Raw genomic sequence first — 72,089 nt, forward strand, 5'->3', positions numbered from 1 at the left:
ATGTTATTACATTCATATAAACATGTTAAACACCATTGTTACACTTACAGAAAATCCTAAAATAAAAGGTGTTATCATATTTTAGCACATTTTGCGTTGGAAAATGAATGTTGAATGGGTCTGTCACCATGAAAATAAAGACATATTTGCCAAGTGGGATACTGAGTGTGCATCTGGCCTGTTTGATTCAGGGGTTAGTTCGGGACATTGCCACCAGGTTTATCAGTATGAGGCAGCCTATTCAAGTGAAACCCGAGTAAACACTGCCAGCCCTTAATACACTTTTATGGTAGCTTTGTTGAGTACATTTTTTATTTTCTGGTGAGGTTTTCAAGGGCATATTTTCCTCAGACCTTTGGGACCTCATGTCACTGAACATTAGCATTGTTGCTTTTGAGCTTGAAATTCTATTACATACATGAGATGTCAAGACTTGTTATATATACCCTGAATGAAAGAGGCAATCCCTCTTCTGAACAAATTTAAAACATGCCTGAATGATAAAAAGGCTGTCCGACTAAAAGGTCCATAAGGAAATGTCTGCTACTGACTCTATGTCAGTATATATATCTACTATAAATTAGACTCTGGGTATAACAGGTCATATTTGCACATATGTCTTTTGCAAACATCAAGCAAGCCTCCAAATGAGAATTCATTTCTGTGTGCCATCTGCTCATTACGGACATTTCATTTAAAGCCAGATTTGATTTTCCCAGATTTTGTAAGTTTTTGCAGTGATGCAATAATAATAATAATATTTTCTTGGTGTGAAGAACATTTTAACCATTGTAGTGGACATTTTATATCCGCTACAAAGAACCTTGTGTGGAATGGAAAGATTCCATGGATGTTAAAAAACATATTCTTTAGAGTGTATCTCTCTCTGTTGATGTCCATCACTAAAATATTTTATTTTTATTAAAAAAATATATATATCATCTAGACAAAGTGTAAACGCATTTGATTTATGATTTCAGAACTGAATTATAGATTTAATTATGACAGGTTTATACTGGGTTGATAATGAAAAAATATATACAGTAGCCCATCAAATACAAATTATTTTTTATTTGATTTTTGATACAGTTCATGTTTCTACGAATGAGGAAATGAAATTGCATTTGAGCAATTGGTTTCTCATTTGAGCAGTTGTTTTGAGAGTCGGATTTATTGTTTGATCTTTAATGCATATGAATTTTCATTCGAATTTTGTTAGGAAAAAAATCCATAGAAAATATAACTTTGTTAGTAAATTGTACATGGCGAGTGTGTATGGTCGCAATGATGGATATCAATAATATGTTCACATTAGCAAAGGCTCCTCTGTGTTGATTGGATGGATGCTGTGCACGCTCACGGCTCTGGCTCACATTAACCATCAATCTGCTGGTCGTCATGGAAACAAAAAGGCGCGTAACACGCTGTGTGTTGGCTCAAGTTTCCGAGCGCGCAGATCCGTGAGGGGATTCATAAACGCTCTTTGAATCTCATCCGTGAAAATAGTTTACGTCGTGCCCTCCACTTTACAGGTAGGTGTTTTAACTTATCATGAATTCGTACGTTGTTGTAGCACTTTTTATATCAAAGTTAACTTGTTATGAGTTATATGTTATCATCATTAAGATTAAGATAAAGTAATGACCGTTTACATTCGTCACAGATTTACAAACGTCACAAACAAAAATATGGTGTTATCCGAATAGTCTTCGAGTTTTTACTTATACTGAGATAGCTATATTTATTCCTGTAGCCTATCATTTTAAAAAAGTGTTGGGAAATAAAGTTATTTGTAATAATCGTATTTTTAGTTTACTTTTACTGTTAGCACCTGTTAGCAAAACGCCTACTGAATTCTTCATATAAAGGATGTTTTTAAAGAGACTTTTCACCGGTGTCACACCCAGTATGTATTCATGTTGTTTGTGCTGTAAACATTGCACAGCTCATGTGTCATCTATGAGCATGATCAAAATATACTCAAAGATTAACATTTTAGATGAATAATATATCAAAAAGCTCATCATTGAAGACAAATCAAGTAATACATATGTTTCAACCAACAAGTGGAATACAGAAAACCTTTAACTTCACCAAGACGATGTTTTGTGTTGGTTTGCAGCATCGCCACATCTTTAAGCTGACAGTATGTAAACGGAGAAAACACCCACTTGTGTAATTGATCCAGTATTGCCAGTGTGGACTATTATTGACTTTGGTTCTTTTTTGATTAACCATGTCCACACAAGAGACAGAATTATCCAGTAGTCAGGAGAAGGTGGGTTTGAAAAGAAAACTGACGGGTCCCCCGAGACTTTTGCTGGGGAAGTCAAAATCAATGGAGAAACTGGAAGGTAGATCTCAGAGAAGGCAAAGACATGCTAAAAGTTGTGATGGCACAGCAGAGAATACTTATCAAGATAATGATGGAAATCAGCCCTCACTTGTTACCCACCACAGCCCTCAAAAACCCTCAGAGGAGAAGGAATCCCGATCAGCTGCTCCAGAAGATACCTCAGGAATTCTTGTAACATTGGAGCAGAGTGAAAGCAAAGATGAAAATATGGAAAGTAAAACAAAAATAACCAGAAGCACTTCAAAATCATCCATTAAAAGGACGTTTTCCTCACTCCTAAGATGTGGAAAGATGAAGGAATCAGATAGAACTGAAAACGAGACTTTGAATCCTCAAAAAACAAAGAAGAACAGAAACAAAGCTCAACAGTGTAACTCCATGGATGAGAATAAACTGAGTGCAAACAAGGAAGTTCCTAATGGGAAAAGTAAAACTAGGGCCTTCTTCTCAGTGTGGCCCATTTCTAAGAGATCTACCACATCCAAAGTAAATCTACATGTAGGAAGGGGATGCAGAGAGCAAGACAATAGCATGGTTTTTCACGAGATAACGGCACCAAAAGGTTTGACATTTAAAAAGATCTACCAAATCTTTCCAAGAAGAAAGAAAGCATCTCCTATTGATCAGTTTGAGTGTAATGCTTCCAGTGCGTCACACACAGAAGTAGCCGATCAACTGAATCAATCACCTGCGGCTGCTTTGGACATTTCCAGTGTCACAAAAGAAGAGAACCGAAAGAAAGAACAAGACATAAAAGGTAAAAGCGTTCCAGAGACATTTTCATTCAGTGCAGAAGTAAGCGTTAACAGAAACATCGATGCTGGCCACTCGGATGTGAAGGAAACACGTCCTGACCAAGATGTTAATTTTAATGAGGATGAAAAGCAGGTGTTAAAATCTAGTGTTTTGGATTCTGAGGTTCCTCCATTGTGTTGCAGTGGCCGTAATTTCGACTCTGAGTTTGCAGGCACATCATCAGTTGGTGAACTGCTAGTCTTAATTGAGAAGCCTAGTAAAACTTGTGTCAAATGCAGGCCAGTGATTACTATAGAGCATGCATGCTCATCGGAGGAAGAGAACATGAATGAGGCACCATATTTTGAAGGTCTTACCATGAATGGGTCCTGGCAACATTTAAGAATAAACAACACACTACATCCTTCTGAAGTAAATGTGTCTCCTGAACTGGACCACAGCCGGTGTAATGAGCCCTTACTGATTCAGACGGCAGTTTCTATGGTGCAAGCAGCCATTCGTGGTGCTGTGGAGCAACTCACAATCGAGCAGCAGCATAATCAGATAAGTTTGGACCATGCGTAAACACACATTCATATTCTTTATTCGGCAAATGGTTTCATGTTTCTGTAAGATGCTATAAATAAAGCTGTGTATAACCTGAAAAAAAGAGAAGATGATTTTCACATGATTAAATGTCAGGTGACATTTCAGGCTGTTTAAACATTGGGAATGTTTGTTATGATAATTGTAATAACTGGTGTCAGATTGTGGAAAAGTTTGTAATTTTATGTAATTTTAATGCTTTAAATTTGTACTTGCATGATTAACCTCATATTGTCATTAATGTTACCTTCTATTGTTCTTATTTTTTATACTGCGATATTATTTCCCATGTTATTGCAGTCTAGTTTCTATAGCAATGAATATCCCACAGATGACTCTCAGAAGGCACTGAGCCACATGCTAATGATTTGTTGTGTAAAACTCCTTTCCATTCCGTCAACATTAAGGGCAACGTTTTTATGAAAATAAGTGGTCTGAGAACCCAGGTGTGCACACTGGATGTTCTTTTCATATTTAAATGAGGTCCTGACTGAAGCCTACAGTGAACTTGTTAGATGTTATGTAGACTGTAGACTATAGACTGTATACTGTACATAACAAGCTTGGGAGAAACGCTTAAAGATGATTACTCAGAGTTGGCAGCAGAGATAATGTTTACTTTTGTGACTACATGCTACTCTCTTGTGGCAATAAGATGTTACTACAAGAAAATCAGTTACAGGATAGTTTAGCCAAAACGTAAACTGTGTCATAATTTATTCACCCCAATGTTATTGAAAACCTGTATGAATTTATTCTTTCGGCAAACCACAAAAGAGCATCATCTGAAGAATGTTACTGTCCATACAATGAAAGTCAGTCGGGCCCAAAACAACAATGAACCCCGCTGACTTTCATTGTATAGACCAGAAACATTAAACATTGTTCAAAATATCATGTTTGCTTTCTAAGCTGTATAAAATCATACAACAGGTTTGGAATGATGTGAGGGTGAGTAAATGAAGACAGAATTTTAATTTGGGGTACACAATCCCTAATCAGTGCCAATGAAACCAATGACAAGTGAACAAAGCAGATGCATTATAAAACACAGTTTATTCAATGTGCCATTTATTAAAAAAAATACCCAAACACATTATCACACAGTGGCACGGAGTGATGATAATGAATGAAATCGAAAGGGACTATTTAAATACACTACACACATCACACAAATAACACTAATGCAAGTTTTGCTGATTTAATATACTCATCACAGTACACCAGCCTCAATTATTCAACGGATATAACTGCAAAAAGTGGTGCTTTGACAGTTCGAATACAGCACAAAGAAACCATGTATACCATCAGTGATGTCTTGAAACTGATCGTTCATTCTAAATAAAACATTTTTTTATGTCTCAGCTTTTGAAAATGACCTGTCTGCTTTTGAAACATGACTGAATGTGCCATTGCTTTATTTGTCAGGAAGTGGTATATTAGACATTTACAGTGGCATTGTCCCATCTCTCTAGTTATGTCTCAATTTATGTAGTAAGACTGTTAGCAAACTTGTATTATACTCTTGTGTTTGTGAAAGTCTTTCAACATATCAAAAAGCTTTTAGAAAAGCACCAGTTGCACACATTCATTTGATAGATTATTCTGATTGTGTAGACGTCTTGGACAACTTTGCACAAATAGGCACTGTTCACTGTTAACTTGAAAAATGAAATACTGCTGGATTTGGTTCAACTGGCTGAGCAATAGTGCTTTTCTTTACAGAAATGTTTGGCAAAAATATTCTAAGGCACTGAACCAGTTTTGGATAGTAAATTCCATTTAGGGAAGAAATTGTTTAGAATATATGCTCAGTTTCACTCATTAGGTCAAAAATAATCATATTATTATCTTAGGCAGGCCTCTGAAAACAAATATTTTGATTGTGGTCAAATGTGGCACTTAAAAGTGCTATTTGAGTTTCACACGCACATGCTTGTCAATCTTATCCTTATTTTTAAAATATATAATTGATCCAAAAGTGTTCAGTCACCCAAGAGTCAGCAACATCATTATACAACAACACTACAATCATCAACACTAAGTTTTAAACAAAATTAGGTAGTACTTTATTTTACAGTCCTGTTCCTCATGTACATACTATGTACTTATTACAGTAATTACAATAACTATGTAATAACTAGGTACTAACCCTGAACCTAACCCTACCCCATGTAGTTACTGTACCTTGTGTTACCAGAACTTTCGTAGATAAATACACTGTACGTACACTATAAATACAAGTTAGTACCAGACTGTAAAATAAAGTGCAACCCAAAATTCTCATTTTTTAACATTGACAAGGACTTTTGTGACAGGACAGAAGTGCTGAGACAGAAAACTAAATTTGTTAAAGGAAAATTTGGGGTTTAATAGAAGTTCAGCTCAATCAACATAATTTAAAGAATAATGTTAACACAAAGCAATTTTGACAATTTTGACAAGAAAAAACCGCGAGGCATACTGGAATGTAATAGAATGGGGACCAATTCTGGAGGAATTAAAAGCAGAAACATGATTCTTTAAAAAACATATACATTATTCTGTTAAAAATGATGTATGTCACACTCACAAGCACTGTACGCATACTCCAGCTTATGTGTAAAAACTGAAGTTCCACACCATAGGCTTTATGCTTTATGTCATGGAATTTGTAAAATTAGATACAACTTTACACAGAAAAGGTAAGATATTTTTTCCCCAAATTAAAATCATGTTAACATATTTTGTTTATGTCTTATTAAACCAGTGAGTTTTTTTACATGTATGGATTATGCCCATTCACTCCTACTGTAAATGCCTCACTGTAACATATTTTTGCTCTTTTTTTAAAGAAAAAGAAAAGGAGGGACAGGTGGAAATTAATTTTTGTTGTAATCAACAAATGTTGTTGACTGAGCTTAACTTGTACTAAATCCAGATATTCCTTTAACAGTCATTGTGTGTTTGCATGAATATATGTCAAACACTACATCATTCCACAGTCACTGCGTCCACACTCTCCTGAGAGACCTCAGAGTCCAGTGAGTAGCAGGAGCTGCCGTTATCCTGAGTGTCCTTGGCTGCCTCCTCTCCTGTGGTTGTGGTAATATCTGGCTGGCCCTCACAGCCATGGAGCAGCTGCCCGCAGAAGCGGCTGTAGCGATGGTATCGCAGTGGCTTGCCCACATGTGCGAACATGTGCTCCTGCAGCTGGCTCTTCTGCGAGAAGCGAAGGTTGCAGACGGCACAGGCCATCTTTCGTTTTCGTGTGAAGGCTGCCAACGGGCTGCCGCTCCATCCAGTCCCACCACCTCGTCTGAGTTCCACGGCAAGCTCATCTGCCAGGGCCTGACTCTGCCGTAAGGCCTCCTCCAGACTGCCAGAGTCTATGCGCTCATTGTGAGGAGGCCTCTCCTCTAGGGACTTGTGCTCCCTGGTTTTGTCTTCTGAAGGGCCTTCCATTAGACCACTAGGCTCGAGGGCACAGGCTGCGTGGGTAAATAGGTGCTCTTGTAGGCCTTCAGGTGACAGACAGCGTTCACCGCACCGAGGGCATAAAAGCGCTAGAGGGCCATCTTTAAATAGACCTGCTTGACAGGGGCTCACCTGAGCTGGGGAGAGAGAGCAAGGCTCTTTGTCACCTTCTTGTTCTTCCTCCTCTGCTCTTTCCTGTTTTATCCGTGCCGAAATGTCAGAGTCATCCCCCGAGGCCACTGAGGATGCGGCGCGGAAGCTTTGAGGCTGTCGTTCAGATGTAATGCCCTCCAGCCCTACTGCGAGAGCTAAACGGCCATGTGTGCGATCAGCCCTAGTGCTGGAGCGGCCATCCTCAGGGTCCCGTGAACCACCAGCCTTCATGCCCGAGTTCTCTTTACTGGCCAACTGTGAAGATATCTGGATGCCATACAGGTTGGACATACGGAGGGGTTCAGAGGATGCATCAGGGCCACCCTCACCTGTTTTGTGGCAGAGCTGGTATGCATGGAGGAACTTGATACCTTCTTGAAGTCTGCCCTGGTCTACGGGTTGTTTGGGACCCATGCCTGTGTACATGATGTGTAAAAGGTAGCTGAAGACATCTGGTTGAATATCTGTAGGCTGGATCTTAATGCACTCACTGAAAAAGAAAGAAAGTCATCAAAAATAACATCAGCTATGTATTAATCCTTTAACCCTTTAGGCGCCAGAGGTTTTTTCCTAAAACGTTCGATTTTGACATCTTAATTTCAAAAGGCTATATGGTAAAATTTATAAAAGATAGAGAACTTCTGTAAATTATAAAAATATTAAGGATGACCCAATGTTTATGTAGGGATTTTATTTCCCCATCTAATTTGCATATTATGACGTCATATGGGGGTGGTCATCTTGAATTATAGAATTTTCATGAAAAGTCACATGTTTAAATGATAAAATGCATCACTTCTTTCCCCCCAAAAATGTCCCTCACCTTCTGTGTGCTATATTGCAAAATACTGAATGCTCAGGTAAATAGTAAGTAGTAAACAAACTGTGTAAATCATTACTAATAAATGGTAGAAACAAACCGAATGCATGTAGGCTAGCGGTTGGGATTTTCATTTGACTACATGCAGGCACTCTGATTCCATGTATGAGGCACATATATATCATTCATATGACACACAAACACAAGTAGACAAGACCTGTTTAGTTCAAAATCTATGCCCAGTGTCACATCGCCTCTGCTTCTGCTATGAGCAGCGCGGCCAGATCTGCCTCGCGCATGCGCCGAGTGTGCACATCTCGGACTACTGTCAGTGTCATTGCGACTCCCCACCTTGCCTCCTAACTGTACTATGAATACTTCGACCTCGTCTAACATACCCAGTGGCATTAGACAAAGTCTCCACTACAATACTGTGTCCGCGATTGCGGAGAGGTGCGGTCAGAAGACAAATATACATGTCTAGCGCGGTAAAAATCTCCCGCCTTGTCCCCGCAACAATAACACGCCTGCTAATTTTGCGATGAACACTCCGACCCCGGCAAACATTGTTCACACCTCTGACATTTGGCAAAGGACCATTTATTTACATTGGGCAAAGGATTCACCGTCTGTGCTTGGTGGCTATACTTTCACTTTCAATATCACCGTCATCTTCTGGATGCAGATATTCCACTTCAGAATCAGTGTCCGCGAATAGAAGTCCCAACACCTCATTGGGGCTTTATTGAAGCTTTATTGATGCCATTAGATAATAATAATAATGATAATAATAATAATCTAATGCCAATACTCGCTGACGTTGACAATATTGGTCAGATAAAATGGCTCACTTTCACACAAGCTCCGCTCTTTTCCCACTGATTCAATGCGCTCTATCTCGGAGATTTTGTATAAGACCATGACGTTTTTTTCAGTCAGAGATGAAGTATTACATGTCTGCTATCTGGTGCAGGGGAGGTTGCATGAAATTTGACACCCTATTTGACAAAATTGGCCGTTTTATTCAGTGCCGCATCTTGTCGAGTAAACTCGACCGTGGCGCCAAGAGGGTTAAAGTATGGTTAATAACAAACATTTGGTCTGTATTATTATTATGAAACCTTTAATATTCATCAATCTATCTTGACTTCCTCCCCATGCTTACTTGATAATCAGAACCAGTGACCCTTCAGTCTTCAAGAAACATTCACTAACCTGGACTGGTGGATGAAGATCATTTTGAAGTAGTTTGAGAAGGCAGCAAGGACTGCACGATGAGCCTTGAAGTATACGTTACCAATGGCAACAGTGCAGTCACACAGAAAGCCAAACTCCCTTTGGACGTTCAACTGCTGCAGAAGGAACAGACTGTGGCCAGACACGTCCATCTCAACCTTTAACAAAATCAAAGACAAAACAAATAAATTCTTATGCTTAAATTGACTAGCTTACTCTGCTGTATGTTATAAGCAGGTATTAATAATACTAGCATTTACCTATATCATGTTTTGTTCAGGTGAAATACAGCAACTCTATGAAAAACTTACTGATATTGATATTGTAGATTTGACATTTTTTATTTTTAAAATAAATTGCACAAAAAATAACAATAATAAATGCATGAAACCACTATGAATACCAAGGCATATACTTTTAAACTAGATTTCTCCTTTTTGTCTTTCCAGAAAAAATTTTTTGTCCCAAATGTCTCTTAACATGATGAACTAGCAAGTACCAGAATCAACCAATGAGTCTCTGAAGAGCCTTAGTTGTATGAGTAACTGGCGGCCTCTATCGATCAAAATAGACATCATATTTTAAACATTTTTGAGACTACCCAGCTGTTTACATCTGGATAGGATTTCCCTTTTTTTTTCTCAGTGAAACCTACTATGACAATGCTTTGGTAAATGGCATTCTTACATTCCCTATAAAACATATTATTCAGAAAATCCATAATAACTACATTGCACGTTTTTCGTAATGTATAACTTAATCTACAGCAGAATGTAATCGTATTATTATTATTTTTTCCATAATATGAACGGAGAGACCTCAACGACTGGCTTGTCTGTAATGTTTACAGTGTAACATTTTAAAATCATTGTGTGTCGACCTGATCACAATAACTGAGAGCGATTTCTTAAAATTATTACACAAAAGGACATTTACAAACAGCAATTGTTCGTCGCATAGGGAAATGTCACAAATGGATGGATAACACACAAAAGAGCGTGTAGCCTATGTAATTCATGCGTGTGTGATCTGCATGTACAGAATCCCAGATTTGTCCACGACAGAATCGTAATTTTCACACGTCTGGTCTACACCGATCAAGTGTTGTCGAAGAAACAGTGTACGTTTTCATGCACCTTGGCCAACAAAACATACATGCACCAACGCACAGACATAATGCATTAACACGGTCCCAAAAAAATGTGTTCTTACCAACTATAATTTCGTGTGTGTTGCAGCAGGAAAATTCTCTTATGGACTCGCGGTTCTTCCTAAAAGCGATTTACGGCTTAGCTTGTTATCCGTCACGTGACCGTACTGTACATTAGCTGGTCCAGACACACTCATAGTGGAAACATGCGATGCAAACGCTTTGCTCGTACTTACATGCACGTTCGTTGCGTTTTTGTTCTTCTATGTCGAAGGAAGACTAAGGCGCATGTATATAAATAGACTATAGCAGTTATCTAGTGTGGGAAAAGTCACTGAACCGAAATGCATGAAGTATGACAACGTGCATCTAGACGAGAGAGCAGAGCCAGTTTTGCTAAATGGTCTGACAGACCTTCAGAGGCGCTCGTGAATTTGTTTTATTGTAAGACACTTATGTAGGAACAACTTTACCAATTTGAATAATAATTTAAATAATAATTTAAAAAATAAACGTATCTGTTTCCCAACATTTATCATATATGCAATAAAGATCTAACCAGGTGGATTTTGGTTTAAAGTGTCAGTTATGGTGTTAATTTATTTACGATTAGTGTTGCAAGTGGTATAACGTGATGGTACGCTAATGACCTTTTACATATATATGTATATATATATATATATATATATATATATATATATATATATATATATATAAATTCTTGGACACAAGTTAGCAAGCAGTCAACTGACTTTGAATGTATATAAAAAAGTATAATTATTTTAATAATTATATTATAATATTATAAGATTTTATTATATTTGTATAGCTAATTGAGAATTGCAATTATGTAAAAATTTACATTTTAAATTAAAACATGTTTATGACCTATAAAAGCTGTGATAATGTAAAAAAAAAAAAATAGTGACATTTCTGATGTTTAAACAAGAAATTACAATTCTCAACAACCTTTTTTGTTGTTGCAGAAATTCAGATCTCTAAAATGCTTGGCATGATGGTAATGCCAGCAACACAGAGGAAAGCAATTTATATATATATATATATATATATATATATATATATATATATATATATATATATATATATATATATATAGGCCTACACATAAAAAAATGATTTGAAAGTAGTTATTGTGGCAAATGAGCTATACGTCTGCATTGTAACATTATTCTATTTCGTTTTCACCACGAATGTTACTGCAAGGGCTCGTCTTGAAGAGCATATTTTCATACATGGTTTGGTTGCATTTTCACTGTGCTGCGCGTGCTGGGGCGTGCTGGATTTGCGTGAGCGGGGCCGGATCTCAGTGCGGTGATAGAGCTCGCAGAGCGGCTGTGCGGAAGTTCTTTCATCCGCGCTACACAGAAGGGGCTTCGCCCTCGAGATTAGCTATTCTCGTCCTAAGTTTTTGTTTGGACGAAGGCAAGAGAGGTGGAACTTCTTCGCTCTGTGTTTTAACTTGAATTCTGTCGTTCGCTACAAGTTAGCGCCCATTACCGCCGGTGAGTATTTTCAGTGTGTTTTGCGTGTAAACACGAGCTGCAGTAATGTGAAGCTCATAGCGTATGTGCGGGAAGCTGCGCGGGGGTGGCACTGCATGCTTGCGTGAGAGATCTCCCTACGACATTGGTTAGATATATTCTGTTCTGCTGTCTCTTAAGTAACAGATCCTTTAAAAACTTAATGTTGTCCCTGAGGATAATCGTATGGTCAGATCTATTGTATGTTGTCCAAGTAGTTTGATTTTACTTTTAAGTGCGGTATGATTGACAGCTACAACGCCCGCATGATTCTGTCTCTAAAATAGGCCAATGAGAACGCGAGGGCGGGATATAAACCTCTCTGTTTGGCCTTATAATGGAGCTGAACGACGGAAACAAGTACTATTTAAACCAACTCTTACTAAGCTTATTGATTATATGAACACAATTTATATCTTCTGCTGTCTGATATTTATTATTTTATTCTGAATGATAATTTTTTTGCAAATAAACTTAAGATTTCGCTAGACTCCTTCAATTATTATATCCCAGTCAATTGAGTTTATTGACGAAGTATGACCTTGAGGAATTAAACCTGCTGAGTTGCTCAGATGGTTAGAAATCAGTGCAACATATTTAATTTTTTTTATTTGTAAAATTAATAATAAAGCAAGGAATATAATCACACCTAAAATATTTAAAACTATCATTAATAATATATTAAAATATTGTCTTATCTTCCACTTATATTTGTTGGCTAACTGGCAACAGGCTATTACTTAGGATTGTGTTACATCCAGTACTGAAATTACATATCGTATTTTATTTATTTATTTTTTGTCTATTTTATCTAGATTTTTCTTCCATAAACTACCATTCAAAAGTTTGCAGTCAATAAAATTAAAAAAAGAAAAGAAAAAGAAATGTATTTTATTCAGCAAAATTAAATTGATCAAATGTAACAGTAAAGAAATGTATAATGTTACAATAGATTTAAAATCAATTATTTTCTTTTGAACTGTGTATTCATCAAATAACCTAAAAAGTATCATGGTTTCCACAAAAAAAAAAAAAAAAAAAAAAAATATATATATATATATATATATATATATATATATATATATATATATATATATATATATATATATATATATATATATATAATAAGCAGCACTACTGTATGTATCTGTTATAATAATAAGAAACATTTATTGAACCCCCAAATCTGCAAAAATAAATAAATAAAATAAAATAAAAAATAGAGTAACGGCTGCTGAAAATGTAGCTTTTTAAATTGCAATAATATTCCACAATATTACTGTATTGTTTTTATTGTGCTTTAAATGCATTCACACATCTTTGGCTGCTTTTGAGTTTCCCGTCCTGAAATGTTGTGTTTTTAAAAATAGTCAAATTGTATCTTGAGTAGGGATGTACAGATTAGCTGCGAGCCTTTTTAAAAATCGATTCAAATATGTGACCATTCAAATCAGTTGAGATGCCAAACGATACAGTTGGAGAAGGAGTTCATATAAATGTGTCTCTGAGAGGAACTAACTATCTTTAGAAAAGTTACATGGTATTTTCTTTTCATATTGCCTCTGAACAATGCATATTAAAGTAGTGTTCATAAGCTCTGCTTTGTTTACAGTGGTAACCCAGGAAACACTGTATCATTGCTGTTCACTGCAGTGCTACCTGCTGTCAGAGGGTGAATCTACATCTCGTTCAGCTTGTATTATTCAGATATGTTTTATGTAGTATAGTTTCACAAAACCAAAGACAGACCATTTTGTTTTTGCTTCAGGTTTAAAAATCATACAGTATAACTTAGATTGAAAACTACTCATTCTGCATGGAAATGTAAAGAGCACAGACAAAGACCATTTTGAGACCATTTTTTTTTTCCGGAGCGAGTAATTTTTGTGAATAGTCGCAATGGCATGACCACCATGTTGTTCAACTCGTAAGTGCTGCCATATTCTGTTGCATATGAGAAAAATCAAATGGCAAACGAAAGCGAAACTAAATTGCGTTACTCATTTGCGCTGCTCAGCGCGGACCGTTTATCAGCTCGGACCGCGACACAAACACAATATTTTATATTGAGAGATTTCTTTTATTTTGTGTAACTTACTTATTTGATTTGGTGTTTGTTTTAAAATTTCAATTTAGTTTCATTATATTTTAATTTCACAAAATTATTATTATTTTTTTTTTTGTGACTGTCATTGTTAAAAAAGAATATTGTGAGAAAATCGTGAATTGTGAAATCAAAATTGTGAGTTGGATCGTGAGTTGAGTGAATCATTACATCCCTAATTTTGAGATCTTTGCATGCCATTCCATTCCACAGTTAGACCAACTCTTAATTTTACAAATCAATACATAATAGTCATGATATTATCATGATATAGTCATGGCCAAAGGGCGCCTGTAAGAGGGGAAAAAAAAGATTCCTCAAAGGTGTGTCTTGCTGATGTATTACGTTTTTCTTTATGATTCCTTACAGGGTAATGGCAAGGCCAAGCCACAGTGAGCATGTCCTGCAGCAGCTCAACAACCAAAGGGAGTGGGGTTTCCTCTGTGACTGCTGCATTGCTATAGGGGACATTTATTTCAGGGCCCACAAGGCCGTGCTGGCAGCCTGCAGCTCTTACTTCAGAATGATGTTCATCCGGGATCAGCAGGGGACTGCACTTTTTGATCTCAGCAACATGCAGATCACCGCAGAATGTTTCGATCTCATCCTGCAGCTCATGTACCTTGGCCGAATCGTCATGGATCACTATGAATTTGAAGAGCTGAAATCATCTATGGTCTACCTACAAATGTACTACATCCCTGACTCACTTGAAGACCTCAGAGACATCCGAACATCCAATCTGACACCCTCGTCCTCTGCATCGTCCTCTTCATCAACCAGCTCCTCGTCCTCATCCAGCGTGATGGGAAGCAAGATGATGTTCGGCGTTCGAATGTTTGAGCAGCAGCGACCAAGCCCTTCTGAGAATGAATGCGCACCCAAAGCCTCAACCACAACTGCTCGTCAGACCATTAACATCTCAACTGTCAGGCCTGCTGAAGATGTGGTCATACCACACCCTCCGCCACACTCCGAGACCGTAGTAGACCAGCCGTGTGACTTAAGGAAGAGAACATCAGGCCGAAGCTCTGCCATGAAAGAACGCCCTCGATTTGGCCGTACGTACACTTGCGACGATTGCGGTTTTGTGTTTAGCTGTGAAAAGCTCCTCATTGAACACATCCTCACATGCACCAATCGTAAAGCTTTCCAGACACCCAAGGTTAGCAAAGAGGTTTACGGCGATGCTGGAAAAGATGAGAGCTCAACCTCAGAGGGTACGGATGAGCACAGAACCGTTGAAGAGGACTGGCCAGACCATAAGCCGGACACAGAGAAGGTGATCCGGTCTGTTGCCACGGGCATGGACAATAAAGCTACCTTCTCCAGGAATATAACCATTAAAGTGGAGCGAGACAACGATTCTGAGACCGATTTGGAAACTATAAAAGTTGTAAAGGTAGGCAACCATAATGTAGGGAGCTGCAAAGTTCGTACCAGAGTGAACAAAGACAATCTTGCAGACCAGCTGAAGTTTGACAGCGAGGAAGAGCCAAGAGTATCTGCCATGGATGCTTTGGAGGGCCAAAGCACAGGGTTATTAATCTCTGATCCAAAGGTGCAGCGGATCAAAGAAGAAAAGCAAGATGGCGCGTGCATTCCATGTGAGTTGTGTGGAGCCCTGTTGACGGAGGAGGATCAGTCTGCTCATTACATATCCAGCCACATGGGACATATCTGTGCCTGTGGAAGGTGCGGCCAAGTGCTCATTAAAGGCAGGCAGCTGCAAGAGCACGCAGAGCGATGTGGTGAACCCCAAGGGGCCGAGATGGACTCCCCAGGTGAGGATTCGCTTGTACTTGAAGATGCTGAGGTTATGGAGGAAAGCTTGCTGGAAGGCGCTGACCTGGGCTTCCGCTGTCCACTCTGTGGGCTGATATTTGAAAGTGAAAGTCTTGCAGTGGAGCACACTTTGACTTGTCCGGAGCAGGAGCCATTCCGGCCCGTTCTATTGGAAGACAGTGGTGATCCAGACCATCGGCGCAAGCATTTCTGCGCGATTTGCGGCAAAGGCTTTTACCAAAGGTGTCACCTACGGGAGCACTACACTGTGCACACCAAGGAAAAGCAGTTCACCTGTCAAACCTGTGGGAAACAGTTTCTGCGCGAGCGGCAGCTGCGCTTGCACACTGACATGCACAAGGGAATGGCGCGGTACGTCTGCCCCGTGTGTGAGCAGGGTACATTTCTCAAACACGATCACGTGCGACACATGATCTCTCATCTGTCTGCCGGAGAGACTATCTGCCAGGTGTGTTTCCAGATTTTCCCCAGCGGCGAACATCTGGAGAAGCACATGGATGTGCATTTGTACATCTGTGGCGTTTGCGGAGAAAAGTTCCGTCTCCGCAAAGACATGCGGAGCCACTACAACTCCAAGCACACCAAGAGACAATGAGAGTTCTCTCTCTGCAACCCTTGACTCTTTCAAATAAGCCATACTGTAAATGTGAGACCAAATCTATGCACTTAGACACCAATTGTAACCTTTACAACGGCACTTTCCATGTGTATGCAAATTCTGGATGTGATGCTAGATGTTTTTGGTGGGATATAGTGCTTTAAGCATTTGTCTTCATTTTCTGATGCTTCGAGATGGATATCCAGACACTGGTTAAGTCTAGATATTGACTAAATCACACTATCAGTGGTGTTTCAGTTGAAAATGCTATATAGGTCTGTAGTTATGAAACTGGCCCAAGGCTAATAGTTTTACATTCAATAATTAATGTCTGTTCACAAAGCTTTAATGATGGTACACAAGTTTAACATTGGTAGTTAAGAGAACTTTTGTCAAAGGGGTCATTTGTTATGTTATTGGTGGTGCTTTTTTAGTGAACACAAGCACATACAGCTTCCATTTTGTCATTAGTTCCAGCAGCTCTGGTGACGTTACCTGTCATAATCCTCCATGATCAAATGCCCTGAGAGGGATCGATCACCCAAATTAAAATTCCAGCATCATTCAATCTCCCTTATGTTGTTCCGAAACTTTATGACTGACTTTCTTCTGTTGAACACAAAAAAAAGATATTTCGAAAAATATCTGCTTTTTATAAACTTCTTTTCTCCATACGATGAAAGTTAGTGTGGTCCAGTGTTGTTTTGGGGGGATGTTAAAGCATTGTTTAAAATATATTTTCTTCTGTTCCTCAAAAGAAAGAAAGCCAGGTTTGGAATGATATGAGCATGGGAAAATGACATTTTTAGACAAACTATTCTTCTTAAGCACTGAGATAATAAAGGAGAATAGATTGCTAATAGAATGCGGGCACTTTTCCCTCCTTGCACCAGAACACTAAAAATACTGTTATAAAAAAAGAGAAAAACACTCTTGTTGATGTCTTTCAGCTAGCTGTAATTGCTAAATCGTAACTCATACAAAACCCAGAAATCTATGCATACTGTTGTAAATTCAGCCCTAATTTAGTGTGCTTGTCGTGAACAGTTTCATGGAGTGAAACAACATTTATTGTGTAGTTATTTCAATATCCCAAAGATATTCATGTTATATAAACGGATTTATACATTTTTTTCAGTTTGTACACAATCTGTTTCTAACAAGGATTACATGGTATACAATTCTTATCAGCCTATGCAGTTTTTGTTCGGAGCAAATCAAACTATATGCTTTTGTTTAGGGTCCATCTTTTTTAAAGCTTAAATGGGTTTATAAGAGGTCTTAACATTTCAGATAGTTCACACCTTATAGAATTATTGTGACTTGATGCGAATGTGGAAATGCCATATAATGCTTGCACAAGGGTGTAGGGTAATTTATAACGTTTGGATTAATAAACAATTGCTTTGTCGATCTGTATCTTGTGAAATAGCCAAGTCGGATTCTTTTTTTCTTACGGTTTTGTGTTTTTCATGTTTAATCATGTGATGTTCATACAGGCTAAAGACTAGATTTTTGGAGCTGTGATCCATGAACCATCAACATGGCCATGAGATAATACAGATTAATCTGAACACAGTTAATGATTGGATTAAGAGCAGGCAATCTGGCTAAAAAGACAGTTGGTGCTCTACGCTTTTTTCTGAAATAAGTTGTCCCATTCAAGTAAACTGACCTATTCAGGCTCACACAGCTTAACGACTTAATGTATAGATTGTATAAAAAGTATATCAAGACTTTGTTACGGTGAGGTTTATGCGGCTTACTTGCATTCTTCATCGGTAGTTACATTTGTGATCAGTTTTCAATAAAAATAATTATGATTACGGACCAAAGCAAGCACGTCATTTTAGTTTACAGACAAACAGCTTTGACATTTACACTGGCTGTTCAACAATGTATTTGGGTTGTGTTGTGATCTAAACCTAGTGAAAATATTTTTTGTGTGTGTGTGTTTGGTAGAAATGTTGCAAGGAATATATGCAAATATTGTTTTTTGATCACATTTTTTTTAAAAATCCTTCAGTGTTTTATACATTTTTGGATTTAAGAAAAAATAAAAGTTTCCAAAAATTATTGATTTGTGTGATGCATTTGAAACAAAATTCGTGGATAATTCATGAACATGAATGCAAACCATGACTTATAAGGTGTGTTTACTGTTTAATCTGACAATTTTAATTTATCATATGAAGTATTTTCTGTAGTCAGACTACAGGCTGCCTGCTGAATTATTACAACCTTCTGGTTGTTGGGTAATGGCAGCGTAATATTTGCCATGCAAATGATCATTACAAACCCATCCGGGATATTTTATCCCTATATTTATCCAACCATATCAAACACAGTAGCTTGCTACTAATAATAACAATAATAATAAAAAAAGTTAATTTAAATAATTAGTTTTCTAATTATTTACTGTATTATTTACTAATTATGTAAAGTTAGCAAGCAATGTTAATTTGATAAACTGAGCATCATGCTTCTTCATTGTGTATGACAATGCATTGCTTTGACAATTTCTTCAGCCTGTGTTATCATGTGAAATGCAGTGGCAGGCAGTTAAATATATTATTATGTTCAGTAGCTGCACTGATAATAATCATCATGCCCTCTAGAAGCTGTCTGAAATTGAGCTGCAAAGTTGGAACAAGAAGCGATCTGTATAGGCCTGTAGGAAAACAGAATCAAAACACATTGACCTAACAATAACAGTGTTTGTTTGTTTGTTTGAAGGATAGTGCCATCACTAACCTCTAGATGGTGACATTTCTCATATTATTTCACCCAAAGTTCTAGGGGAGCTTTTTATGTACCACTCTCTGAGAATCATATTAAGATTGTTTTAGGGATTTATACAGAGGAATTCCGCACAAATGCTGTTAGGCCACATTTATGCTGAACTTTAAATATCAGCACAGAATCATCCCTCCCATACATGGCCTGTATTTTGCTAAAATTATTTTCTTAAAATGCCTATACAGCCCCTATCTCAGGCTCTCAAATTAGTTTATGTCTGGTTAAATCCTTTTAATGCCTACATGTTCCAACAGCTCGACTGCCTTTGCAGCCAGTGAGCTTGTGGTTTTGGAAACCATCTCTAGATGCCTGGAAACCTCTTGTGGCGCTTACTGTGACGCATACAAACTCTGTATTTGTCCAAACAAATTACTTTAGCATAGAAGGAACTTTTCGTTCTTATTGGGTAAATAGTCTACCTGACTAAGACATCAGAAGCGGTTTAATAAAACGACCCTTCATTAGAACCAAGGAATGCTTTTAATGAAACAAATCTTTCTTTAAATATTGCAAATTTATTGATTTGCTCATTTAATGTAAAATGTACTAAACTTTGTTGGGTTTATTGACGGTACTCTTCCTGTTACAGCCCTACCTACCTTATAATTGTTCATTAATAGATATTTTTGGCAATTGGAAAATCAATCTACTATCTTTTGTCCGTGTGCATGTATTTCTTCTTGCTTGTTTGTTGGAAGCGCAAAGCACACCACTGCCTGCCTGATCTTGTTTATGCGCTTTCGTGTTACTCTTTGATTATCCACTTGGTGGCGCTGTTTTGTGCTTATGGTTACAGTATGTTTGTAACATCCGTTAACACATTATGAACTGACCTCATGAATGCATTTGAGAAGCTTAATGTGTAGGCTTGGCTGTCAAAATGCACTCTTCTACTGAATAAGTAATAGATGGTTTATGTGTTCTCCGATTACATTGTATATTGTGTGTTAATTCCAGCCCATCGTTTCGAGTCTACAGTAAAGTGAAGTATACAGTAAAGAGCTGCTAGAAGACATTTGGCAGTTTTGTTTCCTACAATGGATTGTAGATAAATATACACCTCATTCGGCACTCTCTTAGTTTTCTGTCATAAAGTATCCCGAAATCCCCACAAAAACGAGTTGTGTGAGTGAACCGTTCAAATAAATCAAACTGAATCGCGAACCTTTTGCAACCCTGATTCTAAACATTTGTTAGAAAAACACAGATGACGTGAGTACAGAAATATATTATTGGGGACATTTATTCTTAGGTTGGTATACGGTAATCTCTTGATCATCAGACAAGAATTTAGATGTAATATTTTACTGCTTAAAGGGTTAGTTCACCCAAAAATGTTAATTCGTCCATAGGTGTATGTGACTTTTTTCTTTTATAATAATCCATTTGCAGTTATATAAAAAATTGTTCTTGCAATTCCAATCCTTTCAATGGGGGTAAGCAGATTTTTTTTGTCAATAGTTCAGAAGACGTTTTGTAAGATAAATATCCAGATTTCAAATGTATGCTAACTGTGGGAGGCTAAATGTGCAGGTGGAAGAAGGAAGACATATGCGTCGTATGCACCTCTGGGAAATATAGGAGGAATGGAAACAAAGTATATTTACTTTAGTAAAGGAAAACAATGTTTATTTTGTTTGAAATCTGGATATTTATCTTACAAAAATGCATGGATTTGCTACACGGGGCCTTTATTCACCCCCCGGAGCTGTGTGAGGGACGTTTTATTACAGATGCACACACTTTATTCCACGTCTTCTGAACTGTTGACAACAAACACCTAGCCCCATTGAAAGGCTTGGAAGAGCAAGAACATGTTTTAATATAACTCCGACTGGATTATTCTGAAAGAAGAAAGTCACATGCACCAAGGATGTTTCGAGGGTGAGTAGAAGACGAGCGGCAATCTCCCGCTCTCTCTGGTGAAGCAAACAAGGAAGTGACTAAAACTGCAATTCATCGACTGGCCACTGGAGGCTGGCTGCAAGAGGGATTTAACCCTATGTTAAAATGCCCAACTTCACAGCATAAAAAAAGTTTTACAGCCTGGTTCAAAAAATGGTTTTGGTCTATGTGGCTAATTTTGCCCCTAATGACGACTGTGAGATGGGTGTGGCTTCAGCAACCAGCTCTGGCCTTTTTGCCCATTTTCGATTTTCCAGGAGAGTCGAGCGGTGACGCGCTGCCAAGATGGCTCACTCTGCACACTTTGAGCTTCAAAAACGCTTTTCAGGAGTCTACGGGTGATGTCACGGACACTACGTCCATGTTTTTATACAGTCTATGGTAGAAGATAGACAAATCTTCATTCTTGGGTGAACTAACCCTTTAATACAAAAACATAATCCACACTAAGGGCCCTTACATAGTCAACGTGAGAAACGCGAGCAAGCAACGCAAGCAACGCAAGCGACGCGCTCCCTTTCATAGTCTAAACAGTGGACGCAAGCGTCACGGGCGATGCGTGTATGCAATACACCGCTCACGCAACAGGGGGTAGTAGAGTCGGGGTGATATTAGTAGAGTCGGGTCGCGTGATATTCAGATCACAATGGCATTATGTTGCTGATTTTACATCGGCGGCAACAAAGGCAATGCAGAGATAAATGTGGATCAATAGGTATAAGTTCGCATAATTTTTCCTCTTCGCCTGCCATTGTATTCAAACCTTCTTCTTCTGTAAACACAATATACTTAAATTAATGTACAATACTTGCAATGTCGCCCCCACCGACAACGCATAGTATTGCATACACATTTGGCTACGCACCGACGCATAATGGCGGCAAAAGCGCAACGATGCGTAGCCTTGGGGACGCGTATGCGTACAGATGCGTTGACTATGAAACTGCCCTAAATGTAAAATGCGCGCTGCTTTCTCTGCATTGTCACAAGGGGCGCTGGAGCGTAAAGGTGAGAATCATGGTGAGAGCAACAGATCTTATTGCTGAACCGAGAAAATGTTTACTGTTTAATGTTTACTTAGTAAGTACTTTTTAATGGCAGAAGCATCCAAATGATCATTGGTTTGTATTCACATACTTGCATTAAGTATATTCTACCCTTATAAGAATAACAAAAGAAGAATTTCTTTAGAAAACTTTTAGAAGTTATTTCTTAGGTCTTAACATTACATCCAAAAATGACTTAAGCTATATTTTAGGCCTGTTTTTCTCAAAAATGGCCTTATCCGTGACATCTGTGCCAAAGCCTGTTTCCGTTACACCCTGCTAAATGAATTTCTTCTCCATTATGGCTATAATTATATGTTCAAAATCAGCAGAGTTCTGCCTTGAATCACAGACCCTTCTGTGCCCCTCTGATTTGATCTGGTTTACATGATTTCCTTTTAAGGCAGGTCTGTTTGTCACGACTGTGGGTGTCTGGTCCTCATGGGAGCTGGTCGTGCCAACTTCAGTAATGGAGAGTCTTTCCATAACACATCATCCACCCACTCCAGTCATATGTTTACAGGCACGGTTCTCTTGAAGGTGCGCTTTACAGCACTTCCCACTGCAACCTGGTCCTTTTGTAGTTCTGTCATTACATGCCATTAAGCACAGACTTTGGCTGTCACCCTTAAAATATTAACCTTTCATGAGTAATGTATCCTGCAAGCTCAGATAAACCTCTGGACAATTCTAGTATTTTGTAAAATATATATATATTTTTTTTGACATTTAACAGATTCCTTTTTTCCAGAGCAATTTAATTTAGAACTCTGAGTTCCCCTGCTGTCTGTTCAAAATTAATCTGGTCTCTAGACTGACCTTATGCAATCTTTAATTTTCTTCCTGATTCATAATTCCAATCCACCTACACTCTAGTGTGTTGTGTGGCTACGCATCCAGGTCATGTCTTCTCCTCTCTTTTTTTCAATTTTATTATATTTATTATTTAACTTTATTATTATTATCTGAATCATTATATATTGATATATAACTATCTGAATTATTATTGTATTACATATTCATTATAATAATTCTGGGTAATAATAATAATAGTTATTATTATAATTATTATTTTGTAATTTGCATATGATGCTAGAAAACCCCAGTATAAATTCACATGTTGGATTTGGCTTTTTCCACTTTCTCCTTATCTGTTACTCCCACCATCTGTCCTCTCACATCAGAAACAGTTGACAATAATGTGTGAAGAATCTGAGAATGAAGAGCTGTGACTTGACTTATGTAGCTAAATTCATGGACTCACCAACCTTCAGCTAAAATACAATATATATATTGCTTTGCATGAACAAACATCATGCTTAAATTGTCACTTTTCGGTTGACCCACTTTGTGGGTGTGAATGTTCACAGATAACCAAGTGCTATGTGATATACAGCTTTTAGAGCCTTTTGCGATTCTTCTTTGAAATATTTCAAAATGGCAACTGACCCATGCCATCTGTTTATGACAAAGTCACTTGCATATGCATGCTGGCCAAAAATATGACTGAGATTATAAGCCAAGAACCTCAGATGCTGCGAAAAAAAATATGTAAATTATGAAATTAGTTGTTATGAGTTAAAAACAACACATGTTGATTGCTGTCAGTGTGTTTAATGACATATTAACCTTCTCTGACATCAGAGGAATAAATGTAGGGATTTATTTTTGAGCTTGTGTGCATGTCATGCATACATCAAACAGTACAGTCATACGCTGCATCCATCTTTGACAGAAGAAAAACAATCAAATTGGTAATTTATTTCGTCTTGCATGATGAGTGTAGGTATTAATCAAAGGTGTCTCTTAAAAGTATTTGATAAGATTAAATCTGTGCATCACTAAATCCCATATCCTCCCCTTTGTGAATAACCTGGATGAAAAATTGTTGTGGAGAATGTGGAGGAAAAGACTTTGGGCCCCAGCCCCTGAGTCCGCTCCAGTTTCGACTCCAGCCCCTGTTTTACAGACCAGCCCAGAGAGGGCTTGTGTTCTCGCGCCCAGCCCAAGGAGGGCTCCGGTCCCTGCGCCCAGCACAAAGAGGGCTCCAGTTCCCACGTCCAGCCTAAGGAGGGCTCCAGTCCCCAAGTCAAACCTAAGAAGGGCCACAGTTCCGTCATATGTCATCAGCCCGGAACTCTATCAGTGTGCAACCGTAATTATTACGTTTAAAAAATTTATATTTTTCTTACAAAAACGCATCGATTCATTACAGGAGGCCTTTGTTAAACCCCTGGAGCCATGTGAGACAAGTTTTTAATGGCATTAAACAGCTTGAAAGATCAAAGACCATTTTAATATAACTCTGACTGGATTTGTCTGAAAGAATAAAGTCATATACACCTAGGATGCCGAGGTTTAGTAATTTATGGCCTAATTTTCATCTTTTGGGTAAACTAACCTTTTAAGCCCTCACTGTGAAACTAGGCCTAAATGTTTGAAACCCTTTTAATGTTACGTTGGATATATTTCTTTCTATAAAACAAAGTATGTACAGAGTTGAAGTCAACCCCAAAATGGATCCCCTGCTACCTTTTCTCATAATCTTTTTCATTAGTATTCAAATTATTAAAGTGGTCACATGATGTTGCATAAAATAACAACTGTTTTTGTGGTTTAAGGTTCAAAAAACATTATTTTCCACATACTGTACATTATTGTTTTGGCATTTGTTGCATCCAATGGGGACATAATTACGGATTACAATGACTAATACTGTCTTATAGACTAATGGAGTATATATATCTGAACAATTACACTACCGTTCAAAAGAGTTTATTTTTTATTTTTGCAATGTTCTTGAAAGTCTCATATGCTCACCAAGGTTGCTTTTATTTGATCATTTATTTTTGTAAAAACTGATATATTATTACAATTTAAAAATGTAATTTTATTCCTATATGGCACAGCTGAATTTTCAGCAGCCATTACTTCAGTGTCAAATTGTTCTACAGAAGGTTTAAAATAAGAGCATTTTATTTGAAATATAAATCTTTAGTAATGTTATAAATGTCTTATACGGTCACCTTTGATCAAGCTATTTCTTTTTGAATAAAAGTATAAATTTCAAAGTTCAAAAACATTTTCCTGACTACAAACTTTTGAATGGTGGTGTTGTATGTCAACTTTGTAATGGATCTTCTGTACATTATATCTGTATGGCTATATACTGTATGTCTGTGTCCTTGTAAATATGGCAACCTTAAAGGCATAGTCCACCCAGGAATGAACCTTCTCTCCTTATTTACTCACGGACATGTCATTCCAAACCTGTATGACTTACTTTCACCTGCAGAACTTTAAGGAAGACATTTTAAAGAATCTTTGTAACCAAACAATTTCAGTTCCTATTGACTTAATTGTATTTCTTACCTATGCAATTTGAAATCAATTCGAACCATTTGTTCACTTACATTATTGAAAATATCCTCCAATTCATGTTTCTTCCCCTTTTCCACTCCACATGTCCTTCACTACACAACCACCATAAACATTTGAAATTATGTTTCCCATAACTTGCTCCTTGTATTTTAAATGGGGCTTGAAGAGGTTGAAAAACTGTATTTTTCCTATGCCGTAAACATTGTTCGCTCATCTGAAGCTAATGGGACTCTCCTGAGGGACAATGCTGTTTGTTTGGTTGAATGGAATGCTGATGCTTAATGTGATGAAGAAGTCCCCATGGACAACTGATGCCTGGAGGCTTCTCACTGTGAGAGAGACACTTAGACTGAGGGATACTTCAGGTCACTTAAAAACCACCGAGTCATACAATTTCCAGTATCAATGGTATGGCTTGTCCAGCAGGAATTCAAAATTGTTATTGTTGCTAGATATTTGTTTTATTGGACTAGTTTGGTTAATGCGGCCAAATATAGATTTGAAAGGGATGTAAATGTCTGTGTTAATTAAGCAAACGATTCCCCTTAGACAACACTCTACTGATTTAATGTGTCATCTCCCTAATGCAGTGTCCCATAAAACACGAATTCCCCATTTACACTATGACATCTTACTATAAACTAATTCATACTGTTTGGCACGTATACTGCATAAATGATCTAAACTCATCAGTAGGGTTTGACCTGCATTTCTTGCGTTTTCAGAGATTGGTGATCCATGGGAATAAGCATCTGGTCCATTTTAGGTTAGTGTCACTGTCCTGCTGTTATCTTAAAGTGCTTTGAAAAGTATGGTTTAAAACATAATTTATGAGTCTGACATTTCTCAGAGAGTCTGACCAATGTTACATAATTATACGCTTATAATACAATTAAGAAAAAAAAGAGAACAAACTGACTAGAAACTATTTTGGGAAGATGATGTTCATAAACAGATTACTTTGTGGCAAAAATAATGGTTATGCTTATTGTCCATATAAAATATAAAAATATGGATATAAACATGGACCAACATTTTTTTTATGCCTTTATTATTCAGAATCATAAAAAAAACAATATTAATGGAAGTGAAAGGATGGCTTAGTGTAATAATAGTAATAATTATTATTATTATACAGGAAGAGTTTAATTCCCGAATATGTGCCATTTTTAAACAATCATAACCACTCCACTTTATATTATTTAAATGCAAAACTTATTTGCATTTAAATAACGTAGCTGATATATAAATGCTATGTGGTGTTTAAGCAGGACACCTTTCTTTATAATATAAGTAATCACTTTATAGCTCATAAGCTGTAAACATATCTGGTTTAATAATCATTGCACCGAATGAAAAATATTAGTTTATTTCATACATCATATTTCAGTTATTATAGATTTCTCAACACACAGTGATTTTTAAAAGACACTTTAAAATGTCAACATGGGTGAGTTTGCACAGTGTATTTCTTCTACTTGTCATCTATTCTGCATTCAGACAGATATTGCATTCCTGAACTCTATAGGCAAAGTTTATTTAAGTTGCTTTAAACAGTGTTTCACTTGCTCACAATTACTGCACAATGAAACAAACGCTACTGGAGGATGTTTGTCCATCGTTGGAGATGTGAATGGCTCATTTTCCTGTTGCTCCAAAGGACGTTGTATCGCTTAACCACAGTCCTTTTCTTCATTTGCAAAACGATAACAGTTAGTTCTTGTCCTTGATTTGCCAAGAGTTCCAGGACATCATATTTAGTCTAACCGCACTGTTATGTTTAACGTCTTGTATCACCCTGCTTGTCTATGTTTGGAAAAACTGGATTGAATGTAGAGTGGAGTAATCTATGTCCTGTTTGATTAAAAATACAAAGCTTTAATGCTTTGAATTCTTTCGGAACTATTTTAATCGGAACAATATATACAGACTAACTGTCCATTTTTTGTCTTACATGTAATAGATATTAAATGCATGAGTATAAAAGCTATATCTCATAATTGTTTTGTTATTCTGAATATGAGCGTGACTGTGATTATCCACAACTGAATTATAGATTGTCACAGTGCCTGCACTTTTTCAGCAGAATTGGTTCTGGAAGTAATTCTCCCATTCATTCATCATTCGTTTTAATCCATGAACTAAACTAACCAGCTATTAAGTGAATTACACTTGATTTAAAGCATATATATATGAAAATGAATGGGAGTTTTACTTTCAGAACCCAGCTATTGCACTCTTTAATGTAACATCAACCTTCAAATTAGTTTTTCAAAGCAGGTAGGTCAACACAGTTTCTGTCCTTGAAATAGCAACAAAATTAACAAACTGTTTGATGACTTCTCTCACATTTGCAGTAGTTATTTCTCAACATCATATAATTACGTGCCACACAAATAATCTAGTGTCACACTCCACTTGCTGCATTCTCTGTGTCCTTGGTAACTAACTCCTCTTGCAATGGAGACGAGCCCTCTGTTAATTCCAGACCATGTTCTGTCAAAGAGGAGACGTCAGGTCTTGCACTGTAGCTCGTCCAAGATTCTTGGTCAGTTATAGAAGAGACTGAATCCCCCATGTTTGGCCAGTTCTCAGTGGCACCATCCCCAGAACTGGCGTAGACAGTTTCTGACACGTGGCTAATTTCTGCTGTACTGAAACGTCCTAGTTGGTCGTGAATGTGCAAAGAGTCAATTGTTCCTGTTTGGTCAGTATTCTTTGTTGTGGGGATATTGAGAAGGCCTCCATGACCATTGGTATCACCCCCGTGTCTCTGTGAAGAAGTGGAGTGGGCATATGTGGGGGTCTGTGTTGATCTCAGGCTGACCGCTGGTGTATTATTCATTTTGACTGTGGTTGGTAAGTCACTTGGTGTGATGTTATTCGTGTTTATGGGAATAGTTGCAGCCGTCACCAATACATCTGGACGTCCAGACACAGATGAAGACGTCGGTTTCCAGACCAAACTGTAATAAATTGCCAGTATAATAGCAGCCAAAGACACCGACAAGACATATGCGAATACAGTAGCCAGTCTCACCCACTTTTTATTGGTTTTAGCAGCCATTTTAGCTTTTTTGTCGCCCGTGTATGTGGCCGGTTTGCCCCGTTCCATGTTTGGCATAAAGTCCCGTTCCCTCATGTTCGCGCGGTTTCTCCCTCTGTGCTTCTGAGCGCCGTCCGTCTTGAACGCTTGATATTGACAGATTATTCAAGAGAACTGCTGACGGGTTAATACTCAGCTTTTGTCGATTATCCACGTCGCTGGTTATTTTTCCACTCATTTATCATTCCTCCGATCTTGCAAGTCCACAAGAGCGATCTGCTTCCAGCATGACAGTAGCATGTGGACGTTATCCCATGCAGAGACTCTTCCTGACAGCAATAGATGCCTATAGATCTCACTCCGTCGACAGCAAAACCAGTGCTGAGATGTGATTCAATCTGATGAATGACATGCGAACAGACATACAGACAGTCTCAGTGTTATACAGTGAGGGGACCGTGTGCTATAGAGCGAAAACGAAGAGAGGCGGGTCTCACTATAGTGCGCACTAACAAGTCGCTCCCCAGCTAAACGTCATCCAGTCAGAATCCCCCTGACTGTTTTTAGGTAGTTGACAATTAACATTGACATGAACATGCTTATATTTAAACGGGAAATCTTTTATCACATTTGGTCACAAAAGCTCATATTGTAGGCTATAATAGGCTAAGTGGGGGAATTATTTCGAATGTTTTCGATGCTATACTGTCAACCACCCTTTTTTTATTATTTATAGTAAACTTTATAAATCATTGGACAATTATGCACAAATAAACAGGCATTTTGACTGATTTAAGTCCTTTGTCCCGGGTCTCAATTTGCTTAATAGTTTTCTCTACGTTGCAGCTTATTTATTTATTTATTTATTTTTTTTTTTTTTGTTGTTGTTGTTTTCAATTAAAATGCAATTTGTCCAAATCTCAGAAACAAGTTTCCATCTCTATTAAATAGATATTAACATTGTCAGATAGCCTATAATAACAAAATATTATATGCCTATTGGTACCGTCATATGTTTGCCAAACGTACTGCATTGTGTGAAAAGATTTATACAATTTTTGCCTGTTTTATAAATAATGCTTTTGTACCTTTGTGCCTTATTTTAACACGTTAGTCACCTAGTGCATGGATGCCACCAGGTGGACAAACAGCTACACTGCACTATGACTGAAATAATGGCCAATCTCAAGTTATTGTGTGCATTCATTCACCAGGATAGAGGTTAAATCAGTATCAGTGTGTGTATAATTTAATGCCATAATATTTTACTCCAGTAACAATTTGTCATATTAAAAGGCACACTATTGTCAATGGTTATTGTAATACAAACTTGAAATAATTTAAATGGATACATTTTAGGATATTTGTAAATGAGGAAGTGTTGTGTCTAATTCTGTATACTTCTCATTTTTACTCTCTGTCTGTTTAACACGTCTCAATATGTTTTTCACACAGATAGGTTTTTTTTTTGTTTTTTGTTTTTTCATTAACCAGAGACAAACTCTGAGGACAGATGTTGACCTTAGATGACCTGACTATTGGCATTGCAGGACAGGAACAGATTTTTGTTGGTTAGTGGTTTAAGTATTCAGGACTTAAACTTCTGAAATGTGGACTTGGCTGTGGGTGCTGAACATGCAACCTAATTGGGAATAAAACTTAATGGGGTATTAATGTAAGCAAATGGCACTCACAATCACTGATCAAATAAAAGCTTCTTGCTTAGTCTCGAGTTGGCATGTGAGTGTGGTTCTCTATCCATTTACGTTTTATACACCAGTTAATTATTAAAATAAAAATGCCAGAACTATTCAATTTATACAAACATAGGTTTGAAATCTAAATATATCTAGGTTCATTAAATCAAAAAACAAATACAATTATAGACTTAAAGAAAACAGACAATCTCATGTGCAAAGAAATCATTATGATTATGTTAATCATTATTATAAACAATAGCCATTTAGGATTTTTTTTTCTCTTCTTTTTGGTAATTAAAACAATTTATAATTTAAGTAAGTTTGCCATTTAACATCTTTGTCCAAAATAAATTAATCTGACGTAAGGGTCTTATCTTTGGAAAAAAAAAAAAAAAATCATGGGTTCACTATTGTGACAAAAAGATTGCACAGTCTGAGGAAGTGATGTCAAAAGACAATGTGTATATAAGTATGAGAACTGAGAGCGAAACCTCTTACTAAAAGAGAAAAAAAAAATGATTTTACTCTTGGGCACATGTCTTGGATTGCTGTTCAACTTTGTTGATTTTAATACAGGTAATACAGAAAAATGCCAGTCAATATGTATAGTTTTCATAATGAATATAATATTTTTCATATTCAATATATTTTTTTTAATTAGGTTTTATAGTTAAGGTTATGTTTGTGTTTATATTAAGGTGCTGATATAATTGAAGAAGAAAAGATAGCCTTCCTTGGAGGGCATGTGAGTTTGCTGTGCCTTAATCTGTTGACACAGACAAACTGCAGCAATGTTACATGGTTGTCTAATGATAATCCTGCCATTGAGTTGGTCACCCTTGGTAAACACAATCCGGACCGGTCACAGAGAGAAGGCAGAGTGCATCTGATGTCTAACTGCTCTCTACACATCAGTGAACTCAAAGCTGCAGATCATGGATGTTACACCTGCCGTCAGTATTCAGGTGTGCATGGAAGCAAAATGCGAGAGGATGCAAGAATTTGCTTGACTATTAATGAAAGTAAGCTAATTCTCAAATTCATCAAACTTTATGGCATGATTTATCAGTGTCCTTCACTTTTAGAAAACAATATGTGTAAAGTTTTAAATTAATTTAAATCTTGATTTTACTATGTATACAATATTTATATGTGTATTAGCATTTTATATTAATAGAATTTAACATTAACATTAACAATAGATTTCTACCAGTTGTTTTCCTTGTTTTTTCAGCTGTCCATTCCTTGAACAATAATGACAGCAGTGATGACAGAGAAGGTGATATATCATCCACCAAATACTTCCATAAATCTTATTGTCACTGCAGTGTTCAACAGCAATCTTATATATGTATCCCTTGTTGGCAGTTGTTCTGTGTAAATTAGTAGTTCAACATGAGTAGAAAGGGCTAAAAGAGATGGATTAAACACATTTAGCAAAATGCAGTATGGTGTGCTGGTAGAAAAACCTAAAAACATATAAATAAGCCTTTGAATTCTAATTACATTATCTTCTTTCTTGGTTTCTTGTCAAACAGCATACCATACATAACCTCATAATACAACTTAATACATTATAGTGTATAGAAACACAAAGACATTATATCTACATAATAATATAATGCTGTTGTTTTTTCATCTTCTTCTTCTTTTAAAGACCTGTTAATGATAATAATTGCGTCAGTGCTCATCGTCGGTGCTTTGTCGGTGACAGCACTCATCATTTGGCACAGATATCACAGGAGAGGACAAGGTGAGTCACGGTTACCTTACAGTCTCATTCTTTACAACTGTGCTGTATCTTTTAACTTACCCAATCTTCAACCCTGAAAATGTGCACTTTCTTTCTTTCTTTTTTCTTTCTCTTTTAGTGTGGACATTATTTAAAAATCAAAACGTATTGGAATTTGAAACCAAAATAACTGAACATGAACACAAGAATGTGAGTAAAATGTCAGTTGGATATAGCATGTACATCTCGATTTACCGGTGTGTTGCTTTACTCAATTTACTGAATTCTGTTCTTATCACTTGAACAGGGTGAAGATGTGCACTACGTTGAGTTAAACCTCAATGTAATGAAACCAAGGAAAGTGGACACAGACAAAGTAGTGGACAATGACCAAAAAACTGAATATGCTGTCATAAAACTCCGCTAATCGCTGTAAACATGTTACACTAAATAATTCCTCACTTGTACAGCATAAAATAAGTTGATTTCCTCGACTGCATGAGTCATGTGTGCAACACTTTATCACAGATTATGATTCCCATGAGGTCTTTGTCTGTATTTGGTCACTGGATACTCACAAGTCACAAGTTTGTTGAACTTCCCATTCTGTCGCTCTCTCTTTTGTCACAACCATTTTTCCATTTGTTTTTTTTCTTTTAGCTTTACTTCTTCATTAAATTAAGATAAACAATTTTTGCCTCAGTCTTAACTTCTGTAAAAGAACATTACAATTGCAAACATCACAATCACACAAATTTAATGCAAACTGGTTTTTGTGATCGGTATTTGTGAAATATATGAAACAGGAGAATGAAACGCATCACATTAATGATTGTAAATGTAGTAAGGGTTATTGGTGGGGGGAAATTAAATGCTACTAAAGATGCAAATCACCATGAGTGGGGTCAAATCTGAAGAGACAAGTATGCAACTATGGGTCATCAACCACAAGTCATTTACTAAAAATTACACTCTTGTAACCACAACCATGAAATGTCATACATCAGCAGTTTGTCATACAGAACTTCCCAAAAGAGCTGTTCAATCGTTTTACATTCCTTGTGAAGTTTTAGGTTTTAAACACAAACACACAGTTTTGTGTGTGTGTGTGTGTGTGTGTGTGTGTGTGTGTGTGTGTGTGTGTGTGTGTGTGTGTGTGTGTGTGTGTGTGTGTGTGTGTGTGTGTGTGTGTGTGTGTGTGTTTAAAATTAGGTCTGTGGTTCAAATGATCTTTCACATTCTATCTTCATGCCTTAAATGTGAATTTTGGCTGTTTTTCATGCAAGTTGCTATATAAGGACTACTGTGCGCCACTTACCCAATTCCTCAAGCACATAAATTCTCATTCCTGAGCTAGCCTAGTTGTACTCCTTATTTTGTAAGTGGGCTTTACTGTCATATTTAATGTGAAGTTGAACACCAATTCTGTGAAATCACAAGAAAGGAAACCACACACACACACACACACACACACACACACACAAAACTTTAATAAAATGTTAACTGTTTAATTATAAACGTGTATTTTAGTCTCATGGCTTAAAACCATTTTCATTTTATTTGTAATTTCTATGTGATAACAAACCCCCATTACAGGAAATAATGATCTCCATGAAGACATTATGTGTATGTGTTAAAGAGACCAGAGCAACATATGTAAACATCCATGTAAAAATTGTAGGTGATGGGAAACAATTGACATTTTATGTTCAGCATGCAATATATCAAATAGCTCCTTTAAACAAATATTTTTGTAAAAAAAAAAAAAAAAATTAGACATTAGACATAGACTTAGACATTTTGGAAATAAAGTGAAATGAAATGGAATGAAAGAATGAATGAATAAATAAATAACATGTTCATTAACCAAAGCGAAGATTGTTAATAAGGAAAAGAGGCACCTTAAATGTGTTTCCTTTAGTTTGTATTTGGTGGTTAATGGGGTGAAGTGCCATTTAAAAGCAAACTCTGGCTAGCAGAACCCATGTTGAGATTGCCCAATAGGTGTCAAGTGCCTGCTCTTGACTGTGACTGAGTCCACACTGCCAAGCTCAAGAACAAAAGGTTGCAAGACTCTCCTTGTCTGTGTCCCACAGATCTTTGACGACCCCCTCAAACCTCCAACACAAGCACGGCCCATACCCAAGCACACACATACAATCTCAGCATGTGGCAGACTACTGGAGTCGACCCAATGCTGCCCCATTTGCATTTTAAGCACAGGATGGAAAGAGAACACTTGGGGTGTTTTAGCCCACAACAGCTCATCAACAAATAAGCTCCACATTTTAGCAAGAACGTCTGTTATCACACTTATTTAATACTTCTTCTTTTTTCTTTTTTTTTACTATACACTCCAGAAATAAGGTTATTTTTATTGGCATTGATGGTTCCACAAAAAACTTTTTAACATCCATGGAACCTCACTGAACAAAAGGTTATTTTTAATGAAAGAAGCTTCTTCAGATTAATACAATATTCTTAACACACCAAAATTGTTATTTTAAGAAAGAAAAAGCTATTTTTTTAAACCATACTATGTACATGTTGGCTGACTTTTAGAGTACAAGTTTGTTTGAGTTGCAACCTTTTGACTGTGCATTTTAGACAGTTAATAATAATAATGCATTTTTGGGCATAAGCATTAATAAGAGCAAGCGAATATTTCAGCATTGTTTTATGCCTGGCACAAAACTGAACTGGAGAGAGTAAATTCAGGAAGAGAGATGTAGTTCAGGCAGGTGAGGGGTGGTGTGGAGGTGGTGTGTGGCTGAAGCAGTAGAAACAAAAGGTTCTGTGAAAAGCTTGCAAAAGGTGCACAGGCAGAGGTGTTAAAAGAGATACCCTGAGGAAACAAGAGGCAAATAAGCACCTTACCAGATCTGTGTTTCTCTCTGCCATTTGCACACACTGTCTGCTCTAGCACAACTCCAATAAACAAAAGAGTGAGCTTGACCTTGTGTGGCCTGTGTGGTTTTTAGTGAGATGAACACACATACAGCACTACGAACGAATAGGTAAAAGTTTAAGTAAATAGCATACCTGCTGAATTTACTGAACCTATAGAGAATGATAAAAGTTGTGCTCTGGTGGGTTATAATGGAAAATAAGGCCTTGCTTATCCAATAAAAGAGAGCACTACACTAAACATCCCCAGGTATACAAAAAAAATCCATCTACATCTGACTGAAACCAGACCCCAGGCTTCGGCATGGAAAGAAAACACTTCAAAGCCATTGTCTGAGGGTGTTCACTTTGAGCTATGGAAATGGAAATTTCCAGCATTCCTCAATGATAATTGGCTAACTCCAAAAGTGCAATGAAGCTTAACTTTAATTACCAAGGGAGCTATAGACCTTATTTAAACGTTATTGTCTATTTAAGATATTTTCCTTTTTTTATATATATATTATTGCTAACATTTAAGGCCAAACTATAAACTCTTAAAAACTTTTTTTTTTATTTATTTTACTACTATTAACTGATTTGGGGGATGATTAGATGTAAGGGAAGGGTATAGTATTATTATCTTAAAACCCATTGTGTCTATAATAAGTCCTCACTAAAACAGTTTCCACTGATAGCCTATAGGTGTGTGTTTGTATGTAATGTATGTGTGTGAGTGAGTGAGTGAGTGAGTGAGTGAGTGAGTGAGTGAGTGCGTGCGTGCGTGAGTGCGTGCGTACAGGGGTTCAACACAACTCAGTGATTGACAATTTCCTGGAGGGAGGTCCCTTCCTTATCATGTGACATTTCCACTGCTGGGGTTCAGATTGCGCTCGTTGTCTCACCTATGATGAGCACGTTGTCCACCTTACACAATGGATTAAACCTGGAGTTGTGAATAGGTGTAAGTTTGCCATAGCTGACTACTTTACGAAGCTGATTTCTTAAGGGAGGGAAACGCGAAAAACAAGGTGAGGTATTTGCGCTTTCATTTTATTCGTTTGAATATAGTGCACTTTGCACGGTACTGTTTGTTTTTATTCTGAATAATTCAGTTCTAATATGAGGAAAGTTTTGTGTTCTTAAGTGTATTTTTTTAGGTGTATTTTCTCTTATTTTATTAAATGACATATAACCTAGATTACTTTGCTCTTTCAAAGTAAATTAACAAACATGTTCATGTATAACCGCAAACGAAAGTGCAGGTAAGTGTTCGTATGATGGATTGTGTTTTCGCGTGTAACGGAGACTCTGGTGCGTTTGGACGTCACTGTCAGTCTCATTTGTGAAAAGTATTTGTAACTGACCTCTCTGTGTGATGCTGTGCGGTTTATTTGTTTCTGTTTAATACATGTTATTCAAAGAGTAAAGTTCATAGCTGCCCAATAATGTCCATCTCTAAAAAGGTTCCATAAAAGTCAGTGGAAGTCTAGAGTAATAATAATAATAATAATTCTTTACATTTATATAGCGCTTTTTTTCTAGAGACTCAAAGCGCTTACATAGTCTAGGGGTATCTCCTCATCCACCACCAGTGTGCAGCATCCACCTGGATGATGCGACGGCAGCCATAGTGCGCCAGAACGCCCACCACACACCAGCTTACTGATGGAGAGGAGACAGAGTGATGAAGCCAATCAGTAGATATGGGGATTGTTAGGAGGCCATGATGGTCAGAGGCCAATGGGCGAATTTAGCCAGGATGCCGAGGTCACACCTCTACTCTTTACGAAAGACATCCTGGGATTTTTAATGACCACAGAGAGTCAGGACCTCGGTTTAACGTCTCATCCGAAGGACGGTGCTTGTTGACAGTATAGTGTCCCCATCACTACACAGGGGCGCTAGGACCCACACAGACCACAGGGTGAGCACCCCCTGCTGGCCTCACTAGCACCTCTTCCAGCAGCAACCTAGTTTTCTCAGGAGGTCTCCCATCCAGGTACTGACCAGGCTCAGCCCTGCTTAGCTTCAGTGGGCAACCGGTCTTGGGCTCCAGGGTGATATGGCTGCCGGCCAGACTGCATGTGTGCAAATCTACAAAAAAGATACCGCAAAATGTGCAGTCAGACCTAATGTATGGCTGCACATATTGTAACTATTTATTTTATTTATAACAATGCATATTCCCTTAACCAGACATTTGTGGGAAAGGGGTAAAACCAAGTGTGATAAACTAAGTGACTGATGGATATTGATAAACCAATAATGCTTTTTTAGAATGCTATTTTTTACTGATAAATGTTATCATGAAATTAAGAAAGTCTTACAATTTATTCTATAATCGTCAACTCTGTAAAATGCACGTGTGATTCTTTTGGACTATCTTTTGTCATTTTTTTCCACAAAAATGGGTTACTGGTTAAATTGTTGTATGTTATTCCAATCACACCCATCTCTTTACAAAGGGCCATTGCTATATTCCATTAATCAGCATTGTTATCACTATTAACACTTTTGAATGAATTCATTTCATACAAAAGTTTTAAGATCTTTAACATCTGTCAGTAAAACAAAATGTATGCATTTTGGCAACCGCTGTAAATATTTATTACTAATGCTAATCCTGTTGTTTCTTCTTTTTGTGAAGGCATGATTCAGAGGACAGAGCTGGTGCTCTCGGTCTTGGGTGAGCTGCAGGAGGCCACAGAGAGCATGGGTCTTGATGCCTTAACTAAAGTTGCTGTGGAGGTGGAGCAGGTCCTGGCCCCTTTGCATCTTCCTACAGCACTCTGTCCTGAGATCTCTTTATGGCTGGGCATTGACGCAGTGGCTCACAGACTGTACCCAGCAGATGCACCGACGGGTTTACTTCCTCTGGTCTGCAAAGGAGAAGGAAACCTGCTGTTTGATGCAGCTAGCATGCTTCTGGTGGGCTCTACGAGCCTGAGTCTGGAGCTGCAGGTCAGAACTGTGGTGGAGATGCTGCTTTGGAAGAGATACTACCTGTGTGGTATGATTGACTCAAAGGTCATGCTGCAAGCGGTTAGGTTTTCGCTCTGCACCGAGGAGTCTCAGGACATGCTCAATCTGCCGATTCAAGTGCTGGAAGCCATCTTTGATGCCGATGTCAAGGCCTCCTGTTTCCCCGGCTCATTTGCGAACATGTGGCACGTGTATGCGCTGGCATCCGTCTTGCAGTGCAACATTTATTCGGTTTATCCCATGTACAATTTAAAAATTCGGCCCTATTTCAATCGGGTCATTCGCCCGAGGACGTGGTCGAAAGATGGTGGGTCCTTGACCCTTCACATCATGTGGTCGGGTGACTTGGAGGCAGGCTCTGTTTTTAAACCCCACAACTTTGTGGCTTTAATTCATGCGAGCGACCTCAAAATCGGGAGTCCCAACAGTGAGCAGCGAATGTCCTCGGTGAAGTCCATGGATCTTCTGAATCAGGACTCCCAGCTGTCTTACCCCAACCTTAAAGACAAATTCAACATCACCAAAAGTACCTTTTACCGCTGGAAGAGGCAAAGCATCGAGTATCACAACAAATCGGTGGCCAGGTATGAGGCCAAACACTTTTTCCTGACATCCTACAAGCAAGGGAAGCTTATTCCCCTCAGCCAGTTCAAACAGCTTTTCCCGGAAATTCCAAGATCCACTTATTATGCGTGGAAGCAAGAGCTTGTGTCCATTTGCAGTGTCTCAGGTGGCTCCATGGGGGAGCTGAGTCCTGCAGACAGCACTGAACAGGAATACTGGTCCTCACCTGAAGTCAAGAAGGAGCCCAGCCAAGGGACCTTTGCTAGCGTGTCGGCCTTCAAATGTGAGAAACTGGAAGGAGAACGTGCACAAAATGTGGCTTTGATGCAGGAGGCGAAAAAGAGCTTGCAGAACTGCATCGTTGCAAACATGGCGTTCCCCTACAGAATTTTCAAAAGAAGGTTTCCAGGCATCTCCAGATCCACATACTACAATTGGAGGAGGGAAGCCATGCTGTTTACGCCTTTCAAAGAGCTCTCGGGTAGCAGCGAGGAAAGCTCAGATGTTGATAAAACACAGAGTCCCAGAGGTCACGTGTCCCCTGCTAAGTTTGACAGACAAAAACTGTCACCCAGAGTGAAGATCTCCAGACACAAAAAAGAAGCCTGAGGCTGGTGTACCACCAGAGGAAAACATTAAGAGAAGAAGCCAAAATGCTGATCCAGAGGTCAAAGATGTCCTTCATCAAATTCAAGCTCAAGTTCCCTTCGGTTTCCTCCTCTTTCTACTGGCTCTGGAGAGATTCTTTGAACAGGAAAACCAAGAAGCCAGTCATGATGTCTGAGACGCAGAAATCCCAGAGCTCGACTGTCTCAACAGGTGTATTTGAAAATATAAATACTCAAAGAACGTTTTCTTTTGATGGGAACATGGATTGCCTGAATGGACAGAAAGTTTGTCCCTCTGAATTCACACTGCCTGATTACTCCCTGCCTGACCAGTCTAGGAATGAACAGATGTTTGTGATGGATGTCGTGGCACTGGCCAATTTCAAGGCCAAAGCAAAGCTGTTCTTGCAACAACGCTTTGAAGAAAAGTCCTTCCCCACATTCAGAGAATTCCGGTCTTACTTTCCTCTTACTCCTCGTTCCACATACTACATGTGGAAGAGGGCTCTGCATCACGGTGTGCCGTTAATTCATGGCTGAATGTTGTGTTCTATCCCTCAAAGCTGTGAAGTCCTGTAAATAAGTTCAGTTTTTTATAGTTCACAATGCATTGTTCTTTTGAGTTTGACTGTGTATTTTTTGAGTCACCCACATAATTGCAGTTCATGCATCTTAATTATTTGTCCCATTCCTTATTTGACCACTTGGTTCTAGCTCAAGGACATTTGCGTGTGTGTGAAGTCAGACAGTCTTTGTGTCCACCTACAGTAAGTGCTGATGGCCTCCAGGCAAAAGGCAGTTCAAAGACATTTTCAGGATCTCAAATGCCTCTTTTCTGACCACCAACCCCCTTATATTTACAATTTAAATTAGTTCAAAGTTCTGATTAGGGTCATTTTATTTCTTTCTTTATTTTCTTTAAATTGTTTTTGATACTTTTTTTTATTTCTATATAGTTTTTGTTCAGCTTAAACTGTGAAATTACAGCTGATGATTTTTCTTGAACAAAAAAAAATGTATAGTATTTTAATTCATACCCTGGAGTGTTTCTTTCTTTTTTTTTTTCTACATATATATTTTTATACTGACAATTTAATGTTATCTCTGCTTGGGAAATCTTTATGTGGCCAATTTAAAATGGATTCCTCACGTTTGAATGTTACAGAATTGTTGCTGTTTTGCACATTGTTTTTGAACATGTTTCTTGTTCTTTCCTCCTTTTTTTTTGCTGCCGCTGAAGGGCAATCTCACTTGATTCTGTTATAGTGTTTTCTAAGGTTTAACTATTTTACTGACTTCTCCTGCTTCACCATTATAGTGTTATGTAACTCTCGATTAAACATGAGTTCACAATGTGCTCCCTGGATAAATTTGTTTAGCACAAAACTAATTTTGTTAATTTCATTATGTTGAGCATCTAATGTATGAGACCAGTTGCTATGTGCAATAAAACCTGTTCACTGTTATATACCCACTTTTCACTCTGTTGGTGAGTGTTTCTGCAATAAATGGAACTTTAACTACCCAGTCTTAGGTTAATTTGTTAATAAGTACTGTGTTAGTTGTACTCTTGTTTGAAAACAAAGACGCTCTGGAATTAATAGTGAGAATAAATGTGTTAAATTTCAGTTGAGGCAGATCAGTAGCATTTGGCAAGAAACTTTATTGTCGTTTAAAGGTGGGGTACAATGGTGTTTCGTGTATTCAGAGTTGTTCACAGCGTTAAAGAGATGGATTCTCATGCTAAACATGGCCAAAGTTGTAAAAATAATTTAGAAGAATGACTGAGAATTTATGTGCCGAAAATCTTACTTCGGGGTTGGTACAAGTTTCGGCTGTTTTTTTTTTTTCCATGTTTTTTTTTTCGATCAAGGATCTAATGACGTAGACAAGAGCGGAACATAGAGCGGAACTCCTTTTATGAGCATTTCTGTCGGAAAAGCGCGCCCGCGCACACGTTGGCCAGAGGAGAGCTAGACCGCGCACATTAACACGCTTCGAAATCTGCGGTTTGTTAGAGAATGTCTCAAAATAAGTGCGTTTTTGGATGTAAGGGAAAGTTTACCGTGTTCTTCCCCAAGAACCCAGCGTTTGTGTTCTGGTCATTTGAGTGACGAATGTTTTATAAACAAGGCCCAAGTCGACGCTGGATTTGCACATCTTTTGCTATTAAAACATGGAGCCGTCCCTGTGATAAAAGACCCCATTCATGTAAGTACAATTACATCAGATTTCTGTATTTATTTTTGGGAAATCAGCACATAAGTGAATATATGTTAATTGGAAACAACACAAAACATCAGTGTTATAGCTCTGACTATGGCACGCCTCCAGGAGCTCGGCTTTTCCGGAAAATATGATAAAACTTAAGACTTTTTGGATATATGAAGGATGCAGTACTACTCTAAAGGTACTCAAGATTAACATTAGATTAGGTGAAACTGTGTTTGTTATGTACCCTTTAAGTTAGCTTAAGTTTAAGTTCTTGTTTTTTATTATTATTTTTTCCTCAGGGTGTAATTTGTTCTAAAAGTGGCAAATAAGGTATTCTGAGAGCTTGCTGCTATACTTAACACTGTGATGTCGGTCTTATTTGTGGAGCACTTCTTAGACACCGATTTCACCACAGCTTCAATAAGTGTTTTACCTCACAAAAGCATGAAAATAATTGGCAGGAGGGATGAGCAACATTATAAAGGAGTTTTTTTTTTTTTATGGATGCCAGAATGTTACAGAAGTATGTTGGTTTTAGTTTGCACCTTTTTAATGGATGGACTCATATATTTATGAGAATCCCATGGAAGAATCTAGAAATCGAGAGAGGGTAAAAAGAGAGCAAAACCTTTTAAATCTTGGACTTCACCCTTTCTAAAAGCTGATTCCCCTCAGCCAGTTGAGACAGCTTTTCCCGGAAATTCCAAGATCCACTTACTGTGCATGGAAGCAGAGCTTGTGTCCACACGCAGTGTCTCGGGTGGCTCCAAAATCAAGTAAATAAACCAAGAATGCACCTGTGAGTTGTGTGTGTGTTTTTTTTTTTTTTTTTTTTTTTTTTTAGAAATTGTTTCAGGTCATGAAAAAGTATTTGGATATAAATGCACTAGATGGCAGTGGCGGACTGTCTTTAGGAGCATCTTTTTTTTTAGGGCTGCTGGGCCATCCTTTATGCAATGGTTTGCTGAGATTCCCCATGTAGTTTATTTTTTAAAACAAATTAATGTTAATAAAATAATGTCATATATAGTTTTTAGAAAATCAAAAAGGGAAATGAAAAGAGGTTAGTCAATTCATAAACTGAATCCAAACTTAAACCATTAAATAGTTAAATGTAGTCATTATGGCATTGACTAGTTTCTATCTTATCTTTGTTGAATTTAAAAAAGTTCTACAGCTCATAAAAGTATTTGCTTCAACTAGGCGTAATCCCTTCATATTTAGAGAAATAATCATTGAACATTATGAATATTTTCTTACATTTTCTTTGTTTTAGAGACATTAGTGGGACCTTTACTTGGACATCACCTGTGCCGTTTTGGTGTGCCGTTTACTGGAGTGCAAAAATTAGGGCAAATGGGAAGATACTGCTGAAGACGCTTTCCTCAAGAAGTGAGTAAGGTAATTATTAAGTTGCTTGAAAAAGCCAACTTACTGAAAATACTATTTAAACAACTACTTCTTCTCAGCTGCGTGGCGTTTTTAATTCGGCTTCCCATGTTAACAGGTTAGAGCTTGCAGACTGCCTGCTGAGACACGCTGAAAACGTGTGCATGCTAGAAAATAGAACCGACGCCTATTTTTTACGCGACACGTGCGAGTGTTGGAAGCGTTTCCAGGGAAAATATAATCGTAAATATGTTTATATGTCTTTTTGTACACACATACATATTAATTCATGACATTTTGAAATTTTAAAGTCTATAGGTTGACATAAATTCAGAAATAAATGTAATTTAAAAAATAAATAAATAAATAATTATCGACTAACAAATATCATACCTGTCAAACATAGTCTATTTTGCCGTCAATACTGTTGACGGTGTCCTTTATCAGTAGGCGTAGGTGTAAGTGTGTAAAAAAAAGTTGATATTGTTTTCATGAAGACAAGAGCCTGTTCTGTCGGCGGTCTCCCTACAGTAGCAGCAGCGTGCCAGCGCCGCGTCAGGCACGCTCCTGGTTGATTCACTTGCTAATCATGCTAACAACATGCTACAGACATGCTAGTCACTTGCTAATCATGCTAATGACATGCTGGGAACATGCTAGTTACACGTTAGCTTCAAACTTTCTGGCTAGGCTTTTTCAAGCCAACTTAAAGTTTGACCACAAACTTTACTATCTAGTTTTCTTTAGATTTCTGTGGAAATTGTTAACTGTGATGACAAGCACTCATCAGGAACAACTTAACACTGGATTTTCAAAAGTATGTGAAATATTTTAAGTTCACAGCATAGAATCTTTAAAATATGTCAGAGAGTTTTACACACTGGTTTATTAGTGTGGCGAATTTTCCACACTTCAAAAAGTGATTATGAATGAAACGAATAGGGCTGGGTAAAAAAAATAGATTTTTCGATTAATAGTTTTTTAAAATGTGGTCGATTCAAAATCGATTCTCAAAGGCCATGAATCGATTTTTTTTCCATATTTATTTCCGCAGACATTGAACGTAAGATTAGCGTTAATCTAATTACAAATCTTCTCCACTAGATGTCACCCTCTTATGTGCCTTGCGCGATGTTACCAACGAACCTGTCATTCATTCATTCAGTTTAAAGCAGTGGTTCTCAACCCGCGGCCCGTCACGAATTCAAATGCGGCCCACCATTTGCTGAACACACACACACACACACACACAAAACTTTTGCAACTCACTTGAAGAAGTTAAAGCAAATGGAAACACCATATACTACGCAGCAATCATCCTTAATTGAAAGAAATGTGGCAAAACCTCTCTGGAGAGAACCTCATATTATTAAATTCGAAAGTGCTTTCCATATTTGGATCAACACAGGCTACTTTGTGAACGCACATTTTCTGCAATGTTGCGAGTCAGGTCATGCTCCCGTTCGCGTCTTATAGACTGCATCTTAAAGCCTCTTATACTTTCTGCGTCCGCGAGTCCGCTATAGACCGCTATGCAGGCTTGATGTAAACATCGCCATCGGAGAGTGTGTACCGAGGCTCTGAGCAGACAACCGCGCGGACAGGTGCGCGTGGTCAGTAGTCTTCAAAAGCCCATTTGCACATGTTCAGGCACTATGAAGAAGCCTATTGCCAATCGGGCCGGGCTCGGGCTTGTGCGGTAAATGAGCAGTCATGTAATGTGCGCGAGAAAGATGCGAAAATGTATGCTGAGTCTAGTTGAAACGGAGGCTTGCTTCTGACGATTACTGACGTTTTGGTAGCACCAGCAACTAAAGCAAAGTCTGAGGTTTGTAAAAGTTTTGACCTCGTTTATAATGAGAATAATGAGTGAATAATGACGCACCATCAGTGAGCGCAGGAGCGCGCTGAAGACATCTACAGTGGATTTAATCATTTTCCTCCACAAAAACAGGTAGGCCTTGCCTAATCTTGGTGAGTAAATGTTTTTCAAATAATAACTAAATATTATTTGAGTTCTTAAATGCATAATGTAGACAGAGTAGGCTATATAAGCTAATGTTGGCATTATTATTTTATTATATCAGCTGCTATGGCGAAGCAAATCCGGCAGAGCCTTTATCTTAATTCATTTCGTTATTGCCAAATACCCATCTTAATTTAGAATTTATCTTAATACATTTTTTTTAAGAAAGACTTGTTTTTATTGGTGCGTTGGCCTATTTATATGCTAAACGAGCCTATACCGGGCTATTTATAGAGTGCTTAGATATTACGATATTACAGAGGACTTATTTTATTTCTTTGTTCAAACTTCCAAGTGGCCTATTACGTTAGTCATGTATAAATTATGTTAAACCATGTATAAATGACTCATTCCTGACAAAAGGCAAAAGAGCTGTGTGCTGAGTACATTTGAATAATGTTGGGTTGTAAATGGGTTCGGGCTTTTACAAAGCTGTCAATCAAAATGTACGTGTCGGGTTCGGGCCGAAATCTGTCGGGCTCGGGACATGTTGGGCTTAACTTTTAAGACCCGATTACAGCTCTAACAGAAAATCGAATCGAAAATCCTAATCGAATCGAGAATCGAAATCGAATCGAAATCGAAATCGAATCGAATCGATTTGAGAGCTTGTGAATCGAAATCGAATCGATCTTGAAAATCTGAATCGATACCCAGCCCTAGAAACGAAGTGTGATTGGTTGTTGGACATGTCGGTCAAACTGCCTCATAGGTGGGCCGTGGCCGATGAAAGCTGCCATGAATTCCAGACCTTCAACCTGAAGATCTGGCTACATGAAACTAGCCTTGCAGTGGCTTTGTTGTGAATTAGTTGAGTGCTTAAAGGGTACATAACATACAGTTTCACCTAAACCCATTTATAGAGTAGTACTGCATCCTTCATATATCCAAAAAGTCTTAAGTTTTATCATATTTGTAATAGAAAAATACAGCTTTCCGATTCTTTCCGGAAAAAGCCGAGCTCCTGGAGGAGTGCCGTAGTCGGAGCTATAACACTGATGTTTTGTGTTGTTTCCATTAACATATATTCACTTATGTGCACATTTCCAAAAAAAAAAAATACAGAAATCTGATGCAATTGTACATGAATGGGGTCTTTTATCACAAGGACGTTTATCACTCCATGTTTTAATAGCAAAAGATATGCAAATCCAGCTTCAACTTGGGACTTGTTTATACAACCACTGGCACCACTGAGATCATTAAGGACCAACTAATCAATAATCAATAAAACATACTGAATACCTTAAAAAAATACATGTTATAGTTGGAAGCTTCACAAAATGCAGAGTCAAAATAGGAACTGGGAGTAAAAAAAACTGGTGAAATTGAGAAGGGTATGGACAGATTATGAACCATTGATATCAGTTTATAGATTATTGGTATCACTACATCCCGACATGGTCATAGGTCCATTTATCAAGACTTACGATCAGTTGGACTCATATTTTGTCTTTGCATTCAAACAGAAGAACTGGAGATTGTGTTAACAGTGTGTAATACAATGGATTCATTTGTCTTGGGTGATCAGTGAGCTCTGACTAATTGTACCACACTTTTGCTAGATAAAACATTGTGCTTTGCTCCTGCTCTTTTTGAATAATTTGTTGTACTGCTCACAATATGTGAGAAAACCCTGACAGACAAACGTTTTGCACAAATTTGTCTAATTTCTGCGCTCATTATTTTTCATGACTGAGGTGTCTAATTAACTAATTTGAAAGTCAGTTTGTACTCAGATGTCATTCATGCCATTCAGAGGCACTTATGGTGATATAATCTAACACAGCACTGCAGATGAATTTACCATTCATTTACCATTGCAATAATTGTTTGCCTTCTGTGCAGAGTGGTAAATATCACAAATATAATGTTTTATGGCATGGAAAGGATGTTTCCATCAGAGAAATATGATGGCACCCCTCTGAGATTGCTTTGGGGCTACATGAATGGTCTTGGCAGCATAAACCTGTGATGGAAAGAAAGAAAGAGACATCAGTACCATCCATTGCATGCTAATGCCTCGTGACTCTTCTGTAATAACACAACCTCATTAGTAATCCCAACTCTCTCATTTAACCTCATCCCTGATAATGACCAAATGACTTCCATTGTGGAATCCTGCTCCCCGCTGTACCTCCCTAATGGCTTCTTTTCCCTGTGATTAGGAGGCAAAAATCCTCAGACAGAAGCCATGTCGACTTTTGTCTGCCTTAGAGGAGGTGAAAGAGAGGGACAAAGGCCAATTGTGGTTTTGTATAAGCAATATTAGCAAGAGAACATTAGCGCATAAAGTAAACCTGCAATGCAAATGCATAGTTATTATAAATACAATTGGACCAGCACTATACCTTTGTTTTTGTTTTTTTTGATAGTACATGCATTTTTATGTCGTATATACTGAAACTTTTTTTTGTTTTTGTTTTTGTGATATTTGGTTGTGAATTCTGCTAGAAGCCCTAAATGTTTTAAACTTTGCAGCTCTGTAACATTATCTAACTGGCTGATGTGAAGTTTTTGTTTTGTTAACATCAGTAAGTTTTTTTTTTTTTTTTTTTTTTTTTTTTTTTTGATCTCTCAAGAGTTTTCTGTAGCCTATAATTGTAATCACTGTGCAGCTTTTCTTTTATTACTAGTATTATACTGCAATTTATAGTCTCAACAAGAGAAGCTTGTGAAGGTCACCTTCTCTATGGTGGTGATTTGAGAATTCAGTCATCTTTCTGCTTTTTAAAGTGTCATTGTCTACCTAAGGTATTTTTAGCCCTTTAATTCAGCTTTGAATGGTCAATATTGTTTTATTTATTTTAAAGGTATGTGAGATATGTGAGGACGATTTTTACAAAGCTCAACGTTATGAAAAGTGAGATGTGCTCTGATTGGTGAGCTATCCAGTGCATTGTGATTGGCTGAATACCTCAAGCGTGTGACAGAAATTTTACGCCCCTTTACCATATTGTAATTAGGGATGGGCAACAGTGATCAAGTAATCAAGTACTCGACCGCGACAGCGATGATCGATCAAGTAAACGATGATCGAAATTATGGAAAAAAAAAATTTGTTTCATTGGTTATGGCAGCACGTTGGGCGGCGCCCTGATCTCTGATTGGTTAGCTTCCCACTTTGATGCCTCAAAAGACGTAAGAAGACAGATAATCATGGCCTCAAAGTCACATAGTGATGGCCGGTTTCCCTTTGAGAAGAACGATGAAAATACAGTTCAGGGTAAGCTGTGCAGCGCTAAGATGTCACACAAATCTACAACAAATACCACCGGTCGTGGTAAATATAATATCCATTTTTTAAATAATATTATAAATTTCAGTTTTGAGCTTAGCCATATAGTTAAAATATCTAGGCTATTTGGCCTCTGTTTTATACCTATAATAGTAATGGGACTTCTACGTTCACCGCTGGATCAAAATATGCTGCTAAGTTATACTGGAAGACCAATGTTTTGTAAAAAAAAAAATGCACTTGAATAAAGTAGCAAAAAAAAAAAAAAATCTTTGTGTGTTAATCTGCCATACATTTATAATGAGAACTTTATAGGAATCTATAGTAAAATCTGTCATTGCCCATCTTTCAGCGCGCTGTCATGAAAACGCATCAAAGGGAGCTCGCGCGCTTTCTCTCTCTCTCTCTCTCTCTCTCTCTCTCTCTCTCTCTCTCTCTCTCTCTGTCTAACGCATAACTTAGCATAGATTTTTTCATTATATACATTATGGCCATGCCCCCGCCACCCGCATTAAGCCCCACCCCCGATTAATCGATTAATCGTTTGTGAAACCTATCGATGATTGAAATGAGAAATTTCCCAAAATGCCCATCCCTAATTGTAATGCTATATCCCAGTACAACGAAACAAAAACAATAAAACCCATTATAAACGAGGCATTTGTTGCATCCAGTGGGGGCATAATAACTGATTATGCACCATGTAAACATAAAACCATGTCTGCAGTTGTAATTGTAATATACTACAAACAACAAGCTCTACTCTACACTGCTCAAAACTCGTATTTGAATCATCAGTGGCTGCAGTACTTACAGGCTGTAAGTCAGAACAGCCAGCTCTGTAGGCTAATCACCCAGGTTCAGGAAACAGTCCTCTGTAAAATGTGCTGCACAAATTATATTTTGGTTGAACTGTTCTGGAACAGTGTTGTAAATACAACTAAACCACTGATTTCTTCGGGAAGCGTCCCTGTTCCAAGCAGAACGGGTACATTTTCCCAGTGTTATCCAATCTCACCCAGTGAGATTGTGCTTTGACAATGGTGAGTGGAACTACTTGTTCCGAGCCCTGGCCTACACCTAATGGGGGCACAGGCAGCTCGCACAGGGCACTGGAAGGGGCAGCACCCATGGCGCTTAGGTAGGTATCCCATTTTGCGTCGGTCAACGACGTGGCGTCAAGAGTGACTGATTGAAAGGGAACATCTCTGTTACGTACGGTAACTCTCGTTAGTCCTCAGCGAAAACCTGGTATGCATTGCACCTGCTGCCTTCTTATACTCACGCAGTGATCAGTTGCAGCTGGATGCAATAATTGCTTGACAATGTGCATTGGCTCATTTAGTTTACACTCAAAGTAGATTGGTCTATCGAAGCGATATCCCATTTTGCGTCGGTCACCTTCAGGGAACTAGGGTTACCATACGTAACAGAGACGTTACATTTCCATCTTTTGGATGAACATTTGGGTGGCGTGATGCAAATCTTCCCACACAGTGACGTAGACTTGGGGCGTGTTTAAACCAGGTGTTTTAGGAAGGCGTGGTCAAGCCTTAACTTTTAAAAAGGAATATCTCTTTGGGTTTGAGACTTTAGTCTTTGTAACTCTATGGATCTATATATTCACAAACAGCTTGTAACACTCCAAAGAGAAAGGAAAACTTGAAATCACATCATATGACCCCTTCTGCTAATTTTCTTGGTTCTGAACAGGGTAAATTTCTGTAGAGTTGTTGTATGTTTTGAGCAACATTTCTGACTGCGCTCTATAGTGGGTGCTTTTTGTCAGTATCCCTGTCATTGTCTGCTGGTTGATTTATAATTAACTCTGAATGTTTTCGGATCAGTCCTTTCCTCCAAGGAGAGCAAACCTGGTAAGCACTAAGAAAAGGGTCAGTGCTTCGCTGGCAGGTATTTCACTCAACACTGGATTTTATGAGCAATTTATGGAGCAGAAATTCATTCAATTGGATAAATTCTCAATGTTGGCACATCTTCAATGACCTGAGAGCCAAAAGTTATGTAAACAAGGACAATCCCAGTTTAAATAAATTATGTATTAGTGTAATTTTTGTCCACTGAGACAGATGGATAGGATGTTCTTCGATGGTGAATCTGAAGAGAGAGGCTGGAGGGAGTGAATAAAATAAAAACAAAAATTGGTTCAAATGCCATAATCCCTTAAGAACACCATGTTAAACTGTCATTTGGTTAATCTTGAAGCTTTAAATTCTTGATGCTATAATATGTTGTGTGGGCTTAGGTGTGACATGCTACTAAATTTCAGCTCTACACATGACTGGGAATCACCAATGGTAATTTGAAATGACTATTAAATATATATTTTTAGCTGGTAGCTATGGTAATGATTAAGGCCACAGTCACATTAAGACCCAGCAAATGTGAAACTCTTTTTTTTTTTTTTTTTTTCAGTTATAGGAGGAGTAATTTAAGTCTCAATTGTTCATTAGCCTCACACTATGCATTTGACACTCTCATACTGTGCCTTTAGCATGCAGTGTAATATGCAGTGTGGTGAACTAGGAAAAACTCTGATTAGATTTTGCAGTGAGCATACGGTAAATACAGGTTTGCCCCATGTCCTTGGTGAATTATTACCTTGTCACTTTCCTTTCCACCTGTTATCTTTCATAGTGTACAGCTGCATGTTGAATCAGTTTGATGCTAGACTAATTGGCACTCAGTGTGCTTGTACTTTCTGTCAAGGGAATTAAACAGCCTTCTTGAAGTCGTGTAACTTTTTTTTTTCAGTTGAAGGGTAAAATTGGAGACCAAAGTGATGCCATATATTGTTAGAAAGATATTGAACGAAAAAGTGAACTGACGTGTGGCCATGTATGGTGGCCCATACTAGGAATGTGTGCTGTGCTCTGCATTTAACCCATCCAAGTGCACATACACACACACACACACACACACACACACACACTGTGAACACACACCTGGAGCAGTGGGCAGCCATGTGCTGCGGTGCCTTGCTCAAGGGTCTCACCTCAGTCCCCATTGACTCCCTCCACCTATGTTCTCAAGTTATCGTCATAGGTTCTCTGTTGAATTCCATTCTGGGGCTTTATATATTTATACCCATCATTTTAGTACTGACTGATTCCACTGAGGCTGTTTAATTTGAATTGAAATGAATTATCACCCATTATATCAGAGTTTCTTATTTCAGTTCTCATTCCGCTGATTGTAAAACCGACAGTCAATGGGCCACTGGAATCTGGGTCTAACAGAATCCATTTTCAGTGGCAGACATAAGGTGAACTGTTGCATCTCATGCGCATGCCTCTATAAATACCCACCCAGACTTTGAAATAATTCCTCTTCAGGCACCATCATAACTGCTGACCCTCTTTTTTCCATTGCTGCTTATTGTAGAGGGGCTCTGCTGGAGTTTATCACCTTTCAATTTGCCATGTTTGATCTCTAGGGTTCACAGTGCAGTCACACTATTCTCCCTGGGTTTACGGCTTTTTAATAAACTTCTACAACCTTTCCTATCTATGTGCTGCTAGCCTGAGGAAGCAGGGGATGTGGGAGGATATAGAACTGTATCTTAAAAAATACTGAGTGCAGCGAAAGGGTCACAGTGATATCAAGATGAGCCTTTATTGCTGATTTCCTTTTTGAATATTTTTTTTATATTATATTAATATGTTTTATATTATTTCTGATTAAGATGATTTTTATGAGATCAATCAGATACATACAAAATTTAAATGTATTACAACATTTACACCGAATACAGATGTAGATAATTTCAGTCCACGGCCATGCATTCCTTTTTTTTTTTGTGCCTGTCAAATATATTGGTTACATTTTCGTTTTAATTAAATTACATTTTCATAATGATTCACGTTGTTACTCCTCTCTGCTATCATTGCCAAAAGTTTTCTTTTCCATCAGTAGTAACAGAGATTTTTGTGGGTTGAGTTCCTTAAGCTCTTACAGTGAGGTGGTTACACTTTGGAAAAAGTCAAGTTTAAATATCAACAAGCACTGTACAGGTGTATTTGTAAGCACTGAATATTTAAACGTAAAAGTGCAGGTTTGGTGGCAATAGCTTCATAGGCAGCATGCAGTGATGTTGCACTTTGGGTGTCCCGAGTTTGATTCCTGGCTTGAGGACCTTTCCAGATCCTCTCCCGTCTTTAAAAAAGCAGATTGAAAGACTAAGTGTCAGCACCGAGCCTTGCACAATTTTGGGTCACTCTCATCTCTCAGATCAATATGAGCTGTTCCAATTTCACAGTTGGTCATGCTTCATTGTTTGACACTTGCTCCTTTAGCGCAGGTTTGGAAAGTTTCTGAATATGTGAGGCTCGACAGAGAGAAAGGAGTAGAGAGAGGCCTGTCACCATATGGGAGCTAACATTGACACCTCCGGTGCACAGCTCCACTTGGCATGCAGTCGACAGTGGTCACTGAAGAGTAGCTGCAAATGAGTCCAGTCTATCTTGCAGTTCCCCAGGTGACAAAACATCCCCTTTCCTCACCTCCATCAGTGCATTCGACCCTCAGGTGGTGATATACAAATCTTAACTTTGCCTGGCTCGATGGGGGGCATTTTGTATAATTTAATGGATCATGTACACATATGCCCTCTTCAACACATTTATTCTTATAGAGAGTGAGTGGGATGGCAGAGTACTACAGTGTCTGTCAAATATCTGTGTACTCCAGTACAGTACTTGATTGAAGCTGTTTGCTTGAGCTAAGAATATGTTTTTCAGAATAAGTCCTCTTTTTATTCTATGCCCCAGCAAACGTCCAATGATGACAATGACGAAACAAGCTTTAAAATAAGCCTGAACAACTAAAAATCAGGATGGTTTTTAATTTAACTCATCCAATAACTATTTTTCTTTAACTCTCTTGATAGACTGAATGGATGATGTCACCTAACTTTGTTATATTGTGATAATGTTTTTGTCTAAAAGCATGATATCTAGACCTAAAATAAATCATGTATATTAGTATATATATATAATGCCAAGATCTTTAAAAATATTTACTTTTGATTTTATCGGGTAGAAATTGTGAAAAAAAAAATATTGTCTATTATTATATTGTATTATTATATTGTTATCTAGTAAATCACACACACACAAACCTCATGGGGCCTTTGAATAATATTGTTGACAATAGAGAGCCTTTCATAATACTTTTGTCTTTATTAAGATTAAGTTAATCTTTAATGTTTTAAAATGAATGTTTAGAGAACCTGTTTGAAAATACATTATTTTGAAATTCTGTTTGGTTAAACAAGTGGCTCAGAAATGACACACTACTTCATCCTTAAGGCTCAAGGCTGGTAACTGGAAGATTGCTGCATTAATTACCATCAACCCTGTGCCTTTGATCAAAGCACTTTACCCTGCGTTGTTCCAGGGTGGCTGTCCCAATGATAAATGAAAGCCAATTCGCCTAGCCCTGGTTGTGTGATAAGAACTAAATTCTAGATTCTAGATTTTAATCTCAAGCATGTAGACTGACCCCTCATGACTGGATCAACAAGATCTCTTGAAAGATTAATTTCCCTGCAGCATAATCTGTCTCTAATATTTGATGAGCCCATTGGTTGTTTACTCCTCATTTTACCAAAGTTATTCAGCAGCACATCTGTCACCAAGGTAAGGTGCAGTTTCCCCTGGGCAGTGAGCTGAAGATTTACTGCTACACACTGATATGTGATGACAGTTGGTGTGCTTCCAGTCTTCTAAGGTAAGAAAGTAGTAGCTATTTTTGAAACTTGAAAAACTATTTAATTCTCCTGCCTTGCTTTTTCCCCTACATTATGTTTGAGAATTCGGCACAGAATAAAGTCAGAAACTACTAGTGTAGCAGTGAAATGACTTCCCATAAGGATGTGTAAACTCATGCATTATGCTTTGTGTAACAACTTTTGTACCTGCCTTAGAGAGAGCAACCAAGGATATTCTCTGAAACAAGAAGCCATTTATGTTGTAGTATGATGCCCAATGAGGTGGTGTCTCAGTCAGGGGAAGTGCAAAAATACAGCGGATTCTTCACAATCTGGTGTCTATCATGGCTTGTTTTTCCTCTATGGAATTTTAAATATGCAATGAAGGTGAGACAAAAAAAATGTCTCTTTTCAATTGTTTTTCTTGTCTTCCCAGTGAGGACATTTCTCTCTACTTCCTGTGCCCAGAAAGCAGGCGGTCTCTGAATCAGCCATGCTGAGATCAATAGAGAGGCGTGAAGAGAAAATTACTTCCTGCTGGAACATAGATTGACTTTTCACATCTTCATTTGGAGCTTTGCAGTTGAGCTTCAATGGCTAGCAGCACTGGCAGGCGACACAGGATCTGATTCTTTAGGATGAATGACGCGTTTAAGCGGGAGTAATTTCTGTTGGGAGGAAGGCAGTCTGGACTACATGTCTGTGGTTGTGGGTAGCCATCAGGCAGACCTGCTAGTCTGGGAGAGTGTCAATACACCTTTGAATAAAAGGGGTAGCTTGTTGCTTTAGCTACTGCTGGGTCTTTTGTTTCTAATGAGTAGAAAAAACAGACAAGAAGATGGATTCTATTAGGTGTGACTAGTCTGAAACCAAATATCCATTGAAGACATTTGCTGGATGCTTCTTCATACAGTATGTTTGGTTGGCTTGTTCATTTTTGAAGAATCAGGCTACACTGGTGGCACTGTATGTTGTTGAATCACTGAAAATAATTTACCCGTAAGAGTCATTTATTCATAATTTGTATTACATTTGTCAAGTTGTATGTTTGTTTTGCGTCCAACACAAAGATTTATTTTTATTATTTTGTGGACATGGCAGTAACAACATATTCAGCAGATACACTGATACAGGGAACCTTCTGATTTGGTTCATTATGAAAATAATAATTAAAATAATTAACCAGGCCTAACATATGCAGTTGATCAAGTTAGTTCAGCAGAATGCTGTAAAACAAAAAATGATCAAAAATATGGCATGCTCCTGGTGCCCTACTGCCAGGGTACAACTTTACAGTCCTTTTCACAAACAATAAACTTAGATCACTTAGTGTGGGAAGAAAGAAGTGGTTGGCTGATGTTGGATGAATGCTGTTCAGAGCTTTTGTGCCCTCTGAACTGCTGACTGAAGCCCCTGGGGGATGAGTGTGTACCTCCAGCACCACTCTGAGATCGCAGCGTGTCCACTGAGAATGTGACAGCCATGCGGTTAATCATAATTTATTGCCGTGATATTTACGTTTTAATGTTAGCCTAGCACTAATTGCCCCCACGGTTTGGCCAGAGGAATCACAGATGAACAAAAGGGACTAAATTGAGAAGGAAATGTTTTATAGAGAGCATCTAAATGCACACATGCTTAGTCATATTTTGGGATGTAAGGATTTGCCATTGTAAACTGTTAGGACTTTTGCAATTGCAAGCATGCTTAAGCACTCTAATAAAAAACATTTCCTTTGGTCTCACAGGCTCTGACCTCAATTTCCGTGAGACTCAATGATAACTGACACAGATGATAACAAAGCACAGACCTTTCCAGATTTTCAGCTCTCAATAAAACCAAACTAATGAGACCCCTGGGATAATTTGCCTGTAGATTTCATAGTGGAAGCGTGATCTCAAAATGTAGGTTTTTTTTTATGTTTCTCATCGAACAGCAAAGGCTGTATCCTGAAGACAGGGTTAAATTGAGGATACATCGCCAATTCTATGCCTATATAAATAAGGAGTTTGAAATCGTTCTCATGCTGACATATGTTTGTTGGCATTGCCTGTTCCATTGGGCTTTTATTGTTTTGGGAAATAGAAGCTTCTAAGACCACTGAACCAGAAGCAGTCAAGAAGCAGTTCAAAGATTAAGCAAGACGGGCCTTCCTGATTAGTTCTCCTGTCTGATCACACACAGAATAACTGTAATGCTTATGACAGAATTTACATAGAACAAGCCCTTGTTTTATTCAAGGCATCCTTTGATTAACTTCTGCATTGTTTTGTTTTGGGTTGACTCAGTCTGCGGATTAGAGATATTTATGATTAATAAAGGATCGATTCATTGTTGTTTATAATTTTAGGTATGCACCATATCGGCATCGTTTCACAAAATAGAATTTTAATATCAGCCATATTTATAATCGGGTATCAACCAGAATGTTTGTTTATATTGGTAAATCTTAAAATAGTTTAAATTATTAAATCTATCAATTGTCAAGTAATCAACTTCAGAACAAAGCATTCAGTAATCATACATGCAGTTGGAAAATTGCACACTCATATGAAGCTAGATTTCCTATTTTAATACAAATGTACAAACACCTGGCTTGCTTTTAAAAATGAATGAGTCATAACATAATCAATGTTGAAGCATTTCTCTAACAATTATGTTCACTGCAAACGCTGTGTTAGTGTGTTAAAGTACAATGCGACAACAAGCAGTGCTTATCCGTCAGTCTTACATCATGCTACATTCATATTCATGTGTTTTAGTCATTTGTCAGTTGGCAAATGAGTTGCACTATACCTTCTGGAATTAAATACTGCTATTACTAGCAAGTAATCCAGACATTTTGCTGAGGTCTTGAAAGCATGCTACTCATAGCCCCTTTGAGAGACAAAGCACTGTAAAAAAATAAATAAAACAAACCCTTTAAACACTCTGTAATGCTGTTCACTAAATTTAAGCTCGGGGAACCAAAAAACAAACAAACAAAAAAAAACCAAACAAAGGCTGCCATCACATACAGTCTGTTACAGGTTACAACTTACCTTCTGGTTATTTCAGAACACATAACAAATGGGTTTGTTCTCACAGATGCTCTCTCAGAGAGTTAGCAGAGATTGATTTGCAGATGAACATCTTATTTGTCCTAGTTGTATATGAATGTTACGTCTATTCTCATGATTTTCCTCTTCATTTCCCTAAGTATCATTTATATAATGATTCGCTGTTCTATTTTAGTCAGCATCCCCGCTTTGTAAAACGAATAGGAGAACTCAATAACATAGAGGATACTAAAAAATTGACCTATCTTTCCTCAGTGGATTTGTGGAAGACCTCTCCTAGTTTTTGGTGGGTTATGTGGTTATGGTATACTGCTATAAACTTGAAGTTATTGCTTTAGACCTGTGTGCCTTCCTTGCTACCTTAACGTCCTGCTAAAATAAAGCACTGGGGCCATAAAAGCAGCCAGCAGTTAAGCCACTTTACAGTGGCAGCATGCAGTGCCTTTAAATCAAGCAGCAGTCATTATGCCTCAAAACCTGCTGTGAGTGCATCAACTGAGAGATTTATGCTGTGATAATGACAACTTTTTTCTGGGATTTTTAAATTGTTGGTGTTAGGCCACATAGATCTACTTAAGAGTTTGACAGCAAGCAGGAGGCCACATTTAAGAGAGCACCATAAACTCAGATCAGAGAAGTCAGAATGTCTTCTATAATTCTTGAGAACTAATGCTTTTAGTTTTCTCAGTTTAAAATTGAGATGGTATTTCAAATCTTATTTTTTGAAGAATTCTCTGTTTTATTTGGTTTATATAGTATGTTAAGATGTTTCATTCAAAATAACATTTGCGTTAACGTTGACAGTAACATTTGAATTTGTAAATTTGTCATGTTATAGTTGTGTAATGGACTTTACATATTAGGTTAATTCGTTAAAGACATGCAATATTATGCCCAAAAGCCTGGATTCATTTTGAGTACTAATAGAGATTTCCTGAATTGATTCGACAGCTTGTGATTTGATTTGATAACATATTATTCTATTATAATATATTCAACATCTAAAATATATTCTCTATCTTTTAATGCTGTAAATTACACCGGACGGCATTTCAGACCGATTCAAAACTGTAAAAACTGTTGAAAGTTTGATCAATTTACAAGGAAGAGAAGACAATGCTAAATAAAGTTGTTATTTTTGTTATTTTTAGACCAAAATGTATTTTTGATGCTTCAACAAATTCTAACTGACCCTCTGATGTCACATAGACTACTTTGAAGATGTTTTTATTACCTTTCTGGATATGGGCAGTATACCATGCATACACTTTCAATGGAGGGACAGGAAGCTCTTGGACTAAATCTAAAATATCTTAAAATGTGTTCAGAAGATGAACGGAGGTCTTACGGGTTTGGAACGACGTGAGGGTGAGTCAATATTTGGGTGAACTAACCCTTTAACATCTGAATCACTTGGATCAAACATGTCTTAACAGCAATTATTTGAGGAGAGCAAACCTCTTAAGGTGATTTAATTTAGAGAGAAAACATCATTTTTTATTTTCCTGCATTTGCACTGCATAATGTGAGAAATTAGATTCATAGTGCTTGGAATTTACATATAAAACATCTAATGCGCATTTGATGTGCGAAATTAGCCACATTTATTTATTCATGTATTTAAATTTTTTAATAAGAAATTCAAACACTTTGAAAATGTACTTGAATATGCCCCAGCTTGGGGTCTGGATGAGATAATATAAAAACAAAATCAGTGTGAGGCAAAATCTTTGTATTTGAGGTTGTGGAAAATAAACGCTACTAAAGAATTTTCTGACTCAAAATTTTTCCCCTAGAATTTATCTGCTCATAAACATCTGCACAGTGTTTTTCAAAAGGCCTTTGTCAGCACTGTAAGGGACGTTCAGAGAAAAAGACAAGGGAGGGGTGTACAGTGACCATTTCCATCATTCTCATGGCCTGATTAATTAGTTTGGAGTTATCCATGAAAGCAAGACAGTGATAAGAGAAGAAACAATTACAACCCTATTCCTCATGGCACAAAGAATCAAAGTTGAGCAAGGCTTAATGTATTGTTCTGCCTGAGTGAGAAGGTTGATTTAGTTAACGTTTAAAGTTGTTTTGCATTATACTCTTGTCATACAGCAGTGGTCAGAAATAAAACCAATGCGATAATTACTCATATTACTTTTCTTCACTGGCTTTCTTCATCTTCAAAGAATGCAGTATAGTTCAGGGTTCGACATTAACGCTTGTCTGTTTGTCCGGGACAAGTCGATTTTGTAAAGGGGCATGTGAAAGAGAATTTAACCTTTTACCTCTGCCTGACCGGACAAGTAACCTAATTAAATTTTAATAACCAACAATAACTAAGGCAGCACCGAAACTTTGGCTAGAATAATTCTGATTTCATTACTTTCAGTGTAAACAGTGACTAATAACGGATAATGTATTGACAGTATCAAGGTCGCGTCAGTTGTAGCTCATGCAGCCTGTCTGACTAACGGAGAAATCAAAACTATAAGCACAACAGGACACAAAAAGAAACAAACATAAGCCAACTATAAAACAAAAAAAACAAAAAAATTCTATATAATATCTGCAACATCACACGACCAAGAGTAATGTTTTCCTGACTTTCAGCACGGTGTGATATTGATTTTATACAACTTTAGTTCAATAAATGAAATATTAACTGACTTAAATACATTATTGATCGTTTTTTCTCCCTTTCTCTAATGAAATTAGTTATAAGCAAAGCCACAGAAGAACAGTCACGCATCTACGAGCAACACACAACAGTCTTTTCATTACTTAATAATTAAGCATTTTTGATCGAGTCATTGACAGACATTAAATTGCTTAATTTATTGAATGAATCAGTCATTTGAATGAATCGGTTGAATCAGTGATTCACTTATTAAAGGGGGGGTGAAATGCTCGTTTTCACTCAATATCCTGTTAATCTTGAGTACCTATAAAGTAGTACTGCATCCTTCATAACTCCAAAAAGTCTTTAGTTTTATTATATTTATAAGAGAAAGATAGTCTGTACCGATTTTTCCCGGAAAAACATGAGCGCCTAGAGGCGTGACGTGTGGGCGGAGCTAAAGAATCACGAGCGCCAGTAGGCTTTTGAGTTGAGAGCATGTGGAAGCTGTGACACAGATCCAAAGGCTGAAATTGAACAGGAGCAGCATCAGCAAAGGCGGTATGCTATGTGGTATGTACTGAAACTGTATATATTTGCTTAGCGGTTTTAACCGCTAAGCAAATGTCGTTGTCTTTTTTTTTTTTTTTTTTAAGCTGTACATGTGGAAAGTGCAGTTTGATGACAACATCGCATGTTGTTTACTTGATGTGCTTACACACTGATAGCTAAGTTAACAACACAGAGGTATTTGAAGCAGTTTTACTCACCGCATGCGGTTCCAACACACGATCGTGACCCTTTTCCGTTGGGACTGCATTATCCTTAAGAAATAAACGATGTGCAATCCGAAATGCAGGACCGAACAAACAAACAAACAAAAACACTTGCACAACTCCGTTGATGCTCTGTAAAAATAAACTCCATCCACTGGTCCCTTAATGCTGTTTCTCTTTTGGTAATCTGTGCAGGGTTGTCTTGCCCTGGCAACCAAAAACACACTTCTTTTGTGACTTTTCGCGACGCCCTTGTTCTGATTAGGCTGTGCTCAGCCTCTCAGTGCGCTGCTATACGGGAGCGCGCACTCTTCCGGCAGAAGAGCGCGCACTTAGGACCCATATAAGGAAATTCCGCTCCATCTAACGTCACACAGAGCCATACTCGAAAAAAACTTTCCGAAACTTGTGACAAACTGGAAGAGGTTTTTTTGGAACAAAAATACTCCTTCAAATGTACAACTTAATTTATGAAACTTTGTCCATGTTTAGCATGGGAATCCAACTCTTTAACAGTGTAAAAAACTCAGTATGCATGAAATAGCATTTCACCCCCCTTTAAGACCTACTGGTGGTTTATTTCATATTTAAAGCTGCAGTAGGGAACTTTTGACGCTCTAGCGGTTAATAAACAGAACTGCTTACGTCTTGCGGAAGAACATTGTAGCCGGAGCTACTTCTCTCTGTTTATGTCTATGAAGAATCACAAAGGTACTGGGTTACTCCGCCGCGGTACCCCCGAAGCAATCTAAAATAGTCCGAATATAAACACTTATTATAGGTGTACCCTAGTGATTCAGGAGAAGCTAAAAAACGGTTTGGAAAATGGATTCATGGTGTACTCGCTTATTATGTTCATTTTTCTACATTGTGAACACAAACAAAGTTACGGACCGCAGCTCTGATTGGTTGTTTTTTACCGGGAGCGCATGACTTTCTGCAAATGGCAATAGGACCACTGGGAGGAGCCAGAGGAGCTTGATTTTTTCACAGATGATCTGTCTCATATTCTACTGTCAGGACATAATGACAGGTTTAACAAATATGTTAAAAATATTTTTTTACAAAAGTTCCCTACAGCACCTTTAAAAGTATCGCTGTATTTTTCCATCATTTCAAATGTGTATGTCAAAAAAGTAAAACATTATTCTAATAACATTATTTATGCATTTGCCATTTTGAGTAAATGCATTTAAATGGCACTTTCGATGCAGCTTCTTTTGTTTCCTTTGCAGTGAAAAGTATTTGCAGTATTGATCAAATTTAAGAATTTGTTGTAAATGGTGACACGTACATTTAATCAGGTTAGGAAATATTGTCCTTCATAAAGTTAATAATTGTAACAGCAATCAATTTAAGGAAAACATCACAAATATGCTGATTGAAAAAATACCTGATAGAGAACTGATGAAACTATTGTTCAAACAAAATTCACAGACCGCATTGACCTGCAAACACAATAAATTTCTATGAAACTCATTTCAATGTCAGTCTTGCTTCTGTTGCAACTCTTGTTGTCACAACATCACCTTCTGACTTCATGGGAAGTGTTTTTCTTGAAACACCCTGACAGCTGGCTGGTCCTGAATAATTAAGAAATGCTTAGCCTGTGAATGCCTCACAGGGCCTCTTTGGATCGATCCCCACTTGAGTCATTTAGTCTTTAGAAAACCATATTCAGTGAGGGTAGGAATGATTAAAAAAACAGTGCCAAATAAGAGGTGAGACCTCAGTGATGAGACCTAAGTGGTCATTCATGACTACAAAAACAGCTTCCATCTGATCAATACACCGCAATCATAGACCTGTCCCTCTGTTGTCACCAAATCGTCTGACTTTGATTCTAGTCTGCATTCTTTCATCGTTCTTATCCAGTTTTCTATTTTGAACTTTTTGAGAGAGAAGTTACGGGTGAGATTGGTTTGTTGCTAGTGGACATGCCATAAAGCTGGCTCCTCTACAGAGGTAACAAGAAAGCTTTCAGAAAGCTCGCCACACCATTGGAATTTGCTGTCATGGTGGTAATTGACTGTCAACTGTAAACTCAAATACTCCACAAACATCTGAGAGGTGGATGACAAACCAGGATCTGTCCTTCTCGGACCTTTGTTATTAAAGTCAGTTTTGGTGGCAAAATGTCACAGCTCAGCTACTCTATCTTTTTCTCTGGCCTGGAAATAATACCAGTTGTTTGGTTCAGACACTTCTCCGAAGGTTAATTACATTGCTGGATTATGGGGAGGTGCTCTCGTCACCTGTTTAATCAAGGAATGTGCCAGATTTAATTACTAATCCTGTCAACTCATAGGTCTATTACCTCTTAAATGTGCCAGTCATCCCCTACATTCACACTGTTTCACATTTATATTGTTTTTCAGAATATAAACATAGACCCAATCTGTAAAAGCATTACAAAGAAGAAAAAAAAAGGTTTAAAGCACAGTTCCCCAAATTACAAACTGTCATCATTTACACACTCTTCTATCCTGTGTGGAACACAAAAGAAGACATGAAGAATGTGTCAATGGAGTCCCAAAACAACATTTGACCCCATTTGCTCATTTTATGAACAAAAACATACATTTCCGAAGCCATGCAGGTTTGAAAAGACATGCAAGTCAGTAAATGATGACAGAAATATTTATATGGACTACTCTTTAAAGCCAAAAACATTGCCCTTGCAATCGGTGTTTGAGGGAACATTGGTGTTGTTACAAAAATAATGAAATTGACGGATAGAAAGGGCCAAAGATAGATATATCATTACATGAGAAAGTAGAAGAGAAGCACAGCCTCATTAGAGTGTCTAGGAAGCTACCTCGCAATTGTGACACTGGAAAGGACATAGGTAAGGGTGCTCTTTTTAATGACCAGTCGACACGATTTTTGGTCTGGAGAAAGCTATTAGGTTGAGGACTGAGAGGAAAGTGAGCTCTGTGAGCTACTAGAGTTGATTGAAGTATTATTGATATTAATGATTTTTTTTTTTCATTTATGTCTTATCTTTCTATCTAAAAACGCTATAGCTTGTGGGGAAAAGAATATAATTATTTTTGCACCCTGGCAACAGAGGCAATATTTTCCAGAAACAATGTTTTGAAGAAAGGACTATACATTAGCTCTGTTTTAGGCATTTTCTCAGTAATCAGCATTCTAAGTGCGCTCTTGTGAATGAGAAATCTTGTTTGTCTTTGGTGCTTACACTGTGGCATAGCTTGCGGAAATACTCATACATTTGCTTTGACTTGACCTCCGTTGGTAGATGTGGATATTACCAGAGTGTGGCAGATGCTTCATCAATGCCAAGATTTTATACTGTTGTAATGCATGACATTTCTTGAGTAAGATATTGACTGTACTTTTTTAGATTTCATCTCACTCATCTTTTATTTATTCTACATATGCCGCTGATGAGTCGATTTGACAGATTATGCATTTACACAAGTGCTATACACATTTGAAAGGCAAATCCAACTATAAAAACAGGAAAGATTGTGTTATTGAGAGTGAGCTGTGATCTGAGCGGTTTTGTGTCTATTGCAGTTGAATCTTTGCTGATCCATATGAGCCAGATGACTCATTGTTTAGAGTTTGAGTCATGAGATTTGCTAATTTGGGGTATAAATTAAGAAGGGTGTGTATGGGCAGATAATTATTGATTGGTTGCTATTTTTTGTTCAAAATACATAATTCTATAATGCCATTACTGATGTCAAATGTGTTTTGCTTCAGGCTAATTTCTGCCTAATTGACAAGGAAATATTTTCCCCTGCTCAACTCAACGCACTAAAAAAGCCAGTATTTCATTTTCCAAAAGGTGCCATTTTGCATTCTAGTCACATTATAAGTGTTCTTGTGTACCAAGAGATGTGTGGTGTAACTTTCTGTTTCTTCCAGTTTTGCTCTTCCCTTTTCATACAATTTAAAGTCAATCCAGAATCCTCATAGATATAGCAGGGCTGCAGTTGAGGATTTAGGAGATATAAATCTGTCTTTCATTGCTGTCTCTCTCAGAAAATGTGCATTCCAGAGTGAAGAAAAGGCTGAAGAAAAAAAGGTGTGAGAACAAAAGCTTCTGGTGTCTCTGTGCTGTTTTATTATTTATTTATTTATTTATTTTGCATTTTTCGGTGTAAACAATGAGACAAGGACAGTTCTTCAGAGCCATTCACCCCAGGAAGAGATGAAAAAAATGTTGCTTAAGTATCCTTAAGTATTATTTTTCTACCACACTCATCCTTATCCGGATTTAAAGAAACACAACAATGTAGGAGCTTTAATTTAATATTTACTTTAATTTTCTATGTTGTTGTCTTTTAAACAATCAAATCAAGATGCAATTATGAATCTTCAAAATAACTGTTACAGTACATTGCAGTGACATTCTAAATAATGTAAAGGGTATTTACATGTTTTTAAAAATAATTTCTGTTCTACCAATAAATGAAGTTGCCAAGTTTCTTTTTTTTTTCTTCTTCAGCTTTTCATGATACAGTGCCCTCTGTTTGTCGACAATGTTGGCAAGTGTACTTTTGGACAATATCAACATACATGCTGCTTCCTCCTGCTTTTACAATGACGAGGGGCTACACAAAGTACAAAACATAATTTTAAAACATTTTTTTTTTTTAACTATCCTAAGCTGGTCTTGGCTGGTCTGCTGGTTGGTTTTAGAGAGATTTTGGTCACTTTTCAGGCTGGGAGACCAGCTAACAGCTAACCATTCAGTCATAATTGCAAGTTATTTTAATGCATTATACTGAGAAATTTGTATAAAGTTTTATGCCGATATTGTTTAAAACTTAGCAGTGTTTTCACACTTTTAAAAAGCATTGCATGTCAGCTGACTGGTTCTATCACCTTTGAGTGCCTGAGGGACCACTCTCATCATTTTATAAGGTTATAAGGGCTGTCTATGGAAGTACATACACTTACAACAACTATCCAAGCAGAACTGTGAGTGGCAGACATCTCACTCCCAGAGGATTCACTCACCTGTGTGACTTTGGTGGCACTATCATACTCCCGGCGCAATGTGTTTTTTGCTAGTTTTAGCTTGACAGTTAACATTTTGAGTACCTGCACCATATTGTTTAAATAGCAAATGCATTTGCACCCATTTGTGTGCACATTGGTGAGCTGGTCTAAAAAAAGAGGTGTGTTAAGGTGCATTGTTGGCACATTGCTATTTTGAGGCAAATTAAATAGACTGCACCACTGACTAACTGTAACCTGGTCTGTAACTAAATGGCTATATATATATATATATATATATATATATATATATATATATATAAAATGTATATATCTGTTAATTAAAGAACGCGTTAGTAATATGTGCCTACAGGTGGGTAAACAAGGTGCTTACACTCTGCTTATTTCACACACAAGAATGCGCAGCAGCCGTAAACATGCCAAATATTAAAAAAGAAAGGATTACAATGTAAAAGAATATTATTATGCCCTGTAGATGGTTTGCTTGTGTGCTTTAACCTCACCAACAAGCAGAACCTTCCTTGTCTGGAGAAGCATTCAGTCTTTGCGAATAGCGAATCTACCATTGCATTAGCGCAACTGGCCTTTAAATGGAATGGGAGATGAGACTTTGATTGGTTTATTGCACATTATGCCCAAAACACACCCATGACTCATTAAGAGAATGGGTACAACCCTTTAGGACCATGCGCCTGGTGCGCCATTAAACTAGCAAAAGTAGGTTTGGACAAACCTGAGTGCACTTGCGTCATGCACTTTAGCCCATGCGCTTATATCTTTAAAATAGGGCCCTGGGTCTGACATCCCCATAGGACCGGCATTTGTTTAAACTGAGCGGTTAATGTTTCATCCATGAAAATTACACTCATTGATTTCCAAACTCCATCTCTGATTATAATTTCATGAGGATTTGCCATTCACAAAGCCAGGCTGAATAGCATGTGTGCAGTCCCACTTCCCACTTTAAGCACAAAACCATACTTGCAGTTATTATCCCACCATAGAAGTTGAAAAACAAATGTTGGTGCAAAGCAGTGAAACAATCCCAATATATGCACATAATCAGAAGAGGTATTACACTGAAACCGGTGCTTTAGGGAAATATGCACAGTGATTTGCATAGTTTTATATAGAGCAGAAATGAACTACTGTGTTGCAGATTGACCTGAGTAGGAGTGGAAGAGATGCTCTCCTGTACCCACACTCCTCATGTTTCAGATTTTCTCATCAACTTCAGCCGCTTTGCGAGATTGCTGGGAGGAGCCCTGAAGGTGTCTCTGAAAATGCCGTTCAAGAGGCGTATCTGCTTTGAAACCCATCTGCCTTTTACCTCTGCCCAATATTCTCCTGGCACAATAAGCTATTCCTGTCATGCATCCACCTGTTGTAGTGAGTTCGAATCAGCAAAATGGGTAAATTGATACTTAGATATGAACACAATTAGACAGATGTTAGATGGCATGCTTATCTCTGCAGAAAAGTAACAGTCTGGCAATAAGTTTCTAAATTGTTTCCTCAAGTCCAAAGGCATGATGGAATGCACCATTGATCATTCATAGACCAGGATCTCAGTCTCGACCCTGGAGAGCTTATTACCACTAGCATAGCCAGGAATGACAATGTGGGTTGGCCCACAGAAAATTGGGCTTAGCCTAAAATGTGTCTGTTATCAAAATAGACCAACACAACTGTAGTCAAAGCAATAGGTCTGTCTGATGCACATGCGGTGCTGTGCAGACCAATCGGCATATGACATCAAAGTACCGTGAGAGCCATTCAAAAGAATAAAGAGTCTGCTCTCAAATTGCTCTCGTTGTATTTCGATGTCATATACAGATCGGTCTGCGTAGCGCCGATGCATCTCGAAAAAGCCTAATCTCTGCTGTAGCGACAAGGGGCTGTTCGCAAACTTGTGTTCCTCATTATATGGCAAACAAAAATCAAGAAACAATACAGTTTATATTTATAGGTCAAGTATTGTGATTATTGCAACAGAATTCACTCATTAATGATTAGGCTACCTTGCAATGCAACTGACCTGCAGCTGATTTTTTTGGTGTCTTGTGAAGGCAAACCAAAGATGGATGGGATAGCACTGGAAAAAAAGCAGTATTTTTAGAATGTGGTAGTAATACCTAAGTTGTCCAGTCTTGTTTGCATATAGTCAAATTCTGATCGACTTGGCCTTGTGTAACATGTTAGTTTTATCAGTGCTGGTCAGGATGGACAAATGACATTTTTACCACAGGTTGCACATTTTATTGATTCCTCTTAAAGAAAAGAGGGCAGATTCATACATTTTACCTTTACACATATTACACATTTTTTTACTTAGAAATTAATAATGCAGACATTGTGTGCAATTATTTTAAGTGCAACTTGCTAACAGCCCTATTTTTAGCTTTAAACTATATAAATCAATCAATCAATAAAGTGTCTGCAGAGTCCGACTACCTCCACAGGTGCTCATGCTCTCCAAATGGCATCTCTGGACATAAAGGAGCTGCATCTTATAACTGCTGCAATTTTCACCTCAGGCAATGAAAGCACTCCTACCACCTACAAAACAATATAAATCATAAAGTAAAAAAAAGTATATTTCCACATATTGCCTCAGTTACACCTCAGAAGATGCATGTGATGTTTCAGGTAGAAGAGAAGAGTGTGCATGTGAGCTGAGTTGTGCCAGGCTCTATTCCAGATAGATGTTAATAGGTGTGAATGGGATACAAAAGACATCTGGTGTAGTTGTGTTAGGGCTGCAGTGCCAGATTTGAGAACTAATGAGGTAGATCAGTGACACTGATTTTGTGAACCATTGCTTTCACTTCCAACATATTAAATGTAATATATGAAAAATGGAAAGTGTATTGAAGAATGTCTGCAAAAATAGTTTCGCTCCAGCAACATCTTATTATGAATGCTTTAAAGAAATCCCATTTCTCATAACACTTCCTGTTTGGCTGATTGCATTTGTAATCAAATACTGAAATGCATCCCTGCATGTGTTCTGTAGATGATACAACCCTTGAGGCCAGTGATTTATTTAATCATCAATTCATCCAACAGTTGCCTGCAAAACGTGATTCAGAAAACAAACATATAGCATTTGTGTAAGAATGGCTTTCTGGTTATACAATTATTACAACTGATTTTAGTGACTAATACTTATTTAACTAATCAAAGTGCAAATGCAACAAATATATATATATTATTGAGAGGGGGGGGTGCATGAAGCTTCATACTCACACCTCTATACAAACACCTCTGCTATGCTCGAATATGACTCATCCATCTGTTAAGTCTCACTAGCGTTTTGTTCCTGACAAGAGAGATTCACACCGTATCAGGACCACATGTCTCATATTTTCCCAAAAGGCGTAAACTGATCCAACCTTTGCATTATAGATACAAGGTCATTTTTGCGTCAAATTATTTATTTTATACTGCTGCGTATTTTCTTTCGTTTGCAGTATTTACATTGTCACCGTCTCACAAGCACATTCTGTTCATGAATGAGAACTCAAAGTATGACAATACAAAGAAAACACTGACATTCTTTGTAAACACTTTACTCTGTCTCTCTTTCATTTTGTTTTACTTGAAGCAGACATTTCTGAGTTTGCTCAGTATGTTGATGAGGGATACTAAAATAACCATACAGCCTTAAAAACACCATTTGAGTGACAATAACAAAACACAAATCAGATAGAAATGACTGCAGTTCAAATTTTCTAAGGTAAAATGCTTATTTAATTTAACTATTCTTATGGTGTTGAACATTGCAAGTGGCATAAAATGAATGTCTGAAAATGACTAGTCACTATGGAAACATAAAATGTGGAAAAGAGGCTGATACACAATCAAGGGAGGGCAGACGCTGACACTGTTCATTTAAAAATTAATGTAGCAAACACATGAGGAAAGAAAATGTAAAAAGGCTTGATAGCATATTAGTATCAGTTGAGACTTTGATGGAAAGTGAAAACCATTTTTATTAATGCCAATTTGAGTCTCTGCAAGTGTGATAATTTATAGTTTGTAACCCACATGTTAATTTTATTTTCACTACACTTAAAAATAGCAAAGATTTACTTGGTCAAGCCTCAGTGGCTGCAAAGTAGCGTATAGTGTTTTGTAAAAACTGATTCTGTTTTGCTATTTCCAGCTATGCTCTGGAGACTAGACACTAGGCCATTATGGGAAGCTAATTGTGAACCGTAAATGTCAGGTATGACTAATGCATGACCTGCGCTGAGAGACTGCAAGTGTCCCATGTTGGCTTTCAACACTCCAGTGGTTGCAGTGGAAATGCACTTGCTAAAGACCACAACGAAACCAGCAGGTCTTAAGTGTTTGCTGTGCATCACAGGCTCTGAGAAAGCAGCAGAGGTTTGCATTTAACCTTCTAGGCATTATTATTCAATGGTGTGCATTATGCTACGTACTATTTCAAGTATGTGAATGTAGGGTGGCATAAAAACCTACAAAAGTTCTGATATGACTGGTATGAGAATTTATTTTATTCTCCGTTGCTTCATTTTGGACTATTTAGAGCTTCATTTTGGTGCCGTATATTAAGCATTAAAGGGGTTGTTCACACAAAAATAGGACGTTGGACTTCAGTGAGAAGTGTTTTACACAGAAGCGCAGAGCAGAGAACAAAACAAAACAAGTCACAAACTACCCTGCCCCAATTCACAGCTATTATAACTCTGATTGTATTTGTCTGAAAGAACCGTCATCTACACCTAGGATGGCTTGAGGGTGAGTATTAATGGGGTAATTTTAATTTTTGGGTGAATTATCCCTTTAAGGGTAATTAGTTCTCATGACACAGATATGAACAGTGTATTAGCTATACAATTCTCAACCGTACCCTCATTTCTGCATATGCTTGTCTAAGAAAAGCTTGGTGATTCAATGAGTTCATTCTCAATAATCTTTCAGATAACAGCACTGGTAATTAATAAATCTGTTAATCTTGACAAAAGCACCACAAAAATAGAAAAAAAATTCCCTGATATATTGAGTTTTAGTCACAATAAAATATTTTTTAATCAATTGCATCTGTTTACAATTTATATTACAGTGGTCCAGGTTACACTTTTTACACATTGATATAATTCATCAGAATAATAATAGCAATAACAATACTTAACTCCGGGCAGAAGTTTCTTAACACTCACAACAGAAATGCAAGTGCAATTGTTGATCAGTACATCTCTTTTGTACTTCTTTCACACTTTAACATGAAGACTGTAAAGCATGACCTTTACCAATTAGCTCTTTTCACAATGAACATTTCTCTACACACATTTAAGTCCTTGTGAACGAGCTCCTTCAGAATTCAAAAAGCATCTGCAACCTGTAAGTACCAGGATGTCAACTATTATGTTTTGTGCCTAATCCAGGGGCAGGAAAATCTACTTAAGAAAAAAGTCAAAAAGGTTCTTAAAGAAGTTTATTAAAATGCTCTTTAAGAATTTTCTTAAGAGTATCCTATTTTTTTTTTTTCTTAAGAATAAAATGAGAGACTTTGAGGTTGGAGTTTAGCCTAACTTTAAGATAGGGATCACCAATCTCGGTCCCGGAGGGCCAGTGTCCTGCAGAGTTCAGCTCCAACTGCCTGTAACTTTCTACTATACCTAGTAAGACCTTGATTAGCTGGTTCATGTGTGCTTGATTAGGGTTTGGGCTAAACTATGTAGAACACCGGCCACCCAGGACAGATTTTGGTGACTCCTACTTTAAGAGGATACTTGATTTTTGTAATAAAAAAAAAATAAAAAATACCTCACTGTAAATATGCAAACTTGTGTAGAATCAGGGTATTCAATACTATTGGGTATTTCAAATCAACATTAGAAGCAATTTGGAGGTTACATACAATTGGCTAACTTCAAAATGTTGCCAGTTTCTTTCTAGCAGCTTCCAAATGAGGTCTGTACCACAGGAATTCAAGTCCAGCCCCGAATCACTACCTAGCCACCGAAGAACCCATAGTTTTTGAAGTTCTTATGTGGATTACTACAACAGATTCAGTCTCCATTGTTGTTGAAATAGACTAGTCAACCTTTAGCTCAACATCCCCTGTGTCTTCGTTCCCACGCCTGTGGGCTCAGAGACATCCAATACATTATTAATAGATTCAATCTGAGTGCCTTTCACCTGAAAACTAAACCTGCCTTTTTGTTCAAACATCCATCTTAGGACTTGAGGATAGTATATTGTACATTTCTGACCATCTGTCTTGAATTTGGCCAACTCTGAAGATTTTTTTTTTTATCATAAGGGACATTAACCACCAGTATTTGGGTGGTGAAAGGAAACATATTGATAACATCCATGTGTAAAGTCATTTCATTTATATTCAGTTCAGACATCTGGGAGTAAAGGAGAATCTGTTAAAGTCGAGCAAATCCATACCAATATATAATAAACACTTGTTGTTCTTCATCCATGTTTACTTATCTTGGGTCAAAATGAAGATTTGGACTTTGGACAAAACAAAAGACAGGATTTACACACAAAGCATAGAGCCCTTAACAAGTGGGAATGAAATACAGGTTGTGTATAAGTGACGTTGAATGTCACAGATGAGTTTCAATTCACAGAGGTGGACCAAGTTGTCTTTGATAGTTATTTCTTGTCCTGTAGTTCTGTGACATGATCAGAAGCATTTAAGTTTGTGCTTGAACTCCACATTCACTTACGACATAGAAAGCAGTTTTATTTTGGACAATATTCTGTCCTTTTTAATGGAGCTCATAAAATGCAGTTGGTATATTCAGCAGTGCTGGTTTAATTGCGCCACACACATATACAGGGTTTAACGGA

The 72,089-nt window shown here is 37.6% G+C and overlaps 7 protein-coding genes and 1 pseudogene across 12 annotated transcripts in view; 5 read left to right on the forward strand and 3 right to left on the reverse strand.

Annotated features, from left to right (window-relative positions):
- Window positions 1-159, forward strand: part of mthfd1a (methylenetetrahydrofolate dehydrogenase (NADP+ dependent) 1a, methenyltetrahydrofolate cyclohydrolase, formyltetrahydrofolate synthetase) — a 15,585-nt gene extending 15,426 nt beyond the window's left edge. For all 3 annotated transcript variants that reach the window (XM_026233103.1, XM_026233102.1, XM_026233101.1), the window contains one exon: window positions 1-159. This exon is cut by the window's left edge and continues 1,029 nt beyond it. The gene's annotated coding sequence lies outside the window, so the exon portion shown is untranslated.
- A 1,277-nt stretch (window positions 160-1,436) lies between these two features.
- On the forward strand, window positions 1,437-5,060 carry LOC113062993 (uncharacterized). The gene is made up of 2 exons (XM_026233116.1): window positions 1,437-1,532; window positions 2,123-5,060. Exon 2 carries the CDS (start codon window positions 2,237-2,239, stop codon window positions 3,674-3,676), a length of 1,440 nt encoding a protein of 479 aa, XP_026088901.1. The 5' UTR covers window positions 1,437-1,532; window positions 2,123-2,236; the 3' UTR covers window positions 3,677-5,060.
- Window positions 5,061-6,130: 1,070 nt separating this feature from the next.
- Window positions 6,131-10,912, reverse strand: zbtb25 (zinc finger and BTB domain containing 25). Of its 2 annotated transcripts, none has more exons than XM_026233118.1 (3): window positions 10,749-10,912; window positions 9,342-9,520; window positions 6,131-7,796 (listed from the first exon to the last, which is right to left on the reverse strand). In XM_026233118.1, exons 2-3 carry the CDS (start codon window positions 9,512-9,514, stop codon window positions 6,671-6,673), a joined length of 1,299 nt encoding a protein of 432 aa, XP_026088903.1. In that variant the 5' UTR covers window positions 9,515-9,520; window positions 10,749-10,912; the 3' UTR covers window positions 6,131-6,670. The 2 variants fall into 2 exon arrangements, with proteins under 2 accessions (XP_026088903.1, XP_026088902.1); XM_026233117.1 differs by lacking the exon at window positions 10,749-10,912 and adding an exon at window positions 10,575-10,742 and having other exon boundaries at window positions 6,132-7,796.
- Window positions 10,913-11,814: 902 nt separating this feature from the next.
- On the forward strand, window positions 11,815-18,628 carry LOC113062990 (zinc finger and BTB domain-containing protein 1-like). Its single transcript, XM_026233112.1, has 2 exons — window positions 11,815-12,035; window positions 14,527-18,628. The coding sequence occupies exon 2, from the start codon at window positions 14,531-14,533 to the stop codon at window positions 16,556-16,558; it is 2,028 nt and encodes a 675-aa protein (XP_026088897.1). The 5' UTR covers window positions 11,815-12,035; window positions 14,527-14,530; the 3' UTR covers window positions 16,559-18,628.
- Window positions 18,629-27,045: 8,417 nt separating this feature from the next.
- LOC113063004 (uncharacterized) lies at window positions 27,046-29,244 on the reverse strand. Its single transcript, XM_026233133.1, has one exon. It carries the CDS (start codon window positions 28,832-28,834, stop codon window positions 28,100-28,102), a length of 735 nt encoding a protein of 244 aa, XP_026088918.1. The 5' UTR covers window positions 28,835-29,244; the 3' UTR covers window positions 27,046-28,099.
- A 1,669-nt stretch (window positions 29,245-30,913) lies between these two features.
- LOC113063005 (uncharacterized) lies at window positions 30,914-32,861 on the forward strand. The gene is made up of 6 exons (XM_026233134.1): window positions 30,914-31,014; window positions 31,137-31,460; window positions 31,673-31,717; window positions 32,096-32,191; window positions 32,310-32,380; window positions 32,478-32,861. The coding sequence occupies exons 1-6, from the start codon at window positions 30,954-30,956 to the stop codon at window positions 32,595-32,597; spliced, it is 717 nt and encodes a 238-aa protein (XP_026088919.1). The 5' UTR covers window positions 30,914-30,953; the 3' UTR covers window positions 32,598-32,861.
- A 3,037-nt stretch (window positions 32,862-35,898) lies between these two features.
- Window positions 35,899-39,898, forward strand: LOC113062989 (vertnin-like; annotated as a pseudogene).
- Window positions 39,899-71,264: 31,366 nt separating this feature from the next.
- The window catches only part of LOC113063003 (synapse differentiation-inducing gene protein 1-like), a 24,669-nt gene continuing 23,844 nt past the window's right edge, over window positions 71,265-72,089 (reverse strand). For all 3 annotated transcript variants that reach the window (XM_026233129.1, XM_026233130.1, XM_026233132.1), the window contains exon 5: window positions 71,265-72,089. This exon is cut by the window's right edge and continues 557 nt beyond it. The gene's annotated coding sequence lies outside the window, so the exon portion shown is untranslated.

The sequence above is a fragment of the Carassius auratus genome, chromosome 45 (assembly GCF_003368295.1).
Source record: "Carassius auratus strain Wakin chromosome 45, ASM336829v1, whole genome shotgun sequence".
NCBI lineage: Eukaryota > Metazoa > Chordata > Actinopteri > Cypriniformes > Cyprinidae > Carassius > Carassius auratus.

Coding starts and splice junctions, on each gene's coding strand:
- LOC113062993 (XM_026233116.1), top strand. CDS start 2,237: ATGTCCACACAAGAGACAGAATTATCCAGTAGTCAGGAGAAGGTGGGT.
- zbtb25 (XM_026233118.1), bottom strand. CDS start 9,514: ATGGACGTGTCTGGCCACAGTCTGTTCCTTCTGCAGCAGTTGAACGTC. Junction 7,797..9,341: donor ATCTTCATCCACCAGTCCAG/GTTAGTGAATGT, acceptor TTTCTTTTTCAG/TGAGTGCATTAAGATCCAGC.
- LOC113062990 (XM_026233112.1), top strand. CDS start 14,531: ATGGCAAGGCCAAGCCACAGTGAGCATGTCCTGCAGCAGCTCAACAAC.
- LOC113063004 (XM_026233133.1), bottom strand. CDS start 28,834: ATGAGGGAACGGGACTTTATGCCAAACATGGAACGGGGCAAACCGGCC.
- LOC113063005 (XM_026233134.1), top strand. CDS start 30,954: ATGATTTTACTCTTGGGCACATGTCTTGGATTGCTGTTCAACTTTGTT. Junction 31,015..31,136: donor CTTTGTTGATTTTAATACAG/GTAATACAGAAA, acceptor GTTTATATTAAG/GTGCTGATATAATTGAAGAA. Junction 32,381..32,477: donor CTGAACATGAACACAAGAAT/GTGAGTAAAATG, acceptor TCACTTGAACAG/GGTGAAGATGTGCACTACGT.